Here is a 72,089-nt window from a genome sequence, read left to right on the forward strand (position 1 = left end):
TATCAAGTTTGAAAATCATGTACCGTTTTCATGCATCATTTATCTTTATTAAGTCTAAGTTGGAAAATCATTTGAAAGTTGCCTAATCCATTCTACATGATATATATTCCTAAGTTCTAATCATTTGGGTTTCAATATGCAACAACTATCTTTACATATACATATACAATTATTTACACAAATATGATAAGAAATGAGAGAGTTAGGCTGGTGGGCCAACCGAAATCCATCAGTTGCCATTTTCACCCATGGTTGGGCCTTCTATGCATCGTCTCGATAAAAGAAAGGTATTGGGCCTCTGGCCCAACAGTGATTCATGAATGAGTTGCCCGAATGGCCCACGTTGTGTTTCCATGCAAAGAAGGAGGGTGGGGGGAGAAAACACTGGTTAGAGGTAGACCTGAACTTATATAATAATATAATGAACAATCACATAGCTTTAAAAATAATCACGACACATGTATATATCAGTTATATGCCCTCTGTATGCAAAATGCTTAACAAACAAAACCCATAACAATTTAACCAAAAGAGATAGGGCCTAATCAGTCTAACAGAACCAACAATAGGCCCAAGTTCAGCATGCTTCGGATAAACAAAATAATGTAGGCCCCATAACTAACTATCATCAGGCTTTTCTAACAGACAAAAGCTATGATATACATGTCGGTATATAAGATACACACTGAGGTGTATATGGGATATACAGTCTTATATACCCAATGTATATTTTACATACAAGCCTTAAGGCAACCCCAGAAAAAAGAGGAAGAAGAAGCATTTTAACAATTTAAATACCACATAATGGCAAGTTCAGTAGTACATATAGTACTTCCATCACATATATATCCTCCCAGAATTGATTTTATGTCAAACAAGTATTGATTTATACCGAAACACACTTGCATAGTTTCCCTATATCCTTCCAATATGCAAACAGTTTTAATCCAGAATTCGGGATCAAGAGAAGATCTCTCAAGGGTCAAGCAAACTCATTTTTTGGTCATGTTAGACAAAAATCACGCTTGACTCAAATCCCACACAACTATGGAACTTTTTTCTGTTTCAATGGTTCCTATGTTCACATATTCACCACTTCTATACTCAAAGAGGGGCAAAACAGAATACTCATGGCTGAAGCAACAAAATAGAACAAGTTTATGGTCTGGTGCTATCACAAAAGAAGAAATAACATTCCAGTGCAGGCATAAAATCTCAAAACAAGAATGCAAGAGTTAAAAGAATGAGGACTTAGACATGATATGCTCATGGTCTTATAAAACAGACCTCACATCTCATTTTGCATCATATGATTCATATAACTTCTCTTCATTTACGCTTATTTAGACCTTGGAGGGTCCCATGGAATTATAATTCCACAAGGAGGAACCCCAATAACCTAGAATAGGTAGTAATAGGCTGAGCAGGACTCAAAATCTTTCCTAAACCATCCCTGAAAGTCACTTCTTGCTTCATTACAAGACAAGTGACAGCCTCTGAAACCTCACGTATACTTATGATCATAGACAGCTCCAGCATTTACCCTTAATGAGACTTATCAGTTCACAATACTATGAAAAAGGTCCATCCCTTTATCTTTCCCATTTCTTAGCTAGTTTAGAGACATCAGCTTTCATTCTAACAGATACATCAATGCAGCTATGGATCTCCCTAGTCTTTTTTTAGGCATTGTGGACATATATATACTTATAAAACCAGACAAGTGATTCTGATCATTCTAAAACCAACATACTACAATATATTAGAGATGTAGTAAGACTAGCAGTTGACACTCTATAGTCCTATCATGACCAATCATTTAGACACTTAAGGCATTTCAAACAGGGTATCTTTTGTTAGCCTGAACTTAAACAACAACCACACAGAGGAAAATGGTATACAACTTTTTAAAGAAGACTTATTTGATTCAAGACTTTTGATCAATATGAGCACAAGAGCATAGTTTTGGTGTTTAAACTAGACATATTGTCCTTAAACAGGATTGGACTAATGAACCAACCATAGAAAGTATGAGAATTCCACATAATCTCCTTTTAGATCTTGTTTTAAGCAAGGGAACACTTAAGTTGGGTAATTTAGTCCTTAGTGACAATTTCAACATGAATGTGAAAGACAAGCAGATATGATTCCCCTATAGAAACTAGCAAAAGATTTAGCATCAGTTTCAGTTCCTTAAACTGAGTAACCAATAATTCAGACCAAAACATAAGCATTTCATTTCAAAATAACCAAGATCTGAGAATAAAGCCATTATAAGATCTTGCAGGGACATTAAGACAACACATAAACCAACTTAAATAACTTGAACTAACACTGGTACACTCAGGGGGATACATGGAGACATTAAGCAAGTACACAAACCAACATTAACAGGCATATAGTCATTTGTAAGGTTAAATAAACACTCATGTTCACATTAAGCCCAAGATGATTGAGATAAATACATGATGCTTATCAATAGACTAAAAAATAAAGGCATATTGACTCAACACACAAAATCATTAAGCTGTACTCATCAAAATAGCTTAAACCATACTCAAATGACTAAACTAAACATTTTCATGTTATTTTAACCTAATCCTAACATATATGAACTGATTAAACTAAATTCATGCTTGGACATTGATTAGACTAGGCCTACTAATGAACCAACAAATGATAAGCCATATAACCATTTAAGCAAACCAGGTGTTAAACAGACTCTTAAGCATGTTAAAAACAAGATAACCAATAGCAACATCCAGATAGTAACAAACCTTTAAGCCATTCACAGCCATGCACATTAATGATTAAACCACTATATATTCAGCTAGGTAACAACTAGATCTGTGCATATGATAATATTGAACTGTTGCTATCCAACAATAAGCCAAGATAAACAAAACTGAATAAATAAACACATAGCAGATAAATAGTTAGACTAAACTGAAAAGGCAGTTATGCAAGCAGTGCTACTATCTAATAGTAAAACGAGATAAACAACATGCTTGAACAAGCAAATGACTAAACTGAACAAAAATTGATCTAAGATAACAACTAAACAATGCATGAATTACTAAACTATATGGAACTGAACTCAACCTGTATGGTCTACATAAATATGCTAATAACACATGATTAAACTAACAAGCAAACAACACAACTTAACTACATATTAATGCTAACTAAATGAACAAACAACTAAATTAAATAGAGATTAAGCAAATAAGCACAAAAGAGACTAAACTATGAACACATGCACTGAAACTTAAACTAAAAGGGAAAAGAATTACCTTTTTTTGAGTGCAGCCTTGGTCGAATTTGGAATTGGAAAATCCTTTTCCTCCAAAGCTCAGCCACAAACAAAAGAACTAGTTAAAATTTTAACTGAAAAGATTCAATAAATTAAAGGTTCCAACAAATGCTAGATCCCTAGGGATATTGAACCTATTTTTTGCTCTGATTTGAGACTTTTGAAGTGACATATGAACCCCAAATATGAAAGTTTAAAAACCCTAATTCGACGTGGGACAAGTGGAATTTGCAAGGGATTCGTCTTGAATCCCGCCTAAACTCCAACAACCAATTAGAATTGGGTATTCAAAATCGAAAAGAGACAAAAACAATTAAGGCTTGTACTCGTTTGACCGCGAATTTGCATAAAAGTAATGAAAAATACAAAAATATACCTCGTTTGGGTGGTTCTACGACGGAGAAAGGGTAAAGCATTTACCAAATTGGTTGAGCAAAGACTGTATCAAAGCAGTTGTACATTGTGGCTTTGCCACTTTTGGCTGATGACGATGATACAGAATGGCAACATCGTGACAGCGCTAGGGTTTGTTGTAGGAACCCTCATTTCTATACTGAAGCATATAGAGGGTTTGTTTGGTTAAGCCTGGTAGACTTAAGAGATTGGGCCGGGTCAGGTCCTTAACGGACTGGGCTCGGCCAATTTCAAAAGAAAGAAAAAGGGGCCCAAATATATAAATGTATACACGTGTATACATGTATATATGCGTATATACATGTATATTCGTGTTTATATGTGTATATATGAAAGGATAAAACGTGCAATTACTTAAATAGCCGGCTTTGAAAAGTAACAATTAGTTAAACATTTCAACTATAGCAAAAGTAAAACGGAAACTAATTAATTCTTTTCAAATATGGACAAATGCACAAGATGATCATTCATTGCAATTATAACCTTAATTAACCCATAGAAAGTGGCTATTTCAATTATAGCCACAATTAACTCAAACAATTTATCAGAAAAATCAAATTGTAGTCAATTTGGAAATAATTGCAAGTATAGCCAAATAAATCATAAAATTGAGATGCAATTGATTATCTTATTTAATTAATCAATTTCCTTGAATTAACGGAGTAAAATACTTGTCAATTTGATATTAATAAATTAAACAATTAATTAAATAATTGTCGTAAGCTATTTTGAATTAATTTTGACAAATGTTTTTAATATTTATGGGAAAATATGCAAACATATTTAAAATGACCTACAATATATAGTTGAAACTATTCTGCCAAATGAAATGGCAAAATGTTATCGAAATAATTTTGTAAAAATTATTTTGATTTGTAAAATACATATTTCACTCCGTTTGAGATTCAAGAACTCCCAATAATTAAATAAACTTATTGGAGGGCTGAAAATAGGTGTCAACAATATTATATCTAAACCCCAAGAAACGACTTTTGAAAGATCACACACTACTTTTAGAGGCAAGAACGTACCAGGAGCATGAGCTAATGGAATGCAACTTAGAGTTCCACTTTCTTCTATTATTTTTGTTTGTTATGAATTTTCATGCTATGTTCTTGAACAATATTATGAGTAGCTAATTTTCTTCTCTAGGAACCATTTATGAAGTGAATTCATGATAGTGTTAAGTATAATTGAGCCGTTCTTTTCCTTCTCTAATCGTTCAAATACGTTTTACTTGTTCTTAATTGAAGGGTCGTCCTCGATTAACGGTGTCACTATATCTTGCATTACTTGAAAAAGATTGTGAGATAAGGCTTTAGTTGAACAACATCAAATTGTAGCTAGAGTTAGTTCAAGAGAATATATAACTCTAGAAAATTACTACACTTGATCGAAAGATATTTGTGGTAAGAGAAGTTTCCCGATAGATAGAGAATAGATCGGCAAGATTTTATTTAACATGTTAAGAATTTATTCCAATAAATGCGGAAATCAATAGAGAACTTCACTTCATTTATTTTGATAACTTTATTATTCTTTTTATTTATTACTATTTGCTAGGTTAAGATACGAATCAAAAGCATTATAACTCGAAAAGTTTATTAAAAAAATAATTTTTTTTGGTGACAATGAAAGTGTGACCGAAATAGTTCTCTGTGGGTGCAACTCCGAACTTGAAAACTGAATTATATTTGCAATGACTACTTATGACGAGTTTTGGGCGTGATCAGTTGACCAAAAAATAACACTCATCTGAGTTGCCATATAACAACCTCATACAAGAGGTTGCAGTCTATATGAGTCATTACTAACCGGAGTGTAACATCATAAGGCACCTGAACTATTACATCCGTCTTTCTCTTTTCTGCTTATGCAGAGAGAGAGAGAAAGAAGGATGGTGTGGATTCTTTTTTAATTCTTTGGGGCTTACAGAGGCGGCTCGATCAATATAATTTATGGCCTAAAATCAAGGCTTAATAAGACATCTTTTGTTTTTATTAAGATTAAGATGTCTGAATTTGAATGTAGATCTGAATGATTAAGATGTTATCTTTAAATCTGAACATTGAATGATTGAGACTGTTTATTTTTCAACATCTGAATATGCATAATGTATTTATTTAAACATAATAAATATACAATTCAAATAAAAAAGTAACTAAATATTAGAAAATAAAAAAAAATATAATAAAATAAAAATATTATTTGATAAAAAAGAAACATTTATGTTTGCTAGTAATGGTGGAGATGTTTTGTAGTGATAGTGGGTGGTAGGTGCATGGTTTTGTGTGTGGGGGGGAGGGGGGTTGTAGGGGTGGGGGTGAGTGGCGAATGGTAGAGGGTGGGGTTGTATAGGTGGGGGTTAGGGTGGTGTTTGTGGTGGTGGTGCAATAGTGAGGAGGTGGTTGGGGTAAGGTAGGTAGGTGGTGGGGGGTAGAGTTGGGGTGGGGATTAGGTGGTGGTGGTGGGTAAGTGAGGGTGGGGTTTGGGGTGGTGTAAGTGGTGGTGGTGAGTGGGGTGTAGGGTTTGGGGTGGTGTAGGTGGTGGTGATGAGTGGGGTGTGGGGTAGTGAAGGGTTGGGGTGGGTAGTGGAGGGTTAAGGTGGGTGGTAGGAGTGGGGATGGGGGTGGGGCGGAGTTGGTAGTAAAAATTATCCATACAAAATACCCTTAAGACTTTGTTGAAGCTCTTAACGATTAAGACAGACCAAATAAGTACTTAGATCTTAATGTAAACAAATGCATTTAATGGTCTAAGGTCTAAACCATTCAGATTCAGACATCTATTATGTACAAAACAAATGAGGCCTACCTCATTTGTTTTCATTAATATTAAGACGTCTGAATCTGAATGCATATCTGAATGATTAAGACGTTGTCTCTAGGTCTGAACACTGAATGATTAAGACTGTTTGTTTTTCAATATCTGAATGTGCATAATGTATTTATTTAAACATAATAAATACACAATTCAAATTAAAAAGTAACTAAATAGTAGAAAATAAATAAAAATTTAACAAAATAAAATATTATTTTATTAAAAAAATGAAACATTTATGTTCACTAGTAATGGTGGAGATGTTTTGTAGTCGTGGTGGGTGGTGAGTGGCGGTGAAAAGGTGAGTGGGCAGTGGGTGGTTGGGGTGAGAGGTGGGAGGTAATAGGGGTGGGGTTGGTGCGGAGTGGGGGTGGGGGTTGGGGTTGGTGGTGGGAGGTAGGGGTGGGTGGTGTGGGGTAGGGGTTGATGGTGGGGGGTGGGTGGGGTTAATGGTGGGAGGTGGGGTAGTGGGGAATGGGGGTGGGTGGTGTGGGGTAGGGGTTGGTGGTGAGGAGTAGCGGTGGGTGGTATGGGATTGGGGTGGTGGTGGGGTGGGGGTGATGGGGAGGGAGTGGTCGAGAGTGGGGGGTTGGTGTGGAAGGTGGGTGGGTGGTGGGGTGGGGTTGGGGTGGAGAGTGGGTGGGGGTGCGGTTGAAGTGGAGGGTTGGGGTTGGGATTAGAGCTGGTGATAAAAAAGTTCCATACAAAAATACCTCTTAATGATATTAAGACTTGATTCAAGATCTTAATGATTAAGACCTATTCAGACCAATAAGTGCTTAGATCTTAATGCAAACAAATGCATTTAATGACTTAAGGTCTGAACCATTCAGATTCAGACCTCCAATAAGTGCAAACAAATGAGGCTTAAGAGTCTTTAGCTTATTTAATTAAGTTTTATGTTTTGTTGATTAAAACTATATCTTTTAGTTTTCTGAAATACCAAGTTGGTAATTGTTATAATTAATTTCTTGCAATATTTCTTTTTAGCTTGACAATGTAACCAATCCATTTGATCTTTGTTAGGATATCATTAATCTTAGACAAGATTTTATTAATCTTTACTTTGAGAAACTTCTTTCAAATGACCTTCAATTCCCTAATATACCCTTACCTGCCAAAGTAACAATCATGTGACGTTTTGTGCTTACAAGGACAGTAAATAAAATAATTTCGATCTAAAATATTTCATGATCTAATTAATTAGCTTGCGTATAGAGACCTCGAAAGAGAAAAACATATAAATCTAGAGTTTTACACAAAATCGATTCAAGCAACATGAATGGAAAGAATTAGCAGGAAACAACGAATTTAGTTATCTTTTATCATAATTACCTCAATCAAATTTATAAAAGTAACATACAATAATGAACTGGGTGATTAATGATAGAGAAGTAATTTTCTGGAATCTCTATTTTTTGAGCCTAAAACATAAGCTTTAGTGGCTTGGGGGCTAAGAGCCTGTCTGGATGGCCTATAAGCTGTAAATAAGCTAAAAAAAAATAAGTTGGGATAGTCTAACTTATTTTTTTTGGCTTATAAGCTATTTTCAGCTTATAAACTGTTTTAGATAAGCTAAGTCAAATAGGCCCAATTATTTTTTTTTAAGCTTATTTTAAGCACAAAATGACTTTAAGCTAGTCAGTCAAACACTCAAAAAAGCTGAAAACAGCTTATAAGCAACTTATAAGCCAATCCAAACGGGCTCTAAGCCAACCGTGGGGGCTTATCTACAAGTTATAGCACAGGGGGGGAATTTTAGAGTTAATTTTCTAAATGATCATTCAAATTTTGGAAATTGCTCGTTAATATTATTTCTGTTTCTTAAGAAAGGCCAAGTATTTGTATTGAACTCTTATTAATCAATTATTTGTTATCGGTTTTTTCACATTAGTTTGATGGTAAATAATATTTACATTGTTAGTACATAAAATAAAATTCAAGTTTAAATGAATCAAAAGAATGTATGTATATTTCTTCTTCTTCTTCTATATATTAGAAACAATGGTTTCAACATGTATGCTTAAAGTCAATAAAATTGAAATTAAATGTAGTTCAGACATTTACCAATTAACTATCTTACACTTATTATTATGTATTATGGTCTAGATAAGCTTGCTTTAGTATTGAGACCTTATCAATACCTAGGGACAAAGTCCACCCTTTCCCGTTAAATTACATATCCTGCCCTACATTAAAATGTCATTGAATATGATGGAGTCCATTAACCTTTCTAATTTGACACGTATAAAAGTGAAGGGTAAATAATTTCAGATCCAGACACTCTACTACTTTTTCCTCTATAAACTTCCCATTCGAATCCAGTGAAGGGTAAATAATTTTCTCCATATATTTTCCATTTGAATCTAGCGAAGGGTAAAAAATTAAGTGAAAATAGGATCTCTTGCCCTCTTACAATTTAAATAGAAGAAAATAGTCTTTTCAAATCTCTTATGTATTTTTTTCAGATCTCAATGTGTAAAAAATGAAGATCTCTTGTAAAAAGGTCATAAAACTAAATAAAATTTGTAAAGTACCAAAAATCCAACTCTCCCAAAATTACTATCTATACCTAGGTTTATTATATAAAGCTGTGCAAATTTAATATAGTTAATTAATGAGGTAATTTTCATATTAATTAACCATGATTAAATACAAAGAGTAAACTAATGCCATATATTCCTTTTACTAATTATTAAGTAACTACATAAAGTACTACCAGTCAAATTTAGATTTTGAAAGCATAATTAATAAAGTTAATTTAGTACAGTAAATCCCTAATAAATACTTATTTAAAGGGAACGTCAAGTCAAACAACAATCAAATAAAAAGAAACTGAAGAATTACTCCCTGCGTCGCAAAATAAGTGTCATTTAAAAGATAAAGTGGCACGGAATTCAAGATAAAAATGCAAGTGTTTCCAATTATGTTCTTAGCATTAAAGAAGTAGTCCTCTTTAATATTACTCAATTCTCAAAAAAACTTCTAATAACTAAGGATAAACTAGTAAACTCCGCATTTTATTTATTGATTTAACGTGTAATAATTCATTGTTCTTTTATAAGTAAAACAAACCATCTAATATTTGATTAAATCTACTACTTCTATAAGTTATTGACTAATTAGTAAAAGGAATGTATGGCATTAATTTACCATTTGTATTTAATCATGGTTAATTAATATGAATTATTTCCTCATTAATTAACTATATTAAATTTACACAGCTTTATATAAACCTAGGTATGGATAATAATTTTTTACCCTTCACCATTACTTACCCTGGATTCGAATGGAAAGTTTATAGAGGAAAAAGCAGTAGAGTGTCTGGATCTGAAATTATTTACCCTTTATTTATTACTTTTATAAAAAGCAGTAGAGTGTCTTGGAGGAAAGACATATTTTGATGAGGTTATCACGGGTAGAGGATTACGCTACTCTAATGTCTAAAGCCTGGGAATTACATGTAAGGAACAGGTATTATCCTTTAAGAATTCTGAAATGGGATCCATGGTTTAACCCCGATGAGGAAACCACCATAGCCATCGCATGGATATCTTTCCCAGGATTACCAACAAACCTATTTGATAAGGAGTCCATGTTCACGTTAGCGAGAGGGGTGGGGACACCTCTAGTAATTGATAAGGCCACTACTAATCAAACAAGACCAAGTTGTGCTAGGGTTAAAGTGGAAGTTGATTTGCTAAAAGATCTGCCTAAGAGAATACAAATCAACTGCTTGGATGAAGAAACAGGGGTAGTTACATCAAAATGGCAAAGAATCCAATATGATTATTTGCCAAAATATTGTACTCACTGTAAGATGCAAGGCATGATGTCCATGGATGCTGGGTACTACACCCAGAGCACAGGCCAAAGAAGGAGGAACAGATGAAGAATGACAAAGGAAAAGAGAAGGGGAAAGACAAGGAGCATAGTAGCAAATCAAAAGAAACACAATCAGAAGTGGATCTAAATCAGAATGGGGTGTACAAGAATGGCAAACTCGTATATGAGAACTGGAATGTTGTGCAAAACAAAAAGCATAAAGGAAATACTAAGGATGCTACACATCAGAGAGGAAATGACATGGCTAAAGATACAGCAAGCACTAACAAATTTGAGACACTGGTGGATTTGAATGAGGAGATGCAAGAGGAGAATACCAAGCAAAGTGATAAACAACAAAATGCACACAAAGGGGAGGAGACATCCAAGCCTTGGGTTGAAAAGTCCTTTGGCAAGGTAACGGATTCAAGCAAGGGCAAAGAGGTGGGCAAGGAGGAGGATACTGTACAGATAATTATGGAGCATAACAAAGGAAACAACATCAAGGAGAACAAAAATAATGCTGAAAAAGCTGAACAGCAGGATAAAGGAAAGGAACAACAGCAAGTCAATGAACAAAGAAAAATTCAGAACAATGAGATACAAACTACTGCAGATCAGGAAAGTAGAAACCAGCAGGTTGAAAGAGATATTGTGCAGCTTCATGAGAAGTCAACTCAAGTGACCAGTGAACAGGAGCATCCTAAAAAACCACCAGATGATAATCAATCTATGGCATGGGAGCAGCAACTGGATCATGTTGGAGTACCTGCAGAATCAGCAACAACTGGTACATCAGCAATAGCAGACACACAAGAGGGGTACATTGACACTGCTATAAGTAAGGAGAATAGTAACCAAATATACAATAATGAAGGGCAAACAAAAAGGGTAGCAGGGGATCTAAGTGAAGCTAAACAGAATACAGAACATGAAGGAGACAACATGGAAGAGAGAAATTCACAACAGGTAGATGATAACAACAAAAACAAACACAAAGAAGAAGGTAACAGTCAACAGATCCAAAATGAAGTAGAAGTGGAACAAGAGGTTGACATTGGAGACGATGATGATGAAGAGAACAAACTGCTTGAGGACAAACCAGTTAGCTCTCCTAGAAAAGCAAGAAAGGAGAATAAGCAAAGCAGACAAAGAGATAAAAGTGTACCCCCTAAAACAGTAGGAGGTATACAAACAAGGAAAGCAATTGTCAAATCTACTTCTCAATGAATAGCTCTCTCATTTGGAATATTAGGTCTGTCAACACTCAGCAGGCCTTTGAAAGAGTTGTTTTATTACATAGGCAAAAGCAATTCAATGTGATAGCCCTTATGGAACCGTTTCAACATGTTAGACACATTAATATGTACAGATTATGGCTAAATATGGAGACTGCTGCTTACAACATAAATGGGAAGATTTGGATATTTGTGGAGGCAGGAACTCAAGTGGAAATCTTAAAGGATACTGACCAACTGTTGTCCTTTAAAATTACACAGTTAGATGGAGGGCAAGAAGCAGTTATGACTGTGATATATGCTAGCACTGATAGAGATACTAGAATTGCTTTGTGGGAAGATCTATATGATATTTCTACTCATATAAATCTACCTTGGCTAGTTGGTGGTGATTTCAATGTGATTATTGAAGCTGCAGAGAAATATGGAGGACTCCCAGTTCAGTTTGTAGAGACAAAAGATTTTAGACAATGTATTGATTCTTGTCAACTGGCAGATCTTGGTTTTACAGGGAGCATATACACTTGGTGGAATGGGAGATCAGATGAGGCCTGTATCTTCAAAAGGCTAAACAGGTGTCTAGGGAATCAAGCACTTCAGAATTCTTTTCCTAATTTGGAAGTAGAGCACCTTATTAAACAGGGATCTGATCATTCACCCTTATTGATAAGTCTCAAGCAGGATAGTAGGCCAATTAAAAAGTCCTTCAGATTTCTAAATTTCTGGGTGGAACATGAGACTTTTCAGGAGGTGGTCAAAGTTAACTGGGCAACAAACTACAGAGCAGACCCCTTTTTTAACTTCCATAATAAGTTAAAAAAGGTCAGCAAAGCTCTCTCTGTATGGAGCAAAGAAACATATGGTGATATATTTAGACAAATTGCTACGTTGAAGGAGGTGGTGCATGTCCATGAACAAGAGTTTGAACAGCATCCCAGCGGCTTGAATAGACAGAGATTGCAGAAGGTTCAGGCTGAACTGATAAGATTTTATGCCATTGAAGAAAAATTCTGGAAACAAAAAGCAGGAATGCAGTGGTTTAAAGATGAGGACAGAAATACAAAATTTTTCCATGCTCATGTTAATGGAAAGAGGAGAAGACTGCAACTTAACAAAATCCAGGATAATGATGGGAATTGGTTGGAGACAGAGGAAGACATTGCTGAGGAAGCCATCAGATTTTTCATTAATCAGTTTAGTGAAGAAAACATCCCCACTGACTTTGAGATGCTACAACATATTCCAAAAATGATCACTGAGGAACAGAATGAAATGTTACATGAAATTCCAGAGGATGAAGAGATCAAAAGGGTTGTGTTTGGATTAAATGCAGACAGTGCGGGAGGACCTGATGGGTATACTGGGAAATTTTTTCAAGCATGCTGGGATATAATTGGAAAGGATCTGATTATGATGGTGAGAGCTTTCTTTTGTGGTCATGAACTACCTAGGTATATCACTTGTACCAATTTAGTTCTAGTTCCAAAAAAGAGAGAGATAAATTCTTTTGCAGATTTGAGACCCATAAGCCTGAGCAACATTACCAGTAAGGTTTTTTCAAGAGTAATTCATGAAAGAATGGTAAAGTTATTACCAGATCTCATATCACCTCAACAATCTGGTTTTGTTAAAGGCAGAAGTATTATAGAGAACATTTTGTTGGTGCAAGAAATAGTACATGATATAAGAATTAGAGGCAAGCCTGCTAATGTGGTTATTAAGCTTGATACGGCAAAAGCTTATGACAGGGTTTCCTGGCTTTTTTTGACTAAAGTACTAAGGAAGATGGGTTTTGGAGAGAGGCTGATTGATATGGTGTTCAGGATTATATCAAATAAATGGTATTCAATTCTGATAAATGGACAGCCACAGGGTTTTTTCAGATCTACAAGAGGGGTGAAGCAGGGGGATCCTCTATCCCCCACTTTATTTATATTGGCTGCTGAATGCTTAACTAGATCACTAAATGCTCTATTTGATAAGGGTTTTAAAGAGTTTGGGATGCCAAAGTGGAGCCCATATGTCAACCATTTGGCATATGCAGATGATACTATTATCTTCGCTTCTGCAGATGAGTACTCAATGAGGTTGGTTATGAAGACATTGGTAGATTATGAGAAGGTTACTGGACAGAAGATTAACAAAAGGAAGAGTGTTGTATATATGCACCATTTAGTGGCACAGAATATTGTTGATATAGTTGGTGTGACCCAGATACCAAGAAAAGAATTCCCATTTACTTATCTGGCGGTCCCTATTTTTTATGGTAGAAGGCAGTATGTTCATTATCAAGAACTAATAGAGAAAGTGCAAAACAGGCTTAGCTCATGGACTGGGAAATTGTTATCAGTTGGAGGAAGGACCACCTTGATAAAACATGTATTGCTAAGCATGCCTATACATCTTTTATCTACCAGTGATCCACCTGCTGGAGTGCTAGCGCAAATTCATAGGCTGTTTGCAAAGTTCTTTTGGAGTAATTCTGTGAGAAATTCCAGCAAACACTGGGCCACATGGACAACTCTATGTCACCCACAAGAAGAAGGGGGTATAGGATTTAGATGCCGGCAAGATGTTTCAAAAGCGTTATTTGCAAAATTATGGTCGAATATGAGAACCAAACAGTCTTTGTGGAGGACCTTTATGAGCAACAAATACTTGAAGAAGTTTCATGCAGTGGCAGTACCACATAAAAATACAGGAACATATGTGTGGAAAAAAATGCTCAAAGTCAGAGATGAAATAGAAGATTTGGTGGAAAGTGCAACAAGGAAACTCCTATTTTTGGATGGATAATTGGACAGGACTGGGAGCTCTCTATCATATTATCCCAGTTGATATTGATTGGGATGCAACTGTGATACTTGTCAGAGATGTAGCTGAAGAGGGGCAGTGGAATGTTAACATGCTAAGGAATATTCTTCCTGAAGATCTGACAAATCACATTTTGGAGAACATTGCACCACCAAATGATAATAAATAGGTAGACAGAGCTTTTTGGAAAATGGAAGCAAGAGGAAAGTTTACTGTAGGATCAGCTTTCAAGCTAATCAGACAGAGGAGGGAACCTAGTGAGTTGTACAAGAAGATGTGGCTGAAGGGATTACCCATCAAATTTTCATTTTTTATGTGGAGATTTTGGAAATTCAAGCTGCCTTTAGATGATAAGCTTAAAAAATGGGGACTCAAATTCCCATCCAGATGTTTTTGTTGTCAGAATCCTAACACCGAAGATATATCCCATGTTTTTCTATATGCTAATGATGCTCAGGTTATCTGGAAGCACTTTTGCAGACCGGTGGGGATAGATATTCAAAATTTGCACATCACTCAGGTCATAAACAAATGGTGGGATTTAACAGTGAAGCATGACGTCAAATATATTTTTCAGGCTGTTCCTGCAATCATTCTTTGGGAGATCTGGAAGAGAAGGAATACTCTAAGGCATGATGGAAAAATGACAACTACAAAGATGATTTATCAGGTAATGCATACTTTGATACTATTTATGAAAGTGAGGAGGAAAAATTTCAAGTATGCTCCATATAAGTGGAGCACTGTAGTGGAAGCTTTAAATAAGTATTCCCAACCTGTTAAAGTCACTACAGTGATATGGAAAATACCTGATAGAGGATGGATTAAAGTCAATACTGATGGTGCTTCTAGAGGCAATCCTGGGAGAAGTTCTTGGGGCTTTTGTGTGAGGGATGAACAAGGGGATGTACTGCAGGCTAAAGCCCAGGAAATGGAGGATACAATGAGTACCAACACACAAGCAGAAGCTATGGCCATACTTCAAGCACTTAGATACCTAAATGTTAATCAAATGGATAAGTTTATAATAGAATCAGATTCTTTGTTACTAAAGAACATCATTTTAAGAGTCTGGGAAGTGCCTTGGCAAATTGTTGATTGTGTAGAAGAGATCTGGAAGCTTATAGAAGGAAAAACAGTGGTGGTGGAACATATATACAGAGAAGGGAATAAAGTAGCTGACTATTTAGCCAATCTGGCATTAGATAAAGGAGATTTTGTGGCCAATAATTTCATGGAAATGGATAGTCAGGGCAGAAAATTGGTGAACAGTGACAAATTAAAGGCACCATACTTGAGAATAAGGAAATCCAGCACAACATGAGCAGAGAAGGAAAGAGGGGAAATGGAAGAGATCCCCATACTCAAATCCTTTGGGAGGAGAATATGGGGAATCAGTCTTTTTCTAACCGTTTTTTCTTGGATGCAGGTACAGTATGCTAGGCAACATGAAGGAAGAATAAGCAGAAAGACTTGGCAAATATGGAGGCAACACAGGGTAGGCTTAATGTTTCTATCCTAAGTTGTATCCTAATACAATTGGTTATTGCATACTGGGTAGTATTAGTACCCTTTGGTACTCAATCCCTGGTGCAAAAACCAGTAGGATTTAGGATAACATATGAGCAAACCAACCAGGATATCAGACACAAGTACAGCAAGGTCAAACAGCAACAACAAGGGCGAGATGGAAATGATTGTCAAAGGAAATATACACAGATCGATTCTATTCAGTTAGCCATAAATTGGGTAGAATCGAAATGGAAGATGGATGAAAACTCAATGGCAATAACAACAACACAACAATACAGAGAGCAGACAACATCGACCAACAGCAAAAGCAATAGCAATCCAACAAATTGTGGAGACAACATCGACCAACATCGACAACAACAACACACATCTTGGAGCCGACTAGTAAGAGATGAGCGGACAGTCAATAGACAAAGATCTAGCAACAAACCTGATAGACGAAATCCCAGCTGCAAGAGAGGAGACCAGGAGAAAAGCAACATTGAACACCATCCACAACATCATCATCCACAAAATCGGAGTTCACAAAGGAAAGCTTCCAGCTTAAAAGTATAAGAATCCATACATCGAACATTTGTTGACACAGAAATGAACCTGAACCGGTGAAGATATTTAAGATGGAGCTCAAATGCCATCTTTGGAATTGAATCCGATGCAATAGTCGTAAGAAGGAGAACAAATTACATTTGGTTCTTGGTCAACATTTACCCAGGAAGTGAAGATGAATATTGTGAGAGAGAAGAGTACACTTTCCCAATTTTAATGCTTCTAGACTTTTCCTTTTCTTTATCCGTATTTGGTTACTTTATGTATTAGACCCCTTTTGCTTTATTAATTAATAATAAATAAAAAAGTCAGTGGGGTAACACCCAATGACCTTGCCATTAAAAAAAATATATATATATATGTGGGATCAAATTAGAAAGGTTACTTGGCCCCACCATATTCGATGACATTTTAGTGTAGGGCAGGGTATGTAATTTAACGGGAAAGGGTGGAATTTGTCCCTAGGTCCAAATACTAAGCAAGCTTATCTAGACCATAATACATAATACACGTAAGATAGTTAATTGGTGAATATCTGAACTACCCTTAATTTCAATTTATTGACTTTAAGCATACTAATATGCCTCGACCAAGAGCCAGTCGAGCAATTTTACAGGAAACTAGATGCCCTATGCCCGTGCGCACGAGTCTAACACTTCGGATTATATATATATATATATATATATATATATATATATATATATATATATATATATTATGTTCAAAATACGATTAATATAACATTATAGTTTGTGTTCCGTATCTAAAACTTTATTTATTCGTGTTTGCTACGAAAATTTATTAATACTTTTTAAAAGAGAAGACTTGTTTAAAAGAAAATTATTTTCCTCTCTTTGAGATAAAATAATAGCAATATTTAAGCATCAGTTGATATTTTCAATTTTAATTCGATTAATTTAAAAGTGTAAAATACTTATTATTTTTTATCAAATTTTGATTTGGATAATTCTAATTCACATTATTAAATTAATTTTACATGTTTGAAACGAAACAAAAGTAGAAATTAATTTTCTATTTAAACGAAGAAATGCTATTTTTAAATTTTTAGTAAATATTTTCGATTTAACTCATTTTACTTGTCATGTTGTCTTTTGCATGGTTTTTTTAAGGAAACGTGAATTAGAATTAGAATTTGACTAATTTATCTTATTCACTATTTGATCTTCATTTGATATTAATCTCTTTTCACATTTATTAGAGTAAGAATAAAAATAAAAAAGTAATTAAATTGTATCTTATTTTTTAAATATATATATTTTAAGTATATTTATTTTAGTAAACATAATAAATAAATGACATGGCGGAATAGCAAATACAACAATTAAATATTTTGAAGAAAAGTAATAATATGAGGTCCATGTTTTTTGTTGTGCAATAATTTCATTTGCTCTCACTAATGGGTTAATATGCATGTGGCAATGAATCCACTATTATTGACTTGATGGGGATACTTTGGGAATTACATGAATATTATTTGATTTTTTAGTATATGGGGTGCAAGTTTTTTTTTTTTTTTTGACGTTGCCTTTTTTTTTTTTAATATGGGTCCATTTTTTTTTTCATGAGTATTTTAAGTATGTTGTTGTACAATAATTTCATCTGCTCTCACTAATGGGTTGATACGCATGTGACAATGAGTCCATCATTTTTATTTAATTGTTTGATTTTCTAAGCATTTGTTTTTTAACATTGTTTGTTTTATTAATATGTGATTCATTTTTTTTTTAATATTGCTTGATTCTGTTAATATGGGGTCCACTTTTTTTTTTTCCCGTGAGTTTGGATGTGGTGAGTTCCTTTTTTTTTTCTTCCTTTTTTTTATTGCTCGGTGTTATTTAGTATGGGGCCCACCCTTTTTTTTTAAGGGACAATGGACGATGAAGCATGGGTCTAAACCCATGCTTTATATAGTTTTTTATTTTTTATATTGCTTGGTGTTGTTTAGTATGGGGCCCACCCTTTTGGACATTAGTAGTTTGCACTATTTTTATGCATATAATATATATATATATATATATATATACTATGTTCAAAACACGATTGATATAACATTGTAATTTGTGCTCCGTATCTAAAACTTTATTATATCAGTGTTTGCTAAGAATATAAAGTCTGCACTTTTTTTTTTTTTTGACATTGTTTACTTTTTTAATATGGGATTCACTTTTTTTTTATATATATATATTGCTTGATTTTGTCAATATGAGATACTATGTTCAAAACACGATTAATATAACATTGTAGTTTGTGCTCCGTATTTAAAACTTTATTATATTAGTGTTTGCTACGAATACGCATGGTGTTTAATATGGGGCCCACAATTTTTTTCACATTTATTAGAGTAAGGAAAAAAAATGAAAAAGTAATTAAATTCTATCTTATTTTAATATATAAGTATTTTAAGTATGTTGCTGTACAATAATTTCATTTGCTCCCGCTAATGGGTTGATACGCATGTGGCAATGAGTCCATCATTATTGATTTAATTGTTTGATTTTCTAAGCATTTATTTATTAACATTGTTTGTTTTATTAATATGGGATTCACATTTTTTTTTAATATTGCTTGATTCTGTTAATATAGGGTCCACTTTTTTGTTCCCGTGAGTTTGGATGTGGTGAGTTCCACTTTTTTTTATTGCTCGGTGTTATTTAGTATGAGGCTCATCCTTTTTTTTTAAGGGACAACGGACGATGAGGCATGGGTCTAAACCCATGCTTTATATAGTTTCTTTTTTTTTTCTTTTTTTTTTTATATTGTCTGGTGTTGTTTAGTATGAGGCCTGCCCTTTTGGACATTATTAGTTTGCACTATTTTTATGCATATATATATATATATATACTATGTTCAAAACATGATTGATATAACATTGTAATTCATGCTCCGTATCTAAAACTTTATTATATTAGTGTTTGCTAAGAATACAAAGTTTGCACTTTTTTTTTTGACACTATTTATTTTTTTAATATGGGATTCACTTTTTTTATTTTTTATATACATTGCTTGATTTTATCAATATGGGAAACTATGTTCAAAATACGATTAATATAACATTGTAGTTTGTGCTCCGTATTTAAAACTTTATTATATTAGTGTTTGCTACGAATACGCACGGTGTTTAATATGGGGCCCACATTTTTTTAACATTATTTGTTTTTTTAATATGAGATTCACTTTTTTTTTTAATATTGCTTAATTTTGTTAATATGGGGTCCACTTTTTGTTTTCCCGTGAGTTTGGATGTGGTGGGTTCCACTTTTTTTTTTTTTTTAATACTGGTTGGTGTTTAATATGGGGCCCACAATTTTTTTTAATATTAGTTGTTGTTTAATATATATGGGGCCCACAATTTATTTTTTTACAATTTTGTTTTTTTTTTATTATTATTATGGACTGTTTAATATGGGGCCCAAAAAAAAAATAAAAAAAAAATATATATATACTATGTTCAAAACACGATTGATATAACATTGTAATTTGTGCTCCGTATCTAAAACTTTATTATATTAGTGTTTGCTAAGAATACAAAGTTTGCACTTTTTTTTTTGACACTGTTTATTTTTTTAATATGGGATTCACTTTTTTTTTTTTATATATATTGCTTGATTTTGTCAATATGGGAAACTATGTTCAAAACACGATTAATATAACATTGTAGTTTGTGCTCCGTATTTAAAACTTTATTATATTAGTGTTTGCTACGAATACGCACGGTGTTTAATATGGGGCCCACATTTTTTTTAACATTGTTTGTTTTTTTAATATGAGATTCACTTTTTTTTTTTTTTAATATTGCTTAATTTTGTTAATATGGGGTCCACTTTTTTTTTTTTCCGTGAGTTTGGATGTGGTGGGTTCCAATTTTTTTCTTTTTTTTTTTAATACTGGTTGGTGTTTAATATGGGGCCCACAATTTTTTTTTAATATTAGTTGTTGTTTAATATATATGGGGCCCATAATTTTTTTTTTACAATTTTGTTTTTTTTTAATTATTATGGGCTGTTTAATATGGGGCCGAAAATATTTTTTTTTTCATTGGGGGGCCCACAACGGACGACGAAAAAGGAGCCCCAACCCGTGCTTCTTAATAGTAGTAATATAGTCGGGCAACGAAAACATTAAAGGCCTTGATTGATGAATAAATAGATATGTTACACCGTATAGAACACGGTTTGAGCTACTACTGCCTTTACAGGAAATACTTAGCAAAGAAAATATTAAAGTCTTGCTTGACGAACAAATAGAGACGTACACCGTATAGAATAGACATCGAGCTACTTATGCAACTTTACAGAAAATACTTGGCAACAAAAATATTAGAAATCTTGATTGCCGGTTAAAGCGATATGTTACACAGTATAGAACAGGGGTCGAGCTACTCTTGCAACTTTACAGGAAATATTTGGCAACAAAAACACTAAAGCCTTGATTGTCCAATAAATAGATATGTTAAACCGTATAGAACAGGTGTCGAGCTACTCCTGCAACTTTACAGGAAGTACTTGGCAACAAAAATCTTAAAATCCTTGATTGCCGAATAAACAGATACGTTACACCGTACAGAACAGGGGTTGAGCTGCTCCTGTAACTTTACAAGAAATATTTGACAATGAAAACATCAAAAGTCTTGATTGACGAACAAATAGATACGTCACACTATATATAACAGAGGTCAAGCTATTCCCGCAATTTTACAGAAAATACTTGATAAAGAAACCATTAAAAGCCTTGATTGACGTATAAATAAAAACATAACACCACATAAAACAGTATAATATTAACATCAAAAAATTCTATGACATCTGCGTTATATATTTTGATATGGCCGTTTAAGCAAGTCCCCCATATGTGCTGTATGTAAAAAAGGAAAAAAAATCAAATACTTCACGTGACGTTTTATAGTATTTCCGTATAATAAGATGTAAAAAGGGTAAAACAGAAAGAGGAAGAAAATTGGTTAGGCAGAGGTGGAGTTGTTGGCCGCGTGATGAAGAAGGGCAGTGTCAGAGATATCCCATAAGAATATGCAGACAATTTCCTTAAAAGAAAAAGTCGAGGATAACATCATCAATCGGGCAATTCAGATAAATCAACAGTCAACTCTTGCTCTTCTATGTTGGATCTCTCATTACTGTAAGCCTTCTTCCTAATTCTTTCTTTTTTTTTAATCTTTGGATTTAACCTTTTTTTTTTTTTTTTTTTTTTATTTGAGGTGTAACTTGGATTTATTTACTGTTACTTGCAGTTGAAACTTCTGTGCTGAATTTGGGTATTTGATTTTGTTGAGAATTTTTGGGAATAAATTGCAGAAGATTCGATTAAACTTAGAACAAGTTTGGTTGTTTGTTTTTACCTAAATATTGATGTTAAACTTCCTTATTCTGAAGAAATGAAGATAAAAATTCAAAACAAGTTTAGTTAAGATAAAAATTCAAAACAAGTTTAGTTCTTCATTTTACCTAATTACTTTTGTTAATCCTTATCTTTATTTGCTGAAACAGAAGAATTAATACTGATGTTGGACTATTTACACGCATATATATATGTATGTATGTATAGCGGCTGATACGTTGATGTCAGCCTAAGATGGTCAAACTGTGATAAATCCTCTAAAAAAAGCCCAACAATTAGTTAGGAATTGAGGTGTAGTTGATATTTAGGTATATTTTTTGTTTTGGGGTTTTATCTTTAAAAAATATAAACTTTTCTGGTACCTGTGTTGGTGGGAGGTAACAGATACTAGGTGGAATAGTCGAGGTGCATGCACAGAGGCGAATCCAGGATTTCAAGAGGATGAGTTCACCTTAGAATTTTTTTTCAAAAAAAAAAAAAGACGCAAAAGTGCATTTAGTAGGGTTTGATCCCACAAACTTAAGGGATTAAACCCAACAGTTAACCAGTGCTCCACTCGGTCTAGTTTGACCGTGTGTTCCTTCAGTTAATATTAGATATATTTTAAGAATTATAAACATAATATACTAAGTTTAGTCGGATGATCATGGGTTCACGTGACCTATTTTCAATACATAGAATCGCCCCTGTGCATGCAGGCTGGCCCAAACACCACCATCATAAAAATAAATAAATAAATAAAAGAAAAGAAAAAGAAAAAAGAAAAAAAAAGAAATAAAAAAAGGAAAAAAAAGAAAGAAAAAAGGAAGAAAAAGAAAAGAAAAGAAAAAATTAAAAAATAAATAGAATTTTCTGGCCAATAAGAGTCTTTTTGTTTTTGGCTTCTTATTTGGATTTTTGGTTGGATATTTATGTTCAGGCTGTGAATAAGAAAATGTCTTGGAAGAGCAGTAGCGGGAATCAGAATGGAGGGCGATTGCTGTGTGACATTGAAGAAATTAGTAAAGCTCTTTATGTACATAAAACCCCTAGGAAGGCTTTAACTTTTCAAGCAGATCATGGACATGATTCTGTTGGCGATACCCATGTCTTTAAGTCCGGTTCAAATGTTGTAGCTGGTGACATGCTGCGTAAACAGAAGAAATCATCAATATGGAGTTGGAAGCCATTAAAGGTTCTAACTCATATCCGCCATCGACGGTTCAATTGTTGTTTCTTTCTTCATGTTCATGGCATTGAAGGCTTGCCTGTCAATTTCAAGGACCTGGCTTTGTGTGTAAATTGGAAACGTAAGGGTGAAGTGATGAGAACTCGCCCTGCTCAGGTTTGTCAGGGAACAGCTGAGTTTGAAGAGACTTTGATGCATTCCTCTTCTGTATATGGAAGTAGGACCGGACACCAGCATTCAGCAAAGTATGAGCCTAAACATTTCCTGCTTTATGTTTCTGTGATTGGGGCTCCAGCCCTTGATATTGGCAAGCATTTGGTTGATCTTACGAGGTTGCTTCCACTTACCATGGAGGAGTTAGAGGAGGGAAGAAATTCAGGGAAGTGGACCACGAGCTTCAAACTTTCAGGAAAGGCCAAAGGTGCAATACTGAATGTTAGTTTCGGGTTCTCTGTATCAGGGAGTAACTCGATTGAACCTAGCCAATTCATGCAAGGCATCGAACCTGCTGCAACAGATCATTCCTCTGAATGTGATGGAGCTAGTGCTAATACAAGTCTTCGGAGAGTTGGAAGTGTTCCCCGCAAGCCTGGTGGTACGACTCATTCTTCATCTAGGTCCCTAGATGCGAGAAATTTTGATGAAGTTTTATCAGGCCGAAAATCAGAGCTTTCTCGCTCTATTACCTTGCTGTATAGAAAACTTGAGGAAGGGAAATTGGATAAATTGGACGATTTAGATTTCTTTTTTGAATATTTAGAGCCCTTAAAACCAAACTCTGGTGTTTTGTCTCAGTTTTCTGCTGAAAATACCATGGATGATCAACATATTGAGTTTTCTATCAGTGAACTGGGTACAGAATCTTCTCAGCTGAAACCAGAAGTATGTTCTTATGAAAGTTGTGATGATACTCCAATAGAAACCACTGATGTTGCTTACATTTTGGAGGAAAGAAGTGAGGAGAAAAGTGAATATAATCAAAAGCATGAAAGCAATGACGTCTACAGAGGAGAAGATATGATGAAGACCAGCAACTATGAGGAGACTGACATGTGCAAGGATGAAATGTTTGAAGAGCTTGAGTCGGTTTTCCTTGACCTGTTGACCGCTGAGTCCGCAGAGTTGGATTCACCAGTAGAAATGTATGATTCCATTGACCAAGAAAGCTACATGAATCTGAAGTCCAGCTATGAATCCAGTAGGCGGGTGAAGTCACTTAGCATAGATGATGTGGCAAATGATTTTCTGGATATGTTGAACATTGAGCAGACCTCTGCTGACTTGAGTTCTGATACTTCTGTGGATTCACCAAGAGAATCCCTTTTGAGACAGTTTGAGAAGGAAACCTTTCCTTCTGGAAACTCAATTTTTGATTTTGATGCAACAGATGATCAAGTGGAATTTAGTGGCATTGCTTCAAGTATTCATGGAAGAGTTGCATGTTCTGATGACTTTGATTTGTCATCAGTTGTTAAGGATTTTGAGGAGGAGCATAAGAAGGGCACCCAGTCATTGAGGAGTAAAAGGAATGCGAAAATGATAGAGAACTTGGAAACTGAGGTTTTAATGCAAGATTGGGGTTTGAATGAGAAAGCATTCCAGAATTCACCACGCATCAGCTCTGGTGGGTTTGGAAGTCCAATCTATCTTTCCCCTGAAAGACCATTACAATTACCGTTACTTCCTCTTGGAGAGGGCTTAGGTTCTGAAATGTGCACGCGTAATGGGGGCTTCTTACATTCGATGAGTCCTCAACTGTTTAGGAATGCAAGGAATGGTGCAAGGTTGATAATGCAGTTTTCTAGCCCCGTTGTGCTCCCTGCTGCAATGGGTTGTAGTGTTATGGAAATACTCAGCTGCTGGGCATCTGGTGGAATTTCCAAGATGTCTGTTCAGGCAGATACGCTGATGCCTTTAGAAGATATCACCGGGAGGAATATACAAGAAATGGCCTCGGAAGCCGTATCCAGACTTGAACCAGATGTGAGGTTTGTAATTTTAAGATCATGATACAAAATTATAAAGTTTCTATATATTCGTTACTTGTGATGTCATCCAAGATGATAATTTATGTTATGTTCTTGTGATTCTTTTGGCAGGTTCACTTTTTGGCATGGGTTATTTGGTATGAAGAAGGACAGTGAAGATCTGTTGTTTCATCAGAGTTCCGGTCATCTGAACTCAACCTCAATAGTTGATGGTGTAGATTTAGGTTTTGTGTTTATGGAGGATCTAGCTCCTTTGGCCATGGATAAGATAGAACCTCTTACAATTGAAGGGTTGAGAATCCAGTCAAACTTGTCAGATAATGAAGCACCTTCAAGCATTAGGCCTCAATTTAGTGAAGTTTTTGGTTCTAATACAGCTGGCGCATTACAGCACTGGAGTGGCAAAGAAAGTGATGATGTTGAGGGTGATTTAGTGGAGCTTTCTGTTTCACCAGATGAATGGTTGAGGCTGGATGCTGGAGATTTCAGTAATAATACTGAGAACAAGGAAAGAATTACCAAAATCTTAGCAGCCCATCATGCTAAGTCCCTTGATTTAGATAGTTCAGGACTGGAAACGGGTGAAGAAAGGTCGGAATTGTTGGGTAGAGAATGTGGTATACTGTGTAACAAATTGACGTTAGCTCTGAGGGTTCAACTCAGAGATCCTTTGCGTGACTATGAGATGGTCGGCATCTCCATGCTCATTCTGATTCAGTTAGAGAGGTCTTGTGCTCCTGTTGAACAGTATACAGAAAGAAATTCAAGCAGTGAAAATGATCCGAAGGAGCAATTCATTCAGGAAGAAATTATTGCCGGAGAAAGTGAGAGGGGAATCCATAGGCAGGCTGTTTCTCAGTTTAAGATCACGGAAATTCATGTTGCAGGTTTTAATAGTGGGCCTAAAGATGATCAAATTTGGGGCAGAAAAAGACAGCAACAAGCTGGGTCGCGGTGGTTGCTATCAAGTGGCATGGGGAGGACAAGCAAACGTCCATTATCCAAGTCAAACGCCATCATAAGATCATCCTCACAGATAAGGAGAAATATGCAGCCTGGAGATGTTTTGTGGAGCATCTCATCGGATTTTCATACTAGAGATTCCAAATCAAATGTTCATATACGAAATTCTGATATTATTTTTCCAACTGAAGGTTGTCCAAATCCTAGTCAGTTGGGAATCAAGTTATAACACCCTTATTCTGGGTGTGTATATTTTTCCATTTTGTATATGAAGTGAAGAAATTAGTGTCTCAATCATGTTTATGTAAAGTTGCTGAACAAAGCTTCTCTGCACAGCATAATCTCCAAGTCAATCTTTCTTGAAATGATTGTTACCAATACTAGATATTGAGAAACATGGATTTGTTCCTCTGCGCTGAATCTTATTAGGTGGTTGAGAGTTTCTTATCTCTGTTCTTGGGAAAATTAAGTCTGTTAGTTTTGGTATCTGTTGGCTTCATCCGTCTTTTATATACAGTAATACTAAAGAACGACTTTCCAACTGTGTTTTTCTTCTTTTCATCCTTTGGCTAGAAAAGGGCTGTTTTGTTTTTATTTCAAATTGGATGGCCTGTTCCTCGATTGATCACTACATGCCCCATGTGTTTCAAAACTGAAAATTACCATGTCAGTTGGTAATGCTATAGCATATATAAATCCTGTTGGAAGCAGGATAAGACTACATGTGCCTACTGAAGGGCACAAACTGTTCTAATCGATTACTTTTAAGTTACAGATAGACGCCTCAGTCTGACCCCACAACGTTAGATTATGAACTCGCAAGGCTATGAGGTCTAAACACCGGAAACAGTTTAAGGGATCCAAATTTACTGGTGGAACCCTGATTTAGCAACTGTGCAACACTCATAGTAACTTTCAAACTCGAGCTCTGTTACAGGAATCAGAACTGGGATGGACCTTGATGGTTGTGGACACCCTCGTAGGTGGTTATGACATACCGAGAGTCCTCTTTGTCTCGTTCAACTCTCTTCTTCACCGGACAACCTTCCACAGAGCACCTATAGTAATTCCTGTTGAGACACAACATTGGTTATGTGAGTTAGATATCATACCAATTTCCATAAGCTGCTATCCGTATAAAGCGAAAAGCACATAACTTTTTATCGTTTGTCTCCGTGAAAGAGTGATTGATTGATTAAAGTATGTGAAGGTTCTTTTTGCCTACCAGAATAGTTATACTATACTTCCAATTTCTTTTGATGTGACATTCGTTTTTAAGTGGAACTAGCACTTCTTTTTTGCCTCTGATATTTAACTATAAATGGCCGGCTTGGTAAGTAGTTAATGTCGTCCCCTGGTTTGGCAGATGGCCCGTTCTTTGGTGAGTTATGTTTCTGGTAAATTTCCTAGAATCTAGGTTGCTTGACTGAGAGTGCAAAGAGTATCAAGTAACTGAATGACCTGTTTGCTTAAATGGAGCGACATGGACAGTGAATATTAATGTAACCGACCCTAACTTGCTTGGAATTGACAAGTAGTAATTGTTTTGTTAGTGTTTGTTAGGGTAACTTAATTAGGCAGCTTATAAGAATACAACATAAATTAGTCGCGTCATGCTTGGTAGAACATATATGGCATAGTAAGATGCAACCAGCAATATAACAATAAGCTATCTGATACAGATAGCTTATTCCAGCAAAATAAAGATAACAATAAGCTATCATGAGCTATAAGGTTCAAATCTTCTGGGAACTTTATGACCTAGTGTATGCTGAGCACTTAGGTTTCAAGGCTAGAAGAGTGATATTTGTCATGAGAACGTCATCAAGAATGCAAACCGAAAGAAAAGAAAGTTAGAAGGAGAGCGGTAACTAGAAGTGTTCTTCCTCGCGCGAAACAGAAAAAAAAAAAATGAAGCTATTATGTTACCTCGGGTTTGGACTATTTTTCACCATCTTCTTTCCATACTTCCTCCACTTGTAGCCGTCATCTAGTATTTCAATCTGTGACAGTGTTCTGAAAGCAACCTTGTCCTTTACTTCATTCCTCTCGCTGCTGCTGCCTATGTCTATTTTTTCGCCAAACAAAAAGAATTAGCACGAAAGATAATTGAATTTCATCGTGTTAATTTGAAACTATTTCCTAATGAATGCATGTACATGGTCTTTTAGCAGGTTTTTTTTGTTTTTTGTTTTCTTCTTACTGCGAGTAATATTATTAGTATTACATGATTCATGTTAATTAATGCCATATATAGTAAATTACGTATGAAAATGCTAAAAAGTACTGTTGATGAAATGCTTACTGTTGCTAGGTTCCTCATGATAACTCCTGGTGGTAACCACTTGGTTTGCTGCATAATTTGAGTACTGGGGTACGAACGACGTTGGATCTTCTTGAACGGGCCAATTGTCTATCTCGAGAATATCAGAAACCTCAAAGTTAACTAGGTGGTTGGAGAAATCACTATCAGGTGAGTCCAGTGATCTAAAACTCCCATCAAACATGTTTGCACTGGGACTATTAGCAGCCATGGTGATCGACTAAATTCGCGTGGCGTACATTTATGTTAGAGCAGTAAGTTCCTCATTGTGCATGTATCCTTCCTAGTAAGCTTCCTACGAGGTCGGAAGAAGGTTCATGGAGGATTGGTGGCTAAGTGAATGTCATTGTTTGGGGCCCCTTTATTTGCTTATAAGCTTAGTGACTCAAAAACTATGCGTATTATGATGCTAACAAAGAGTGGACACAATTAGAGTGGGACATGGCAAAGAAGACTTGTGCAAAGACTTTTCAAGTTGCTTCCTGTGTGTAAATTACACATATATCAATCTCGTGCTTAGACCAACCCCTTCACAACGGTACATACTTACAAGTCAATATGTGACAATGATTGGTGCCATGACCCTTTTCTTATTTGATACCACTTTCACACTTTATCTCTTCATATGTATTTTAGGATTTCTAAGATTATTTCCACTTTGAGTTCAATTTAGTTTTGTGCATTAAAATATAGATCCTATAACTTATGCAACTATTCATAACTAGCCTAATATTTTAATTTAAATAAATAAATAATGACCTATTATAGTGAGTTAAACAACACTGATAGTGTAGAGGTTCTTTGGGGTCATTTGGTTACCGGTTAGAGGGGCGTTATTTATGTATTAAAACTACCATAACTTTATACATTATTTTGCTTATAAAAATGGGAAAAAAAATAATCTCCACATGGAATCTAGCATAAGTGTTACAACGCTTGGTTGGTAGTTTCTCTTTTCCATATAAAACATAGCATTGCTAATACAATGTTTGGTACATGTTTCTTTTCCAGCAGGACTAATACATATATAAGTTACGAAGAAACTTAAATATTATTTTATTTAGCGTAGATAGAAATAGAAAAACTTATTATATGAATAACTAAGTATGTGCGCTATAATTAGCTTTGTCACTAAGTTTGGTAGGGTGTATAAGAATAGTACTGAATATGGTATATTAGCAATGCAGAGTTTAGTAATGCAGGGCTTAGTTATGCTGAGATTATTTATTATCGACTCTTTGGCGTGGTGTATTAAAATTAACATGCATTTGCATTATTTATAAAAAATCACGTGTTTACAAAAATACCCTCCACATAGAGCTTTGAGGGACTTCAAGGGCAATTTTATCTTTAACCATCCTTATGCATGTATTAGTAGTTTTGATATTGCTAATACCATGGTTTGCTATGAATTAATTATACATAGGATCAGGGGCGGAGCTAACCCTTCGAGGTTCGGCCGAATCCAGTAGCTTTTGTTTGAACCATATATTTGTATTAAATTTTTTGTTAAATATGTACAAATTATTAATTAAGAACCAGTAACTTTAAAAAATTGGAACCCCGAACCTACAAGCTTCGAATCCAGGCTTCGCCTCTGATAGGATAAGTTATATTCCCTCCATACCTAAAAGATTGTCTTAGTTTGATTTGATACGGAGTTTAAGAAATAAAGCAAGACTTTTGATATATGTGGTCCAAAATAAGTCTTAGATATTTGTATGACTATAAATCATTCTATAAAGTTAAATTATTTCTAAATATACCAATGTGTCAAAAAAAAAATTTGGACAAACTAAAAAGAAAGTAATTAAGACGAATTTTGGGACGAAGGCATAGGTTGACAAAGTGTACCCCAAAATGGAATTAGTAATATCAAAGCTAATACATGCATTATTTTCTATAATACATCCTACCAAACGATCCCTAAGTATATTAAAAAGAATCGCATGAAAACTGCACCATATGCAAAGGATTTAGTTATATACACTAAGGGGCTGTTTATATACACTAAGGGGCTGTTTGGTTAATGGTTAGAGTTATGCGGCTAATAGTAATGCAGGAATTAGTTATGCAAGTACTAGTAAGCAGTTAATTAATCATGTAGTATTAGTTATTTCAAATTCTATCTTACACAAAATAATACATAGTATTAGGGGTTGTTTGGTAGCTAGTTAGGTGGCAAGTTATTCATGTATTAAATCCTGCATAAGTAATACCACGTTTGGTAGTTGATTAGGAGGTAAGTTATTTATATATAAAACTAATACGGTGTTTGGTTTGCAATTTTGAGACTCACATAATTAATACATGTATAAATTATGAGGAAATCTATGTATTATTTTATGCAGGATAGAAGATAGAATAACTAAACCCTGCATAAATAATCCATGTATAAAATAATACATACATTCCCTCATAACTAATCTCAATATTACTAATATCTGCATAACTCTAACCAACTACCAAACAACACCTAATAACTAATCCTACATGAATAACTAACCCCACCCCCACCCCCACCCCCTCCCGCCACTCCCTGTCCCGTACATTCATTATAAGAAAGTATTAAAATGACAACACCTTTTTTGGCATAAAAAATAATATGGCAAAATTCAATATTTTGCAACTTAGTTTTATTGTTGGCATATATGATAACTCTTTTAAAATGTTTTTTTTTTTGTTGCCAAACAATTTAATTTTGTTGCCATAGTATTGATTATTGTTGCACAAAGTACTTTTGGCAACAACAAAAAAGTTGTTGCACATCGTTGCAATAATAGCCGATGGAAAAAGTTTATGCAACAACAAAAAGATGTTGCTGCCAAAAGTACTTTTTGCAATAATAATCTATCTATAACAACAAATAAAATTGTTGCCAAATGCCTTCTTTTTTGTAGTGATTACTAAGATTTGCATAACTAATTCTTGCATTACTATTACCCATATAACTCTAACCAGTAACGAAATAACCCCTCCGTGCATATAAACTAAATCCTTTGCATTTCATGGTGCAAGTTTTCATACGATTCTTTTAATTACTTACCTAGTGACAAAACTAAATATAGAGCACATGCTCTGCACGTGAACCAATTGGAGCCCACTTGAGATCTAGGCAAGTTCCAGGGAGTATCTGAACATGCTTAGGAGACATTTGTTTGATACATATTGGTTGACTTGGGTAGCAAATATATGAGATTTGAAATATTGAAAAATGACATCAGTGCTGAGGTAGATGGATAATGTGTATCCTGATGGCTAAAGAAGTTAAGAAATTATAAATGGAAAGGAAAAAAAATGTTGAGATCGTCTAATCCGTAATGATGATATTACAGTCCAAAGTTAGGTTAAATTTGGTTACGAATAACATTCTTGACATTATACTCATTCTGTATGTGGCTTTTTTTTGACCAGTATAACCTTCAAAATAACCAAAAAAACAAAAGAACCTTTATATTATAAAGATCAATCAGAGTTTGTTGCGACCAAAAGGCCAATCTCTGTTGTGTAAGGATTGATGGTGGTGGAGTGAAAGCAAGGAGTGTTCCTCCACTTGAGTGTTACTGCAGTCCTATTAGTTTAAGCATCAGTTAATCTATATGAAAGCGTGAAATATTTCTGAATCTAAGTTAATTAATGTAGTGTTACACGACAAGTGTTTACCTAGTATAGATAGACAGATATATCTTTGAAAAATCAGTTATATATTTCGAATTAAAGATATTGATGAATTCAAAATCGTCCTTTAAATATACATCCGTCTAGACACCAAGTCAATTCGATTTACATGTTCAAAGGAGGGGAATACATATTGCCCCCTAATACCGTGCAAGGTGAGGAGGAAGGAGTTTAAGTGTTTAATGCGTTTGGTATAGGATTGAAGTAGTCTATGAAAATGGACAACCATGTTCACTTTGTAATTTGGAGACTTTTACCGAGTCTTTCTCTCTGGTTAATTGCTACTACCATTGATTAGATAAACGGTCCTTTGGTCAAGGAGTCAATAAAATTGACAAAATTTTGGACAGGGGAGTGGTATTTTGGAAGTCCTTCCTTTCCTTCGTGTCCCCCTTAAAGAGGGTTTAGACTTTGGGAGGCTTCCGTTCCTACATAGAATTTTAGGTGTAAAATAGCATAAAGTACATTTGTACATCTCCCAATAAGCTTGCGCCAGTTCATTTTTCCCCGTATAAATTGTCGATTTATTTACACGTATTTAGGGTATTAATAAAAGTTTGATTTGATAATAACTTCAATAAATGCTTGATATGGTTTGGTACATTCCACCCTAAGGAGTGTGGTGAGACATACGAGATCCCTTTATTTTTAACTTGAGATCTCGGGTTCAATCCTGAGAATGAACTATCAAAAAAATTCGTGTTAGTTGTCCATGGACTCTCTCTCGGAATAACCGATAGACTCCTTTGATTTTGTTGTTCCAACTTGATCATTCTTCGTCGATTTTTTTGTCCGTAACCCATCATTACCGAACGGACTATCGTCGGTTTTCGTCCTCGAAAAAAGGCATATTTTTAGTGATCAATAAGCATCATAAATTTGAGATCGAGACAGTGAGTTAAGGATATTAGATGATTATAGAAACAAGAAATTGACACAAATATACCCCTTTACAAATACATTTACACCCGCTTAGCCACTAAGTTGGGTTTGCAATAGGCTGCAAGAATTCGCCAGTGACATTGGTCTAAATACAACCTTTTCCCTTTAGTTTTTCATTCTTTTCATATTAGGAAAATTAAATTATATTTCAAAATTCAATTTATGTAACATTTGTTTCAATACTTTTTCTTCTAAATATTATATGAATTTAAGTTAAAAATACTAAAGAATTATCTGAAACGTCAATTAGAAATTCAAAAATAATTACTAGTACTTTGGTCTTGAATCGGTATGGTTGGAATTTAGTGGAGTAGTTTCTTCCCCAAACTTTTTTGAGGAAAAGAAAAGGAATGTCAACTTAAAGGGAACCTCTGATCTCTCTAATTACGTGCAACTATTTAATACTTTTGGAATAAAAGGAAAAAAATATAATGTGTCAAATAGGCATGAAGTGCATTACTATACTAATGAATTAAAACTGGGAGCAATTTGAGTGAAGTATTTTTTATTTTTTAACTTCCTAACCTGGAGGAGTTCTTTGATCTTAACATTAACATGATCGCATTGTCTCACTATAGCTAACACACCACGATAAGCTACAGTTAGATAGTAGTAGAACAACATTTACTACAATGCCCCTTGTACACAGAACAATTAAAATACTACTACATGTTTTAGTGTTTGAGCAGCAAAACTAACTACCGTAGACGTAAAGCTGCATTTTGAGCTACATTCTTAAACATCCAATAAGTTAAGTTAGACGCCTGTGCTTCTGAGCAAGATTCTCAAAACTCTTATGAACATCAGCAAATGTAATGGATCAATGGATGCTCAACACAGAGTTAGTGTAATCAAAATTGGAGGACAAACACGACTGAGGAAAACACCATCATAATGCGGCTGGACATTGCCATCTGCTTTATTGAACACCCCCATGTTCAAGCATCCTCCTTCTTCAAAATTAATGTATGCATCCAAACAATTATCTGTAAAATAAATATGATTGGGCTTGATTTCCGAAAAGGGAGAATGATGTATGTATACATAAAATTAGGATATATTTACAAAATATGGCGATATTTTTCAGTTTACAAAATATACCAATATATTTCTTACAAAACATATACAAAAATTTTCGCTCAAAATTTTGTGTATGAAAACTGTATGAAATGTGTATATCTCGTTCAAGGCTTAAAAACTTCGCTCAATTTTTTGTGTATGATAAAATATGTATATCTTGCTCAAGACTTAAAAATTTCTCTCAAAATTTTGTGTATGAAAACAGTATGAAATATATATATCTCGCTCAAGGTTTAGAATTGTCACATTTTTCGTGTATGAAAACTGTATGAAATATGTATATAACTGTGTATAAAGTTCATGTTAGATTTTTTGGAAATTTAATACAACTACAATAACATTGTATACAACTTTCATACAAATTTAATATAATTTTGAACTTGCTTCGAAATTGGGATGAAATTTAATACAACTATAATAACATTGTATACAAACTTTCATACAATATTACTACAAATTTTTCTTCTTGTTAAATGTACAAAGCGAGAAAGTAGATCAGAAAAAAGAGTGGCTATTGATTTGAAAGAAGGAGGCGAAGAATCAACAATGGCTTCTTGCTGCTGGGAAAAGCTCTTTGAGAGAAGCCATGCTGAATTAATCCCGAAATTTAAAGTTCCTCCACCCAAACTTGATTTCTGAGCCGTGTAAACTAAAATTTTAATACAATTCTAATCTATCTATTCTGTTGGAGCATCTTCATCGACTGCCCAAATCTATCACAATACCATCCAGTCTCGTCAACTCAAGTACATCTAGACACTACAAAAAAAGGCTCCATTTGCGGGGGTTAAATTCACACATTGCGGCGGTTGTCAACCCCCGCTATACGCTGTAGCAGCGGTCCACAAAACCCCCCCAATTCTGGTCGCTGCAAACATTTTGCGGAGGTTGTTTTCCTGGCCGCTGCAACACAATTACGGCGGTTGTGTGATGTATGCTATGTTGCTCGGACCCTTCACTTTTGCCGCCGTACCCGTGTCCGACACGACACAACACGGGTTTGGGTACGGAATTCGTGTCGGATCCGGTCAATAGAGATCGGATACTTTGACCGAAATTCATGACCAAATTAAAGAAAAATTTTGAGATTATGATTTCTCAAGATAACAAAAAGTAGAGATTTGAAGACATGAGATGGCATACCTTCAATATTATGTAGAAAATTTAACTAGTTTCTCGGAGCACGCAGTCTAGCACCTAGTAGAATGGAAGATTGAATCACATGTCTGGTACAAAACTACATGTAGGTGCTTCCACAAAAAGCTCTCATAATCTAGGCATATTCTTGTAGCTATATTATTAGAATTTTGAATTATTTTTGCCGAATCCCCGCACCCGTATCCGTACCCGGATCCGTACCCACGAATCTTAAAATTTAGATCATGCCGAGTCCGACCTCTAGATCCATACCCGTATCCGACACCCGCACCCGAGTCCGAGCAACATAGGATGTATGTAGCGGCGGTTCTGACCTCTGCAATTGCTATTTATTTTTTTATTAAAAAATGTTCTGGGGGTTAAAACCCCCACAATTCATTTATTTAGCAGGGGTTACAACCTATCGCTAGCAATGCTATTCTGATACCTTTTTTTCAGACAATTATTACTCAAAACTGATTGAGAATATATTAATATAATGAAGCATCAATTTATTATTCAAATTGTTTACTAAAATCAAGTAACATCAATGTATTATTAAGCCATATTGACATTAACATAAAGCAAGTATTGTCATTAGTCTCAAACCTAATATTAAACACATTCACTCCAACATCAGTATCCTCATTAGTCTCAAAAACTAACATTAAACACATCCACTCAGACCACTAATCATAAAGGATCTGCTACGTCTATTCAATCAACTACCATACTTAATTGTCTAATACAATTGCACGGAACTTCATTGGTTGCCATTACGATTACTGCCACCAAATGATCTTCTTACGTCCGTGGGTGAAGCGTGTCCACTAGCTGCATCACTTGGCTACAAAAAAGAATTTAAAATAACTAATGATCAAATCCTCATAATCAGAGATATAATTGTTAATGCTACTTATGTTTGAATCAATAGCTCTAACAGACAGTCCTCCTGATTCATTGATAAAAGGAGAGAATTATTTTTCTTAGCACTGATTCAAGTGATATTTTACAAAGTATAAGGGCATTACAATAATCTATAATCTTCCATGACAAATACACACTACATATATTTGAGACACAACTGTCCTCATTAAGCTCATTTCCCTTTCAACTTCTGCCAACTTCTGCAAAGTTCCCAAATATATATAGTATATCTTAACTTTCCTCCTAATTTCTACACAACCCCTCTGAATCTTTTGTAACCTTAACTATATACTATCCATTTTCAGTCCATGTTAATTTTCACAGGTGAAGAGAAATTAATTAAGAGAATCAAATTATGGGGTTGAATAATGGGTTCAGTTTTTTGGCTGATTTCCTGAGGCGGTGCGGTGTCTACTTAACCTTCAAATCTTGTCCAAAATTCAGACCATCTAAAACAATAAAAAGGATGTCCATATCAACAAAATCTTTGTCCTATTATTGAAGGGACACAGAGTATCATCCATCAATAAAGTAGCTATCAAAAAATGTACCTTTATATTTGTTGTCTAGATCCAGATTCCCTAGGTATCCATTCTTGAAGAATGACAATAAAAATAGAGCATAACTACTGACATTATCATCATCTTAACAGAAAAAGGTACATAGAAGGAACTACTTCAGGTTCCAACAAGTCTACAATGAAGGGATTATAGTTTGAGATTAATCTAGGATGTGAGTAAGTTACATTTCAAAGTTAACAATCTTACCGTTGAAGGAGGAGTAGTAGAAACAAAGATCCCAGCAAATTCTTCAGGTATTCTCCCTTCTTTCCTTATCATATACATCTTGAAAGCGCTCATCATTTCAGTGTGAGCATTCATCAGAAAATTGAGGCTGTCTTGGCTTTTGTTGTGAGCACTCAACATCTGATTGTACTTCTCTTGCCATTGAGAAGAACATGAACCATTATTGTAACTTGAAGCATTCAAATCACTATAACGGGGTCTTGTTTGTTTAAAAGCTCTACTTGGGACGACTCCTAATCCCAAGCACCTTACCCGTCCAGAATGCTCTTTTCCTAGTACCTTTCCGACGGCATCATTTGGCGAAATCTCGGACCCATCTGTGGTGCTTTGAGTCATGGCTTGCTCAATTTTTCCTAAACACAGCACACACGATTAACTCAAGTACCATTTGACAAGATAAAAATAAATTAAAGCAGATTTTTTAGACTTCCTGGCCTTGTTTTTCCAAACCTTCTTATTGCATCATAATTCCTCACTTCTACTTGATCAAAAAGAAAAAATTCCTCACTTCTACTCACTGCTTTGCCAACCATTTTCCCTATCTTAACATTTACCCTAATGATGGTGGAGTCATGGCTTGCTCAATTTTTTCCTAAACACAGCACACACGATTAACTCAAGTACCAGTTGACAAGATAAAAATAAATTAAAGAAGATTTTTTAGACTCCCTGGCCTTGTTTTTCCAAACCTTCTTATTGCATCATAATTCCTCACTTCTACTTGATCAAAAAGAAAAAATTCCTCACTTCTACTCACTGCTTTGCCAACCATTTTCCCTATCTTAACATTTACCCTAATGATGGTTGCAAGCATTCTGGTATGAGCTTACTACATTTTCTCATTTTAACACTCAACTAAAGTTTGGAACTATTCTGGTTAAAACCAAGAACAGACAGTTTTCCAAACTCTAATATCATTAAGGTACTTGTAAATGTATTCATTTTTGGACAAGGTCCTCATAAATGGACTCATATTGTCAAGAATCATGTCAAACTATATCTACATAGATTACAGTAAGAACTATCCACTTGGAAGATGATTTGAAGAAATTTACTGAATCCACAATTACATAAAAACTTACACATATCTCTTTTGCTGCCTTATTAACATATGATTCATCTTCATTCCTATGAGTAGCAAGATAAAGTTGACCTCGTCCAGGATTTTGTCCGCTATTAGCCATCTATAAATAGAAAAATCAAAGCCACAATAACTTAACTAACTAGGAACAGATTCTAGTTTCACTCAAGTAATCCAAAATGAAGCAAAAACATTCACCATTTCAGCCCTTCTTCTGGAGTTGGGTTTGGAGCCACCGATGTGTGAAATGGTTTGTGTCTTCCGAATTTCAGTATTTCTTTTGCACATTTCCTTACAAAAAGATACTCAAAAGTTAAGATATATAAACAAATAGCTATATAATTACACATACCAATTGAAGCATTTAAATAAATACCCTTGTTTTTTCTTTAAGGCGGTAATCAACATAAGAAATCCATTGATCCCGTGGAATCCCATCTGGAACTTTATTAATTGCCTCAGCTCTTATCTGATCTCTGCTCTTAAGTGGGTCATCAATTGCATTAAACAACTTTAGCCTTCTTGCACCCCACTTCTTACACATCGAACTATATGCATATCGCCTTGCATTTGACTCGCTGGTCCTAAAACAAAATCGCGGCTGCAAGAATAAAAGAAATGGTTAGCTTATCTATTATATGCAAATATACAGTCCAATGACATAAATTTAAGGTAAGGAAAGAGCTGTCCAATATAAGCAAGCACACATTTCGTCTACTATTTAGCGCTTAAATATATTAGCTTTTGCATATGTGAACAGTTTTCTATGTCACAAACAATTCCTAACCAAATCACGGGTGATTAGTTATGATTAAATAGAAGAAAAGAGGAAATTAAGCCTCATTATAGCCTATACCTTTATAAATTGATCAAAGCAATTGTTGAAGTATGCTGCAGGTAAATCCGACCATTTTTCAAAGTGAACTGGAAATATGGAGCTGTCTTTTGCTAAAATTCCACAAAAACCTGCAAGAATGCCTTGTCCTTCGCCAATAGGAGAATCTAAGTCGTCAAAATCAACCACAATACGTTCTCCATTAGATAGATTGAACACGTCCGTTTTCTTCAGTTTGAGTTTTTTGATAGCTCCTTGTGAATCTGAAATGATAAAAACCCGAAATTCAGAAATCACAATCATTTGTTCTTACCATCAAGAACTTTAGCAGAAGACAAGCTCATTTAAATAAGCTTCAAGATTGCGCATCTAATGTCCAATTTTCTGTCATTTTCAACAGCATGGAAGCTAAACCATCTGCAGCAGAACTAATTTTGCCAGTCCCACCCCCACAGCAGCGAGAAGAAGAAAGAATAAGAATAAGGCGGAGGAGGAAGAAAGAAGAAGTAAGAAGCAGAAATTACCAATTGCATCTACCGTCCAATGTGACATAGACTCACGTCCACTAGATTTTTTAGGTGGTTTCGACTGTGACGCAGTTTGAATTGATGGAATCGCCTGCGTTGTGGTTTGACCTGATGGAATCAGCTGTGTTGTGGTTTGACCTGATGGAATCTGCTGCGTTGTGGTCTGAACTGATGGAGTTGGCTGTGCTGAATCCTGAACTGAAGGAGTCCGCCGTGGTAACGGTTGAAGAAATGAAGTCAGCCGTTGTTGACGAAGATTCTGATTCAGTAGTTGATGAGGTAATGGTGTATCATGAAAATGTGAAGGTTCTGATTCAGTTGTTGATGAAGATTGTGCTGCACCTCGTGAAGTAGATGCAGAGTGAACTGAGTTCTGTACGTTCTCGTAACGCTTGGGCTTCGGCATATCTGCAAGCAATAAAAGTAGATGAAACACACACATAGCTAGTTGATTAACAAAAACACAGTCTTCCACTATGTTATTTTTTAATCATATCACCGGATCTTCACTAGCAGTTGATGCAAGTGTCTTGCGAACTCTCCACTCCGACCCACCAAAAATCAGTCTTAAAAGATGACCCAGCAAATATAATCAAACTAGATTTGTAGCGTGAAGAATAAGGGGGAAGGGAAGGGCTTTTCTAGATCTGTAACATGAAGGAGATGGGGAAGGGATGCACTTTTAATTTTTCCAAAGACGGCTCAATTCTCAATGAAACAGAGAATGGGAAAAAGGAAAAGAGAAGGGTGGCTTTTTATTTTTCCAGATCTGGTATGTTTTATAATTTTATTGGTATGGTTTGTAAATAAGGAAAAGTATGTTTATACTTTGTAATATGGAGTCTTAAGTAGTATTATTAGGTCATTTTCCCTTCCGAAAATTAAGAAGCTTGGACCGAAAAAGAAGTATTAGCACCCAAGAAAAAAGGGGAATTGACATGTATATACACAATTCTCCTTTTTAATTGACATATTTTTTACCCATGTTTTTGTTGAGCAATTTAAGCCATCAAATATTAGCAGTCTTTAGCCACATTTGTATCCAACGTACGAAAGAATAGGAGCAGAGTGTTTTCTTCCCCAAAAATCAAGCCTAGTTGGCATCTATATCTATATCTATATCTATATCTATCTATATATATAAAATAGGAGAGGTATAAGCAATGTGGTTAAGTCAAGTGATAAGCTAATAACAAGTCACTTGGCAATTTTAAGACAAAGTAATGAGAATTGGGACAATGCTTTTAATTTTTTTTTTATAACAATTCAAAATTGAAAAATATTTTTATGGGAAATAAAGTTTAAACTTTTAAATTTAAAACAAACAATATTTATCCGCATTTAGGAAAAAGCCTTTATCAAGAACACAATGTATCACAATTATAGGACTATTCAAACTAATTAACAATGTGCTGGACTTCAATTGTGTAAATCTTTTAAAAGTGAATCCGGAATTCTTTTCAAGATGTACACTTTATAGATAATCCCAAAATTCAGTCAAATTTATTATCTTATTTTTAAACTCTATGGTTATTTATTTATTAAATGGTATATTTGAAAATATTGTTTGAAATTCAAATTGCAAGCTAGCCAAATTTGCATCCCATGTTATGTCAAAAAATTCCATTGCGTTCTTTTATTCAATGAACCTGAAATTATTTTGAAGTTTTAAAATTTAAGCTATCAAATATATATGAGAAGCTTCTCATGCTCCTCTCTCAAATTATCTTCTCCAATGTGAATTTTATTATTTATACATTAAATATTGGTTTTGTATAAGAGTCAACTAATCACTTATGCATTCATTAGATTTAATATATATATATATATATATATATATATATATAATGAATTTCTTTGTACCAAAAGAAAGAAAGAAATTTTAAAAATATAATAATTAGAATAAAAAGACGGGGAAAACGTATAGGATAAAAAGTAAGAAAACAAAAACAAGCCGGTTAAAGTGGGATTAGAATTTAATTTAAGAATTATCTTTTTGATCTCATAGGATAAAGAAAAATCACGTGCCCTTTTACTGGACAAAAGGGAGTAGCATAAGAAATGATATCACTTATAATCATTATCCTTTAAACTTCACCATTTAAATAGGAGATAAACACTGCAAGCCCTAACAACTTCAGTTTTAATTTTTTTGGAATAACAATAATTTATATTAATATTATAAAATAAGGATAATTAGGATTTAGGTTCCTATGTTTTCAAAATCTGTATTTAAATTTTAAATAACTATTCATAACGAATTGATATGATTTTGGAATTTGAGTTTAAATAAAATTCGAGTTGTATTCCAATTCTTTAGGCCTCTTATATATACCCCTTCAGTGAAACATAAATCAATATCTATTCTCTCATATCCAGGCATTTGGCCAGCAATCAGTAAGTGAGCTATCTGAACCTTTATTCTTTAAAAAGTATTATCTTATAATGTATTTTATTTTTTGTCACGTTATTGGTAGTGAACTTTTTATTTGGATGTAAATTTCAGATCCTATAGATGATAGTAGTTTTTTTAAGCTTATAGCGTTTAACCCACTTTTGTGATAGGCTATCCATCAACTTTCAATTATGAACAAAGAATTATGGTGATCTTGAAAAAATTATTATAGATTTGAAAATGATAGAAATGAAAATTCTAATATTCTTCTCTATATTAAGACGTTAATGAATGCAGTACCACTTTGTTATTAAAGTTTTTACTAAATCATAATCAAAATTATATGTTGCTACTAAATCAACGAGTGATAGATATGTGTTATTTATATAGATATTTTTCACTTCATATGTATGTGTCCACTTGAACAATGTTTATGAGTATGTGATTATAGTTTTCGTATGCTAATATCTTAATATATAATTTCTTTTTGTCATATAGGTTTTCTACAATGGATAAAAAAATTATAGGTTATGCACATCAAATTTCTCTCAATAATTGTCAAGGTACATTATTATGCTTAATTTAACTTTATTACAAGTATTGTTATTTTGTTTTTTGGTTTACAATTAACATTACAATTATCTTTTGTTACAGATGTAACTAAGGATTATGAAGTTTCCACAGATATGATATATACAAATATTTCACAAATGCGAAATGAATATTTGAAAAATAAACAAGTACAATGGAGAACCGAAATATATAAAGGAGTTTTACCAAATTGTCAAGGTATAATTTCATGCTTTATTTAATGTTGTTGTTGTTGTTGTTGTTATTATTATTATTATTATTAAGTTTAAGTTTTTGTTTACAATAACATTACACATTTATCTTTTGTCACAGATGTAATTAAGATATTTGAAGTTTCAATGATGTATACAAATATCTCACAAACGCAACGGATAGACGAAATATGTACAAGAGTTTTACCAAATCATTCGTGCAAGGAATGAATGAATGTATTTGAATTTATAAGAATTTATTTGGCATTTTGTTTGCTTTTATTTTTCTCTCTTTGGAATACTTTATATGATTGTTATGATTATATGTATCTGTTTTACCTTTCTAACTTCAAAATTAACTAGATACGTTTTTTTTAGTTGTAATTGGATTTTGAATGATATCAACTATGAGAAGGAGATGAGGCTTCTTTTAAATAAGTTATTACATTTGTGGCTAGGTAAAATAATTATATAAATAAATATTAGACGGATCATCAACTTTTTAAAGCAGTTGGGTTCCCTAGTATATTTATATATAATAGAAATATTAATTTATACAATATTATGTATTAATTAGAGAATTAATTTATAAAATCATATAAAGAATTTATTCTTTAAGTTCCCTATTTTGCACTTTTTTACAATAATATTTTAAAGATAAGCTTTAATTTATTTTGTATCACCAAAGTCACATATCTAAAATTTATTTGGTATCAACGAAGTAATCTTTTGGTAATTTTAAAGGAATATTTATAACGTTAAGAATAAAAAAAATTGGGATACATCAATACATTTTTTTGAATTTCAATTGAAAGATTAAATCTTTGAAATTTGAATTAGAAAACAAATTGTGAAAGATAAAGTTTTTGAATTAAATTTGTATGAGGATAAAGATAATGTGAGGATATCGATACATTTGGATATGATCTGTCCTCTATTTACAGGATTTAATAGGTACATTCCTCGCCTTCTCTTCATTCTTTGAATTCCACTTTCTCATAAGTGTCTGACTTTTAATGATGCAAAAACTTTCATTTTTTTTTTGTCATATCAGTTCTCTTTTACTTATGTAAAATGTATTGCAATTATATGTAGGTGGAGATATATATATTTACTGAACTAGAATCACAAATGGAGAATAGTCAAAATATTAATGAGGTACGATAACCTAGAATATATTTGTTTGTTCACTATTTGTAATTTTTGAAACATAACAAGTTTCACATAAAAAAAGAATTCAATTATCCTAAAGGTTTTTGTTTAGATTGTGTTGAAGTTTGCATTTATCATCTTTCCGTATTCTCATATATCATTCTGTTGGATGACATTTTTCTTTTGGCTATATAGCTTTCTTTGTTACACAATCCAACATTTTTATTTTAAAATTATTCAAATATTATGTGACAAATTTGAACATTAAAATGGGGTCAGTGTCATAAAGAAATCAAGTGAGATAAATATACTATTGCAATCACTAGAGAGGTTAGTGTTAAGAAAGAAAATTTTAAAAGTGTTCTCTCTTAAATTATCCCAATATTAAAAGGAGAATAGGTAGTGAAGATATTAAATCGAGGGACGAGCTAATAATAGAAGGTGACATATCCAAAGAGCAGGTTGTGTACAAATTTTACTTGGTTAAATACAATCTTTCAATTTTGACACAAAAATGTGATGTTAGTTTTTGAATTGTAATTAAAACATAAAGTTTTAAAATTAAGTATGATATTTTTAAAAATTTGTATTGAAATATTATTTTAAATTTGAATTAGAAGATAAAAATTATGTCATTATGTCTTAAAGGATTAAACAAATAAATATCAAAGTTGACTAATTAACAATTATTTTTAATATCAGAACTCCTTTTAATTATGTCAATGGGATGTTATAGCGATATTTTCTTTTTGTTTTCATATCAAAATATCTAAAGTAGTTGCAATCGTGATACGATGTTAAGTGTCAATTTAAATTTTCAATATATTTTTTTTTGTTTGAGTATACATCATTGATAACGTTAAATTTAGTATATTAATAGTTATACTTAATATCTCACAAATTTATTGATTTTAAATATGTAAATGCGATATGACAAAAAACTATCATATCAAATAACAAGATAATAATTTTTCACGATTAATTTTCTTTGATACTAGCCGCCGCGCGTCGCGCGGGTACGAAAACTAGTATATAAAACAGGAGATGTACAAGCAACGTGATTAAGCCAAGTGGCAAGCTAATAACAAGCCACTTGACAATTTTAAGACAAAACTATTTAAGTTATGTAATAACTAACAATTAATTAATTTAATATTCACTTTATTAAATTTATTAAATTTTATACCAACTTTAATATATCATGAAAACTCTCTCTCCCCAGGCCTAAAAAACCCTAGGCGTACGTTAGTGGTGCAACCAACGAGCGCCGCTGCCGGCATGGCAAAAGGCCGGGGTCGACCGAAGAAAGACGTTCAAACCAATGATATCCAGCTAGCAGTGGCGAACAACAACAATATACCGTATTAACCTCGGGGAATAAGGGAGAAGGAGCTTTAAATAAGGAATTAGAGGCGAAGATTGTAGCCCTAGCGAGAGCAGAGATGGCGAGGTTAGGGTTCACAGTCACACCTACTAGTGCGCCAGTGATGAAGCAAGCGACAGGTCGAATAGTCACGCCTCCGACGATTCCACCACCGCAAAATACTGGGGCTAGCCGAAGGTTAGAATTAGAAACACCGCTAGGTGTGGAACGGGAAGAGCGGATAATACCTCCGGCCCTAGCAGAGGAAAAGAACTGGGCAAAATTGTTTGCAGGTAACACTATGGCTTCAAAAGGCCTGAACTTGCAATTCATTGCTCCTATCATTAGAGACGGTGTGAAAATTGCCCAATTGGAGAAGCAAGAGGTTGAGAAGGAAGTGGAACAATGGAAGAATGCTCTAATATTATATGTTGTTGGGGATTCTCCCACTATAGGAGCAGTGTTTAGGTTTGTAAATCAATGGAATCTGGGGTACAAACCAAACATATTTTACCATGAGGATGGGTACTTCATCATACAATTACAGAACTCGGCTGATAAGGAAAACATTTTGGTAGCAGGACCGCATCTAATCAACAAAAGGCCAGCTATTGTTAAGCCCTAGAGTGCCACATTTAACTTCAGTGATGAGATATTAAAGACTATACCCATATGGGTAACACTACCTAGCCTACCACTGAACTGTTGGAGCACTAACTATTTGAGCAGAATTGCTAGCAACCTAGGAACACTTATATGTGCAGATGAGTGTACTTCGAAAAAGCAGAGAATATCTTATGCTCGATTGTTGGTAGAGATGGATGTCACAAGAGCACCTTCACAGTACGTGAAAGTCATGGATGCTCATGGCAAGCTTTTTGACCAGATTGTCAGCTATGAGTGGTGGCCCCAATTTTGCCCCTCATGCTGTCAAATTGGCCATATCTTCCCTGAAAATCAGGCAAAACAACCTCAGGACAAACCAAAGGCTCGGGAAGAGAATGGGAAAAACAAAGGGGGTCCAAAGAAGGATAAACAAGCATGGAAACACAAAGGGGGGCACCCTAAAGGACCCCAACCAGTTCAGGAACCAGTGCAGGGGATTGATCGTGATGAAGGTTGGAAAGAAGTAAAGGGCAAAGGGTTAAGTAAAGAAATAAGTACAAACCAGGGGCAGCTAGTAGAAACTGCAAATGGCTTCACCCCACTGCAGGAGAATACTTTCGAACAAGTTTTTCAAGCTGCTTTGACTATGCAAAGGGGTGGTAGGGGGAGTACAGGTACTGGGAGTAAACCTCCTGATCCTTCAGCAACCTCTCAATGATAATAGCCACCTGGAATGTAAGAGGCTTCAATAAGCTTTTTAAGCATAAGGAGTTTAGTAGAGTAATGAATAAAGAGAATATAGTAGTTATAGCTATCATAGAACATAGAGTAGCTAAGCAACATGCATCTAAAATCAGGAAGAAGGTACTTCCTACATGGAGCTGGAAGGATAACTATGATCAAGCTGGTAAAGGAAGGATTTGGATAGCATGGGATCAAAGCAAAGTGGACCTCACAGTTTTAACCACACACAACCAACTTATCCATTGCTTACTGAGGGATATCACCTCTGATAACCAGGTGGAGTTTAATGCGGTGTATGGGCTGCATACCATAGCAACTAGGAAACCTTTGTGGCAAACTCTAGTGACTATGAAAGCAAATATAGTCAACCCATGGCTCATCATGGGTGACTTTAATGCAGTCCTTAATGAAGAAGATAGGATAGGGGGAAGTCAGGTAAAGGATGCCGAGATACAAGATTTTGCTGAAATGATAGATACTATAGGGCTAACTATAATGAAGGCCACTGGCAGATTCTATACGTGGACAAATTCCCATATACACAGCAGGATCGACAGGGCACTAGTCAACTCAGCGTGGATGAACAGGTGGCCGCAGGTGGAGGTGGAGGTGAAGGACCCCCAGTTCTCAGATCATGCTCTTCTATGTGTCAAAATAGGCAACAGGCCGCAAAGAGGAGCTAAGCCTTTCAGATTCCTGAACCACTTATGCAAGCATAAAGATTTTCTAAGGATTGTTCGGGAGAATTGGGAGAAACCAGTCTATGGCAAGGGTATGGCAGAGGTATGGAACAAATTGAAGAACATGAAGGAGGCAATGAAACACCTGAATACTACGGAATTCTCAAAGGTAGAAAATAGGATTCAGGAGACTAGGCAGCAACTCCAGGTTGTCCAAGAGAAGCTCAGGCTGATACTCCATGACCCTGTACTGTTTGACCAAGAAAGGGTACTAAAACATGATCTGGAGAAATGGGTACTGGTTGAGGAAATCATCCTCAAGCAGAAGTCAAGAGTAAAGTGGCTGCAATTAGGGGACAACAATTCAACATATTTTCATGCTAGCATAAAAAGTAGACTCACCACGAACCATATAAATAGATTAGTGACCACCAATGGAGAGATATTAACCAAAGGAAAAGAGATAGATGATGAAGCAGTAGGCTTCTACAAAGGGCTACTGGGGACCTGTGCTGCACAATTACCTGCCATTGATCCAAGGGTAATGAACTCTGGGAAAATATTACATCGAGATCAGCAGATACAACTAATTACCCCAGTCACCAAGGAAGAGGTATACAAGGCACTAAAAGACATATCTGAACTGAAAGCTCCAGGCTGCGATGGCTTTAATGCCTGTTTCTTCAAGAAGACATGGACAATCATAGGAGAGGATGTATCAAATGCAATACTACAGTTCTTTCAAAATGCTAAAATGTTCAGTGCCATCAACTACACAACAGTAACCCTTATTCCCAAGGTACCAAATCCCGCCACCATTAAAGAATTTCGACCCATTTCATGTTGTACTATGCTTTACAAAATAATTTCAAAAGTGTTAACAAAGAGAATGCAAAAGGTGATGGAATATTTGGTGGATTGTAGCCAAGCAGGGTTTGTTCCAGGGAGAGTCATAACTGACAATATCCTACTCAGTCATGAGCTCGTGAAGGGATATGGGAGGAAAGGGATGTCCCCCCGTTGTATGCTTAAAATAGACATGCAAAAGGCCTATGACTCAGTTGAGTGGCCCTTCCTTGAGCAAGTACTACACAGCCTGAATTTACCTAGTGAATTTGTGGTCTGGATCATGAACTGTGTGCAGTCTATCTCATATTCTATAATTCTGAATGGGAACCCAACTCCGCCCTTTTCTACTAGAAGAGGACTTAGGCAGGGGGATCCTATGTCCCCCTTCCTGTTTGTGTTGATCATGGAATATCTGAGCAGACTATTACAACAACTTCAGCATGTACCAGACTTTAATTTCCATCCCAAGTGTGCGAAGCTGAACCTAGTCCAGTTAGCTTTCGCAGATGACTTGCTTCTCTTCTGCAGAGGAGATACTAGTTCAGTACATCTGTTGCATAGCCAATTCCAAAAATTCTCTCAAGCTTCTGGACTTATTGACAACCCTACAAAAAATGATGTGTACTGTTGTGGGATCAGCAGGGATGTGGAAAAAGAAATACTAGGAATTCTGGGATTTAGTAAAGGTGAACTTCCATTCAGGTACTTAGGGGTCCCTTTAAGTACAAAACGAGTTTCAGTAGTGCAATGCAAGCCTTTGATAGAGAAGATCATCGGTAGGATCAAATCATGGACTACTAAGTTCCTGTCCTATGCAGGCATGACACAACTAGTTAAATCAGTTTTGTTTTCTATCCAAGTGTTTTGGGCTCAAATATTTGTGCTACCAAAGAAAGTGATGAAGATCATAGAAGCTACATGTAGGAGTTTTTTATGGACAGGAGGGACTGAGATAACAAAGAAAGCTCTGATCTCGTGGGGAAAAGTCTGCCAGCTTGAAACAGCATGTCACGACACGACTAGGGGCCGCGACGAGCACCCGGTGCTAGCCTCCCCCCGGGTACCCCATTAGCTTACTCTTATGCTTACATTTAGGCGAACCACACAATTACACATACATTTCCTTTCATTCATCAAACCAGTCCCATTTGGACAACGACACCTTTATATCATCTTAGGCTCTTATGCCACATCAATGTACGCGGGCCGACGAGGCCGACAAAATGATATACAAAACATGGGCCAACAAGGCCAGACATATCTAACCACACACACACGTGACTACGAGCCTCTAAGAAGAGTATAACATGTCACATAAGCGGGACAGGACCCCGCTATGCCCATAATTATATACACAAAATAATAAGTACCCAAAAGCTATGGCTCCGAAGGAAATGGAGCTCTGCTATGCAATCTCTGAATAAGCAGCTATGGATCAAGTCTGTCTCCTTGTGCACCTGCGGGCATGACGCAGCGTCCACAAATAAAAGGACGTCAGTACGAAGAATGTACTGAGTATGTAAAGCATGATCAACATCGATATACATATATGTATATACATAATGAACAACATATGAAATAGCATAGGAGGGGGAGACAATAACATCATCATCATGACACTTACTTGCCTTTCATAGGAATTTTCCATTTATCATACGTATTAGTATACATACCCTATTTCACACTCATGTACATAGTCTTATCACATTCATATTCATTTTATATACATAGTCATATTCTATACATAGTAATCTCATAGCATACCCGACCGCGTAGGATCGGTGTTTCATACATACTTGGCCAACCAACGCTCAAGGTTGCTCATACCTGGCCCTACCAAGGCTTCAGGGTTATCCGTACCATCTGCAGAGGTGTGCGCGCGTTTCGTAAGCGTATACATACTCTATACATATTCATATACATATATTCTACCCGGCGTCATAAGCTCGGGGTTTCGCTATAGCCCTTCATAGGCACACATAAGTATGATAGCCCTTAGGCACCCTTAACATCATTATTAATATCATTATCGTTACTATCATCATCATTATCGTTACTTCTATATCATAGACTTACTCGTCATATGAGGTGTGTAGTACAATCGTCGTACATATCAAGTATCGTGAGCTTATGAGCTCGGAACAACAATCGTTTGGAAACAACATGCTCATACACAGGAAATAGGAATTTGGCCAAGAACCATGCCTTATGAAAGAAGGGTTAGCCTTACATACCTTTTTGTCGGACTATTCTACACTTGCACGTCCCCTTCCAATGTTAGCATTCCTACCTTCATTAATATCATAACAATGGCCATTAGTCATTCACATTATCCACATTATCTAGACTTCTCAACTTGCTTCTAATTCATCCATATTCAAGGTCATAACACCCAACTTCGTCCATCCGTCTAAAGTGTCTAGTTCATGATCTTAATACTATTTATAACACACTCATATCACAACACAACAACATTCGTGATTCAATTCAAACTATTCCTCAAAATGTCACTATTCATCATTCATGACCTAGTTAACCATATTTTCTACAATCCATGCATTTAAACTCTCCAATATCTTAATCGTCATATAAATATCATGAATCTTACCTTAGAAGTTGTAGGAACAAGCTTTAGTTGATAATACTCCACTTTGAGCAAAACCCTAGTTTTTCTCCATTTGGATTTCTTGACTTGGATGACCTTTTATGATGTTCTTACTCTTGATTCACTTTGTCTTATGTTGTTGATGACTTATGATCCTTGAAAACTTGGATAATAAATGTAGAGAGAGGTTTTAGAGAGAAGGTGTGTAATGTGGAAATGAAATAAAACAAGTGTTGGTCCCTTTATTTAATGAATTGCAAAATCCGTGTTGCGGTGAACAGAGTTTACGACCACATATTCCATTTTACGGTTCGTCCCTCGCGGTCGTCTTTAACCCTTTCAAAAACCAGAAACTTTGGCTGCTTGCATGGTGATTTACGACTATGGTTTACGGGCCGTAAATCACTTTACGGTCCGTAAACCAGATCGTATTTTACCATTTCCTCAACTGGCAGAATGTTGAAGGCTTGCATGCCAGTTTACGACCTGGCAGTTTATAGACCGTATACCAGTTTACGGTCCGTATTTGCACTTTACGACCACTGGGCAGATTGCAATTCTACAACTTTCCATATTTCTTAGACTTCTCATTTTAATCACCCATATCCATGCACATGCATTGCTCACCTCACCTTGCCTTATCTTAGCCAACTTTCTCGACGTAATCTCGCCTAAGGTCATCAAACGTCGTTTCTTGCTCATGGACATCATACACCCATACTTATCACTAGTTCGTTCACTTACGTACCAACGGAAATTTTTTCCGAGGTGTAACATTCTTCCCCCCTTAAGAACATTCGTCCCCGAATGTTAAAGTGCTCGGGAATTCTACAAAAATTTCGCCAAAGTTTCCCCTATAATATGGCGTTACCATCCTGCCACAACAACCCATAATATCGATGCCACACAGGGCCAAAACATAACATAAAATTTTGGCCACACATGACCCAAAAGCATAAAAGGAAAACATACATACCTTATGATCTTGACGTCTCATCTTGGGCTTTTTCCAAGGGCTAAAATAAATGTGGGTATTTGGATCGCATACTTTCTTCCGCTTCCCACGTCATTTCCTGTCGATGGTTATTTCTCCACAAAACTTTAACTGAGGCCACTTCTTTATTTCTAAGCCTTCGTACTTGCCTATCTAATATGTCAATGGGTATTTCATCATAAGTCAATTTCTCTGTCACTTGTACATCATTTACTGGGATGATCCTAGTAGGATCTCCAATGCATTTTCGGAGCATCGAGACGTGAAACACTGGATGGACTGACTCCAATTCCGGAGGTAATCTAATTCATAGGCCACCTTGCCTATTTTGCACACAATCTCATATGGCCCAATATACCGGGGACTAAGTTTCCCCTTTTTGCCAAATCTTATAACGCCCTTCATTGGCGACACTTTCAAGAACACCCAATCTTTCACTTCGAACTCTAAGTCCCTTCGACGATTATCCGCATAGGACTTTTGACGACTTTGGGCTGCTAACAACCGATCTTATATGAGCTTAACTTTCTCCATAGCTCGCTGGACCAAGTCTGGCCCTATTAACTTAGTTTCTCCGGTTTCAAACCACCCGATTAGGGATCTACACTTTCGCCCATATAAAGCTTCATACGGTGCCATCTGAATACTGGAATGATAATTGTTGTTGTAAGCAAATTCAATGAGTGGCAAATGATCATCCCAATTTCCTCCAAAATCTATCATACATGCCCGTAACATATCTTCAAGAGTCTGAATAATACGTTCGGCTTGCCCATCGGTCTGTGGGTGAAATGTCGTGCTAAGGCTAACTCGGGTCCCTAAACCCTCTTGGAAAGACTCCCAAAATTTTGCTGTAAACTGAGTACCTCTATCAGACATAATAGATACCGGAACACCATGGAGTATCACTATCTCTTTAAGGTAAAGCCTTGCATAATCTTCTGCCGCATAGGTCGTTCTGACCGGTAAGAAATGGGTTGACTTAGTGAGTCTATCCACAATCACCCATATGGAATCATACTTACGTTGAGAACGGGGTAAGCCTGTAATGAAGTCCATGTTAATCACTTCCCACTTCCAAGTTGGGATTTCTATAGCTTGCAACAATCCGCCCGGCTTTTGGTGTTCAATTTTCACTTGTTGACAATTGGGACATTGAGCTACGAATTCCGCTATATCTTTATTCATCCCATTCCACCAATACATAGACTTAAGATCATGATACATTTTCGTTGCTCCGGGGTGGATAGAATAACGAGAATAATGAGCTTCTCTCAAAATCTGGTGGCGTAGACTTGCCACATCAGGGACACATAATCTGCCTCGGCATCGGAGAACTCCGTCTCCTGAAATATCAAATGATGACTCCTCTTTCTGAGGGAATGTATCTCTGTACTGCATTATCATGGGATCCTCATATTGTCGCTCCTTCACCTCTGCTACTAGCGACGAGACTGCAGAATTCTGAATAGTTGCTCCGCTGCTACCTGAGTCCATTACTCGGACTCCTAAGCTAGCTAGCTGCCGGAGCTCACGAGTCATTTCTCTCTTCTCTGGTCGTACATCACTTAGACTTCCCATCAATCTACGGCTAAGAGCATCAGCCACAACATTTGCCTTTCCGGGGTGATACAAAATATTAACATCATAGTCTTTCAGCAATTCCAACCATCGTCGTTGCCGCAAATTCAACTCTTTCTGCTTGAAGATGTATTGAAGACTCTTATGATCTGTATAAATATCCACGTGGACACCATATAAATAATGTCTCCATATCTTTAACGCATGAACCACCGCAGCCAATTCTAGATCATGGGTAGGATAATTCTGCTCATGTTTCCGCAATTGCCTTGAAGCATACGCAATCACCTTGCCATGCTGGATTAACACACAGCCTAGCCCAACACCTGAAGCATCGCAATAAACAACATACCTTCCAATCCCTGTGGAAGTGTCAAGACTGGGGCAGAAGTCAACCTATCTTTCAACTCTTGGAAACTACGTTCGCAAGCATCTGTCCATTGAAACTTAGCTGATTTCTGGGTCAACTTTGTGAGTGGGGCAGAAACAGAAGAAAAACTTTCAACAAATCTCCTATAATAACCTGCTAAGCCCAAAAAGATACGAACCTCCGTAGGTGTTGTTGGCCTTGGCCAAGTTTTCACGGCTTCAATCTTTTGGCTATCCACTCGAATACCATCGGCTGCAACAATATGCCCTAAAAATGCCACCGCGTTCAACCAAAACTCGCATATGGAAAACTTTGCAAATAATTCTCGGGTTCGAAGAACTCCAAGGACAATACGCAAATGATCCGCATGTTCTGCCTTGGATCTAGAATACACCAAGATGTCATCAATAAATACTATCACAAATAAATCCAGGAAGGGCCTGAACACATTATTCATCAAATCCATGAATACCGCCGGCGCGTTAGTTAGCCCAAATGACATTACCCGGAATTCAAAATGACCATATCTTGTTCTAAAAGCTGTCTTAGGGATATCTTTCTCCCTAACTCTCACTTGATGATACCCGGACCTCAAATCAATCTTCGAAAACCATTTGGCACCTTGCAATTGATCAAACAAGTCATCAATCCTCGGGAGAGGATATTTATTCTTAATCGTCACCTTATTCAATTGCCTATAATCAATGCACATTCTCAAGGAGCCATCTTTCTTTCGGACAAACAATACGGGCGCTCCCCACGGGGATGAACTAGGCCTAATGAAGCCTTTATCAAGCAAGTCTTTCAATTGCTCCTTCAATTCTTTCAATTATGCGGGTGCCATTCTATATGGAGGAATAGATATAGGTTTAGTGCCTGGCAACACATCAATGGCAAAATAAATCTCCCGCTCGGGAGGAAGGCCTAGGAGCTCTTCCGGGAACACATCCAGAAATTCATTCACTACGGGAACTGACTGAAGGGTCGGCGATTCAGCTTCTATATCTTGAACCCGCACTAGATGATAAATACAACCTTTCGTGATCATCTTCCTTGCCTTTAGATAGGAAATAAACCTACCTTTTGGTGACACCGTATTCCCTTGCCATTCTAAGACTGGTTCTCCCGGAAATTGGAAACGAACCATTTTCATTCGGCAATCAACATGGGCATAACAAAAATCCAACCAATCCATGCCCATAATAACGTCAAAATCTACCATTTCTAGCTCATGCAAATCAATCATGGTACGACGATCACAAATCATAACTACACAATCTCTATATACTCGGCTAGCTATTACCGAGTCACCCACGGGTGTAGACACCTCAAAAGGTTTGATCGACTCCGGCTCAACTATAAATTGACCCGCAACATAAGGAGTAACATATGATAATGTGGAGCCCGGATCAATCAAATCATATACATCATGAGAGAATACCGATAATATACTTGTGACCACGTCAGGAGAAGACTCAAGATCTTGGCGTCCAGCCAAATCATAGATACGGTGCTGAGGACCGCTAGAACTGGGAGCTCTTCCTCTACCCCTACCATGACCGACTGGTGCATGTGAACCTGGCCCCGTAGGGCGTACAGATGCCGAAGATCCGGCTACCGACCCTGATGGCTGGGTCCTACCTCTACCATGTACTGAGGGGCAATCACGCATAATATGACCTGGTCGACCACATGAATAGCAAACATCTGAACCCAATCGGCATTGACCCCAATGCGACTTCCCACACTGGGCACATCGTGGTACAAGTGGCCTTGACTGGCCTTAATCATCTCTGAACTGAAGTCCTGAATAACTCGGACTCGGCCCTGAACGGGCAGATCTATCAAGGCTCTGGCCTGGAGACCGTGGAGGTGCACTGGTCATAGAATAGCCTGAATGTCTAGCGAACTGCTGCCTGTGTCCACCTCTGGACTCACTCGTCGGGCCTGAGGATCTGGCCCTCTTGCTATGTGTTGACACCCAATTTTGTCCCACCTTTCCTCCGAAATACCTATTTTACGCTCCCAATATTTTTGGCAATTAAAACAATAACTATTTATATTTTACTATATTTATTAGCTTTTATTAATACAAGCATTCATTCTCCTGTTGTAGTCACTGCTGTTATTATTACCATTATTATTATTATTACTATTATTATTATGATTATTATTATCATCATTATTATTATTATTATTATTATTATTATTATTATTATTATTATTACCAGTATTATCATAATTTGCGTTTCAGCATTTTTTACCACCTTATGCATACGCATCGCATTTATTTCGCACAATTAAATGATAGTATTTATTTATTTTTTAAAATACTGTTGCACGGCTATTACAATGCCATACAATTTTATTACCTGAGCACTAATAATTACATATTTTATATTAGGTAATATTTTAGCACACTTAGTATATAATTAATTAAAACGGGTCCTTTATTTCAAATTTATAAAGCCCCATATTTTAAATCCATCAGCCAAATTGCGGACTCATCCGTTCCGATTAATTCACAAACCTTCTTGGACAAGTCCATTAATGACCAGCCATATTTATATCCATCAACCCCAATTTTCAGATCAGTCCAAAATTTAATACCCAGCCCAAAAAAATTGATCCAGTCCATTAACCCACAACCCGACCCACTACTCTTACCCGACCCATTTTTGTTCAAAACAAGGGAACCACTATGGTTCCCTTCCCATTTTCAGCCGCCCCTGTTCTCTCTCTCCCTTCTCCCCTTCGTTTCTCTCTTCTCCTCTCATCCCCACCACCGCCGTTCTCTCCCTGTTCCCCGCTGTCCCCCACTTCCCTTTGTCCCCCGCTCTTCTCTCTCTCCCGCTCCTCCTTCGCTCTTTCTTCAACACAAAAGCAAAACCCTATAAATAGGGGCGGGTTGAATCGTTTGAGGACAGATCGAAATCCCCTGGACAGAGCTTGAATCCCAGAAATTCCATAAAAACGAGTTTGCAGTCGCCATTTTCTAAAAAATATTAAGTTTCTTCAACAACCTAAATCCCCGAGAGGCTTTTTTTGAATCACAGAAACCCCCCGAAAAATCAAAGTTTCCCAGTGGCCAAAATCCTCTAACCAATATTAATTTCATCAGTCTTAATATGGAGTGAAAGTATTGAATCATTTTTTTGGTTTTTCGTTTATTTTGGGCTTTGAATCCGAGCATCGTAAGCTCAGATTTGATAGTGTTCGAGCGTGAATCGAAGGCCCCCGTACCCACTTCGCTGCACCCGAAGCAGGTAATTCCCCTTTTCCATTTATTTCTGCATTTTTTCGTTTTTTTTTTAGTTGCTATGTGTTAGCTTAAATTTGTCATTTTTTTTGTGATTAAGAATGTTCATGTGAAAAATTAATTAGCTAAATAATGTTTTTTCTGTGTTAGTTCATTTTACTGTTTCTGTGTGATTTGTGTACGTAGTCTAAACATATGTATATGTGTTAGAATAGTTGGTCCGTGTTGAGTCATATTCGTGTTCAATCTTGATTTTAGATTGAAAAGGAATAAAGATTATATGAATTAATTTAACTAGTAATTTAATTAATGATTATGTGAACTAATTTAATAGTGGTGATTAGTTTGCTGTTGCATTCATTAGAAAGTATACTATGTTTAGTCTGCTCATATAAACATGCTTTAGAAGCCATTTGGTCTAGGATGTTTATGCTAAGTATGCATTATATATTGGTTGTGTTCTAGTTAATCATGATTTACAGGTTGTTTTGTTAGAATTGATTAAGTAGGCAGATTTAGATGTTGTTTGATCAAGCGAGCTAGTAAGGATTTCAATATGTTGTATTAAATGTTCAGGATGTCTGGCATAATACCATGACTTCTTAAAGTTGATTATGTCATAGTTGCTGTGCTGCTTGTTATTTCCCTTTAGATAGGAGTTGATGGTATATTGTGTACCAAAGAGTGTCATTTGTATCTAATTAATCTGTTACTTTTTTTCTTAGAACAATAATAGCTTTTGTCACAATTGGATGCTAATCTTTATCTCTTTTCCCCTTTCTTTTACATGTACACATCGGAGTAAACGGAGTCTTAATTCGGGACTTTATCAAAACAAAGTCTCAAGATGAGACTCGGCACACCCATCCATGGAGTCATCTCGTTCCGCAATTCTTAGATCACATCGGGCAGGCGAAACTCGTCAGAGATCGCCTATAAGATTTTATTCTTTTTTCCTTATCATTCATTTCCTCTCATCCATCTTTTATGATTGCTAATTTGTCTGTGTTTTGGATTGTGTGTGGTTTAAAATTAGGTGCAGAACCTATGATCCACGTAGGATTAGAAAGGGGTAGATTTTATCATTTGGGATTACCGCTCTGAACATTAAGTACTTATTTTCACCATATAGAGTGCATCATTCATATAATAACATTTTAAACTTTGTTAGTTATAAGTTATCTTTTTTTTTTCTTCAAAGTTATTTTCTTAAATTTTAAACCTTAATTAATTAACCTAAGCTTGGCCGGATAACCGTAGTTAACGGATTCTAAAGGATGCCTAATCCCTTCCCTTTAGGATAATATAGAACCCTTACCTAGAATCACACTGATTAAGCAGACTATTAACGGAGGTTTAGTTAGCTTTACCTTAGTTAATAATTAGGTGCCCTAATTCACCTTAAAATTAATTAGGTGGCGACTCCTTAAAATAAAGCATTATAGGAATCTCCAATATGTTGTACTCTAATTTAATCCGGTTAAAATGGGGTATAACACTATGTCCCCTATCCTGCTCGCGCTCACTTCTCCGCTGCTGTAAGCTTTCTTCTAAGTTCTGAGCATGTGCCTGAATGCGTGTAATATCCATACCGTCCTGAAGGGACGCAGTCAAGCATTTATCCATCAAGTGTGGCCCTAGGCCCTTTACAAATTGGTGTACCCGGTCACCCATATCCGCTACCATGGTCGAAGCATACCTAGCCAAGGAATTGAAGCGGAGGCTATACTCGAGGGCACTCATACTACCTTGCCTCAAGTTCAAGAATTTATCGGCCCTAGCTCGCCGAACTTCTGGAGGCATATAATGACGGAGAAAAGCATCAACAAATTCTTGCCATACCGGGGGAGGTGCATTTGCCCCCCGTGAAGCCATCCATACCGTATACCACTAGATCGAGACATCTCTCAATCTATAGACGCTAGCTCCACCGACTCGGTGTCTGAAGCATGTATCAACCGAAGCGTCCTTAGCATACCATCAATGAAATCCTGAGGATCCTCCTCCGGCTTTGACCCAAAGAATTCCGGAGGGTTTAAAGTAATGAAGTCACGGGCCCTTGCGCTAACAGCCCTATCACCATGCCCTCAACTTTGCCTCTGAGTCTGGGCCGCAACCAATTGAGTCAACAAATTAATGGCCTCTTTCACATCTTGGCCCGAAGCATCTGGTGGAGGAGCTGGAGGTGCTGGAGCCGGGGCTGAGGCTCCCTCACGCTCCTCTGTAATAGGCATTGTCTGAGAGGATTGGGATTGAGCCGCACCCTGGGACTCACTTTCCTCTACTACCGGTGGCGGTGCTCTTGTAGCCCGTTTTTCTGCCACCGTCTTGCCCTTTTGGGCCGCTGTAGCCTTTTTCTTTTTAGGCATCTCTGAAATACACAACACACGATTAAGGAATAAGAATTTCTTATATCATAGCTCTATCGCACGATTCTTATGAAGAAAGAAGGTCAATCATTCCTAAAATGTCTGCAGCTTCTTGTTTATAAGTGTGGCGCGCAACACACCCATAACCAAGACTCTACTAGACACGGCTCGTAGACACACCCTAGGCCTGAACTGCTCTGATACCACTTTTGTCACGACCCGACTAGGGGCCGCGACGAGCACCCGGTGCTAGCCTCCCCCCTGGCACCCCCTTAGCTTACTCTTATGCTTACATTTAGGTGAACCACACAATTAGACATACATTTCCTTTCATTCATCAAACCAGTCCCATTTGGACAACGACACCTTTATATCATCTTAGGCTCTTATGCCACATCAATGTACGCGGGCCGACGAGGCCGACAAAATGATATACAAACATGGGTCAGCAAGGCCAGACATATCTAACCACACACACACGTGACTACGAGCCTCTAAGAAGAGTATAACATGTCACATGAGCGGGACAGGACCCCGCTATGCCCATAATTATATACACAAAAGAATAAGTACCCAATAGCTATGGCTCCGAAGGAAATGGAGCTCTGCTATGCAATCTCTTAATAAGCAGCTATGGATCAAGTCTGTCTCCTTGTGCACCTGCGGGCATAACGCAGCGTCCTCAAACAAAAGGACGTCAGTACGAAGAATGTACTGAGTATGTAAAGCATGATCAACATCGATATACATATATGTATATACATAATGAACAACATATGAAATAGCATAGGAGGGGGAGACAATAACATCATCATCATGACACTTACTTGCCTTTCATAGGAATTTTCCATTTATCATACGTATTCGTATACATACCCTATTTCACACTCATGTACATAGTCTTATCACATTCATATTCATTTTATATACATAGTCATATTCTATACATAGTAATCTCATAGCATACCCAACCGCGTAGGATCGGTGTTTCATACATACTTGGCCAACCAACGCTCAAGGTTGCTCATACCTGGCCCTACCAAGGCTTCAGGGTTATCCGTACCATCTGCAGAGGTGTGCGCGCGTTTCGTAAGCGTATACATACTCTATACATATTCATATACATATATTCTACCCGGCGTCATAAGCTCGGGGTTTCGCTATAGCCCTTCATAGGCACACATAAGTATGATAGCCCTTAGGCACCCTTAACATCATTATTAATATCATTATCGTTACTATCATCATCATTATCGCTACTTCTATATCATAGACTTACTCGTCATATGAGGTGTGTAGTACAATCGTCGTACATATCAAGTATCGTGAGCTTATGAGCTCGGAACAACAATCGTTTGGAAACAACATGCTCATACAGAGGAAATAGGAATTTGGCCAAGAACCATGCCTTATGAAAGAAGGGTTAGCCTTACATACCTTTTTGTCGAACTATTCTACACTTGCACGTCCCCTTCCAATGTTAGCGTTTCTACCTTCATTAATATCATAACAATGGCCATTAGTCATTCATATTATCCACATTATCTAGATTTCTCAACTTGCTTCTAATTCATCCATATTCAAGGTCATAACACCCAACTTCGGCCATCCGTCTAAAGTGTCTAGTTCATGATCTTAATACCATTTATAACACACTCATATCACAACACAACAACATTCGTGATTCAATTCAAACTATTCCTCAAAATGTCACTATTCATCATTCATGACCTAGTTAACCATATTTTCTACAATCCATGCATTTCAACTCTCCAATATCTTAAACTTCATATAAATATCATGAATCTTACCTTAGAAGTTGTAGGAACAAGCTTTAGTTGATAATACTCCACTTTGAGCAAAACCCTAGTTTTTCTCCATTTGGATTTCTTGACTTGGATGACCTTTGATGATGTTCTTACTCTTGATTCACTTTGTCTTATGTTGTTGATGACTTATGATCCTTGAAAACTTGGATAATAAATGTAGAGAGAGGTTTTAGAGAGAAGGTGTGTAATGTGGAAATGAAATAAAACAAGTGTTGGTCCCTTTATTTAATGAATTGCAAAATCCGTGCTGCGGTGAATAGTGGTCGTAAACTGAGTTTACGACAACGTATTCCATTTTACGGTTCGTCCCTCGCGATCGTCTTTAACCCTTTCAAAAACCAGAAACTTTGGCTGCTTGCATGGTGATTTACGACTATGGTTTACGGGCCGTAAATCACTTTACGGTCTGTAAACCAGATTGTATTTTACCATTTCCTCAACTGGCAGAAAGTTAAAGGCTTGCATGCCAGTTTACGACCTGGCAGTTTACGGACCGTGTACCAGTTTACGGTCCGTATTTGCACTTTACGACCACTGGGCAGATTTCAATTCTGCAACTTTCCATATTTCTTAGACTTCTCATTTTAATCACCCATATCCATGCACGTGCATTGCTCACCTCACCTTGCCTTATCTTAGCCAACTTTCTCGTCTTACGTCGGATTCCTTTGAAATCTTGCCTAAGGTCATCAAACGTCGTTTCTTGCTCATGGACATCATACACCCATACTTATCACTAGTTCGTTCACTTACGTACCAACGGAAAAATTTTCCGAGGTGTAACACAGCAGGAGGACTAAATGTGGTAGCTATCAATTTGTGGAACAAAGCTGCCATTGTGAAGTTGTTATGGAGCCTTAGCCATAAGAAAGACAAGTTATGGGTGTGGTGGATTCATAGCTATTATGGGAAGAATAGAAACATCTTTGACGACATTCCTAAACAGGCATCTTGGATAGTCCAAAGAATCTTGAAAGCCAAAAAGTATGTGGAGGAAGCAGGTTATACAAGGGACGAAATGCAACAGATGCAAGTCTTTACTAGCAAAACTGTTTATAAGAAAATGAGAGGAGATTTTCCCAAAGTTAGCTGGAGAAAGCTAATTTGTAATAACATGGGATTACCCAAGTGGATTTTCATACTGAGAATAGCTTTGCAAGCAAGGCTATATACAAGAGATAGGCTGGGGAAATGGGGAATTAATACATGCCCGGACTGTCCACTATGTGAGCAAGCAGATGAGAGTCATGCCCACTTATTCTTTACATGTTCGTTCTCCTCACAGGTCTGGACGAAGCTGTTGCAATGGCAGGGTATAAACAGGAATGTGAGTGACTGGGACACTGAGGTGCACTGGGCTAATAACTATGCCAAAGGAAAAGGAGCTGCAGCTGAAGTCTATAGAATAAGCCTTGCAGCAGGGGTATATCATATATGGAATGAAAGAAACAAGCGAGTGTTTCAAGGGGAGAAGCAGACAGTGAACCACATAGTCAAAGAAATTGTGCGAGAAGTCCACATGCGAGGAACCAGAGCAACGAAGGTGACAAGCTGGTTGAACCACCATAACGTTTACCCACCATAGTTGATAATGTACCTGTAATGAACGATGATGCTAATTGTGTTGAGTAGCTAGTTATAGGAGATGAGATGGTCTGAAGCACTGGGGCTCGTATGTCCAGTAGCTCAGAGAGATTATCTGTACTTCAAATTCTACTTTGGTAATATAAAGTTATTTACCAAAAAAAAAAAATATTCACTTTATTATCTATATAAAAAGATAAATAAATAAAAAATCAAAACATTACGTAGAGATATAACTAATTACAAAGAATCCAAGAATATATATCTACTGTAATTTGTTATGGAAATTTGAATTTAATTTGGAATTCAATATTCTTTTAATTTGAGTTGAAGATCAAGGTACTCTAAAGTTTTAAACCTAAAATTTAGCTGAAGATAAAAATATTCTACAGTTTAAACATTAAATTAAAAACTTAGGAATGATTAATAAAGAATAAGAACAAATAATATTTTGAATACATATGCCGGCACAACGTCCCATTTTCCAGACCTGTATTTATTTTTTTTCCTTGATTTGTTAATTAACGGAAGGAAAAGGAAGAATAATGACTGGAAATTATTCATTAATTATAAAGATAATGATAGAGACATTATCCGATTTTTTTTCTAAGAGATATTATCCGATACTACTCCTGCTCCTGCTACTAACAAACTATTGTAAAGATAAATATGAATATATTATTCACAAAATAAAGCAAATCAAATCTTATCCAGATTTTTGAATATGAAAAGAAATTCAAGCTTTAACCGTGTGGTTAAAACTTTGAAATTAGAAAAAAAATAAAAAATCAAACGAGTGCATATAAAGAGGGGCAATGGAATGACAAAGGTGCTATTGAAGAAGAAATTAGTTCTTCTTTCCTTAAGAATTATATTCACCAAAGTTAGGATGTAAAATTCTCAATTAAAATTTTTCAGAAAAAAGTTCTGACAATGAGAAATTTAGTTTCTCCCATCTGAATTTTGGGTTCGGATGCAAAAGTCATCCCTATTTCGGTGTTCTTTTGAGTTATTAAAATGTAAAACATTTATTGTTAGATTTTTATAGGTTTATCGGTAATTTATGCATTTTACTTGCTCGATAAATTGTAGCAATTAGTTGTTTGTTTGATTTGCAATTCTAAAATGAGTCTTAAACACGTATATATGCTATGATTTTGATTTTTTTACCCATTGATCAAATTTCATCGTCTTTCAGTTATTAATTTTTCTGCTTATAATCCACGAGACTATCAATACTGACTACTATATCTTTATCTATAAGGATATAATAAAGCAACTAATGGGACTTACAACGTAAATATTGACTTTTTGATGCTCTTCTAAATTTAATATTCTTTTGTTTGATTTCTAAATCTAACAGACTGTTAATAATAGTTGTTTTTCATCACTTTTTCGGTTGCAGGATATATTGGATACCCAATACTTTGAGTTTATTGGTAATTTTGTTTCTCTTTGAACTTTTTAAACCTTTTTTTTTTTTGTTCTCAAGATACCCATAATTTTAATATATTAAGAATTTCATATGTTGTACGTTTATTATATTCAGTTTTTGCATATTATATAGCAGATTATAATAAAGTGTAAATTATTTCGTTTATATGTGAACTCTATTGTTGTTAAAGGCATGTTTGTAATTTCAAGAGATTCAGGCTACCAAATTTGATGACAACATTAAACTTTAGTAATATATTAAATTCGGTGACTGGAAGATTGTCTCACTAGCTAGCATCAGTTATTAGAGGTCTTATTCTACTAATTGTTAAATATATGATGTTTAAGATCTCTCTTATTAACATGTTGCCAGACCCTTTTTTCTTAATTTTGCGTTTTCAAACTGTTCATGATACAAAATTTTGGAGAAGTTAATTTTTAATTGTTGTCTATAATTGAGAGTCCAGATATAAAATTAAACTTTAATATTTGTTATGTATTGCTATGTGTTGTGCCTTGACAGCCTTGCTTCTACTAAGAGGAATAAAGATGTTATGCTATAACAAAATAAGTGTTGTTAGTCTACTCTCTTATAAAGAAAAACTTATGATAACTGCTTTTCATAATTTATGATTTTAAAAGAGTTGGTTGGATATCTCATCGTGCGACGATGAATATAATGATGAAGTTTGGAATTTTTATTTATACATACTTTGAAATTATATTCAGGTGTCAATCCATTTTAACAACCACCTAATTGAAATTTAAATTATCAATATATTTTATGCGTGGTTATCTAGCAATCATTCCTTAAAATGTTTAAACATTATACCTAATATTGTGTACATTGTAGTCTCAAAAATTTGCTGTTGCGTTTTCCTTTCAGTTGCAATCATTTTTTGTGGTAATTTGCCATCGTAAGGAAGCAAAGTTTATAGTAGAATCTGCTTTCTAATAACAAAATAAATAACATTTTGGATTATCGATAAACAATAAATGGGAAAACTAACTGATAACGTCCAAATTCACTCCTCAAAGAGAAAGTGTACACGGTCGTATGCAATATAATTTACCCAACTATGAGTCGGGGTCGATCCCACAGGGAACAATATACTAGGCGATTTAAACAAGTAAGGATTTATCACCAACTAAGCTAAGCCAAACGCTTTTTCAATATTTGGTTTTTGATTTAAAAACTAACAAAGATAAAACTAACTAGAAAGCGGGGAAAATGATCAATGGCCACAATTTTGGATACAAAGGAAATTACACTTAAGTAACGATCCAATGTATTTCATGATTTTACAACTAAGAGCAGGTTTATGTTAATAGATAATGGTTTCTACAATCTCATTGAAAGTCTTCCAACCAAATCAATGAATTTCACTCTAAGCTTTTCCAAGCCTTAGAGTGTGATATCAAGCACAACCAATTGAATCTCAAGTAACTTTCCTATTCCTAGCTCAAGTTATTAGATGGGTTTAATGACCCAAATTCTTGTTAATTAATCTTTCTCAACCTAGATTTCCTCTTCCGAGCTCAATCAAAGTAAATGGGCGGGTCTTAGGGTTAACTAATCCCTTAAGAAACATTAAAGAACAAGATTAATTAAATCAACAAAGACCCACTTCAATAGCAATAAAAATCATTCAATACATAAGCAAAACAAGAGTTTCATCCAACACTTTAATCATAGAATATTTCAATAAACAAGATTCAAGTGAAGAAAATAAATATTACGCACTTAGATATACAATACAAAGTAAGGAATTGAAGAAATTAATTAAAGGTTTAAGAAATGCTCAATTAAATCTTCAACCCCAAAGTGTGGTGTAGAAACCTAGTCTCCAAAACTTGTATGAAATGGCCAAAGATGATAATGATATGCCCCAAGTCTCTCTTTTGTAGCTCCTCAAATTTCCCAAGTCAAAATATGACAAAATAAACCCCAAAGTTTCAGTTTTGCAAATCTGTCCCGTTTTTGCAAAACTGTCCAGTTTTGACAGTTTTGCAAAACTGTCCAGTTTGGCCTCTTTTTGACTTTGTTTTCACTTAGTTTCTTCCGATCACTTCTAAATCACATAAAACTGAATAGAGCACCAATATTATACAAAAATACACCTGCGTGCGCAACGTGCATCTCGCAGGTTGTATCGCATGTTCAACCTGCGGTTCGCAGGTTGTACAAAACTCTCGTAGGTCTTGCAATGTACAGAGATGACTTGCAGCACATGCGGTCATGGATGCGTCTCGCAGGTGGTACCTGCGTCTCGCAGGTGATGCTCGCAAATGCTGCATCCAATTTCTTCAAATTTCCAAAATCTTTGTAAAAACTTGCTGCAGAACATGCGGCTCGCATGTGTGACCTGCGACTCGCAGGTCACGCTTCTTCTATTTTGGCTTGTTTTGCTCTATTTTGCTCCATTTTGGTCAATTTTGCTCTGTTATGCTCTCCGGACATCTTATCCTACAAAACGACATAAATACACGAAAAGTAACACCAAAAGTGCTTGAAGAGTTACAAAAGCTTAAGAAATTAGCATAGAATATCCCGTAATTTCACGGCACATCACTAAGTACAACCATAGTAGGGAAAAGAATATGTAACTGGGACACTAAGGTGTTTATAATTTAAATAATTCAGGTAAGTAAATAATTAATGATAAATTTAAACAATGAAATAATTTCAAGCAATAAAATAAAAGAATGTATAAGTAGGAGAGTAATTTTTAATGCAGTTAAGTCAATTGGTAAGTACTAATATTAAGTAATAGGTAATATAATAATGATAGAAAAGAACAAAAAGAGAAAAGAAACAAACTAAAAAGAATGTTTATAAAAGAATAGAAGGATAGGATTTATTTTAAATTTTAGGTGAGAAGGTTTCCTAAATTTTTGTTAAATTTTTTTATAGTATCAATCAAGCAAAGAATTCCAAGAAATAACATAAAACAAAAAATACAATTAATTTCTCATATAGGTAAATTTTCAATAATTAAAACTAGGAAAAATTAATTAACATCGTAGTAGGAAAAAGAATATATAAAGAAAAGAATAGAGATATTGTGAAGTTGTTTTCAAAATTAAAAGAGGAACTAAATAGTACTACAGTAATTTGTTTTCCTGGATTTCATAGTGTTTTCTCTTATTGAGTTCATTGCATTAAGGAAACAAGGAATATTATATTTATTTGATGAGTAAAATTCATTTTTGAATTTTTTTTATAGAGTTTTTTTTTTTATTGAATAATCTGCACTAAATCAAGTGGAAAGTTCATAAAAGGCCACGTGAAAATGTCTCTATTAATATGTGGCAGTAAGAACAAAAACAATTAGAGGAGAAAGTAAAAAATTAAAAATTTACAAACAAAAAAAGAAAAAGAAAAAAAAGAAAGATAGACTATTGGAGTTTGAGATGAAATTTTTTATAAAGATATTATGATGATAAAAACTTTATATATTGATAAAACCACATAATTGAAGTAGTAAAAGATAAAACTTAAACCAAAATAAAATAAAATCGATATATTTTGATATAATAGGAGGGAGAGAGGGTCGGAGGAGCAAGGGCACTAATAAGAAGGACACAATTTAAGTAAAAGACAAGTCGATAAAAAATCAGATGATAGGTAAGATACTAAGTAATGAAAAATGCAACGATAAGCATATTTATTTATTTATTTTTGGGGGGGGGGGGTAGTACGGGAGGGGGGTGGATGAAAAAAATAGTGCAAATTTAAAGAAATAAGAATTGACTTTTATAGAAGGATAGCCAACCACGAAAATAAATCCGGTGGCGCTTTAAGAAAAAATCACTTAACTATTTTAGTACAATATAAATAGACAACTAATAACAATATTAAGTTTGAATTCAAGTTGATAGATAAAACGTTGAAGAGTGTAATTAATTAGTTTTTGAATTTAAATGTAAGATATTTAAAAAAGTGAATTTGAATTGAAGGAGAATATTTTTGAAAGACTCTTTATCTTTTTCTAGGGGGGTAACTATCAACTTTCATTAATTACCAAGAGTCAAATTAAGTAATGATGATATCGAGTTTCATTGAAATGTTATTTGATGATTTGTTTTTCTTTGATTTTACAAAGTATTTGTCAAAGAAATATTGTATGAAGAAACAATATGGTAGTTAGATTTTTGTTAATTAATATAATTTAACAGGATCAAACGAAAAAATAATTAACAATTATATAATTGATCTTTTTGATATGTTTCGCGGCGGGTACTAATACTAGTTCTTAAATAAAGTAACATATATTTATCAAATTATGAATGAAAAATATTGGTAGTTTACTTTGAGAAGAATTCTACTGCCTTGAATTATATTCTCCCATTGTACAATTAACAAATACATGTCAAACGAAAATCTGATATAGAGAAAACAAGTACGTTTTATGTAAAAAGAAGAAAAAAGTATGTTTTACGACAGGGGAAATTATTCATAAATGAATAAATTGTTGGGTATAAAAAAGAATATAATGTCGTGTATATTTTTATAATATCCCTAAAACTGGGGATTCAATTATTTTGTTTCCCTTATTTCATGTTTTTGCAGCAACATTGAAATAAATGTATACAAATTTGTTAGGTGAATACGGACCAATGTAAATTTATAAAGATACTAATGCAAACAAATGTATACCAATTTATCAGACGAATACGGACCAATGTATACCAATACAAAATGTATACCAATTTATTATGTAATATGAACCAATAGATACCAATTCCAGCTCAAACAGATATATACAAATTTGTTAGATGAATATGGACCAATTCCTATGTGAATACAATAGACACACTAGTCAATGTGTACAACGCAACATGTATATAAACAACTCCAACTGCAGTAACTACTTAAACAAAGAAATAAATGTATACATTATATGAATACAATAGATACACTAGCCAATGTGTACAAAATAGTATGTGTATACAATAATGTATATAAATTCCAACTGCAACTATTTAAACAAAGAAATATCCGTATACATTATGTGAATACAATAGATACACTAGCCAATGTATACAACATAGCATGTGTATACAATAAATGTATATAAATTCCAACTGCAGTAACTATTTAAACATAGAAATATCTGTATACATTATGTGAATACAATAAATGTATATAAATTCCAACCACAGTAACTATTTAAACATAGAAATATTTGTATACATTATGTGAATACAATAGATGTATATAAATGCCAACTGCATCAAAAAACAATATTTGTGAACATTATGTGTATACAAATCAAATTGCAAAATTGAAATAAACTAAACACACATCAAATTTTAAACAAACACCACGTATCTAAAAATGAAAATTAATATTCATGTGTTGTATACATGTAACTTGGAACTTGCTACACAATGGTTAAAATAGATAAGGATTTTGCAGTGATTTGTGTGTATCAATTAGAGAAAGTCACGATTAAAATGAAGAGAATCTATATATAGAATAGGAGAGGCAAAAGCATGATGTGATGACAAGTGTAATCACCTTAGGATGCCAAGTGTCAAAGAGAATAGAAAATTAAAAAAGAAATGTCAATTCAGAAAAGTAAGAAACGTTTCTATCCTACTATTTGAGGAATTTAAGGCTTGATTTAAGGGATGTATCCCATATATTTTGTTATAAATGACAAAATAATTAGGACCAAAAATAAAAATAATAACTGTTATTAGTTATAAATTTTGAATTCTAAACAAATTAACTAAAGAAAGAAAATAGTATTTACAATTTCAATTTCAAATGAAATCACATTTGTTTATTTACGTGTTTACATCTACTCAGATTTTTAATTATTGTGAATTATTTTTCAGTTTCATATACTACTTTTTAATCATGTAATCCATTTTGTGTTGTAATAAAAAATTTGAATTTCTAACAGGCATCAAGTTAATTTATTTATCCATCTAAATTAAGATATTATTTTTTAAAAAAAAAATTACGTTTGGGTCAATCCAACTTTGCAATACATTATTTCGGATGAAAAATTGTTTATAGGATATGCACATTATTTTAAAAAAAAAAAAAAAAAAAAAGACCAAGAAAAAAAATAACTAATCTAAATCAACCCCATAGCCCTCACCCACGTATGTAAACTTCCCTATTCCCCGTTTCCATAATTTTCCTCATGCATGATCACACACAATCAGTCCTACAACTCACATTTCCTAGTAAGTTCCCATTAAATTGAAAATCTGTATAACTAGATTATCAATTTCTCTGTCAAGCCGGTTATATATTGCATATTTCATATCTCTATCACCAAATTACTTTGTAGATGCGTAGTCTTTGATTTGTTAATTTATTCACTTGGAATTTTTCGACTAATATGTCATTTTTGTTGCTTTCACACTTTACTTCAGTAAGAAATAGGAGAGTAAAAAGTTTCTTAAGGTTCCTTCAACAGAACAAAAGGTAAATTCTATCTCATCTCTTTCTGTCCGTGCACGTTTTTATATTCCTGCAGTGCCAAACTACTCATAATTTTTTTTAAGAAACACTAATAGGATTTGAGTTCATTGCCGAACGTGTATTACAGATATTAATGAAATATAAAAAGTACTTAAAGGCAAAAAGGATAAATAAAGATAAAAATATATGAATCATAGACATGTACAAATAAAGAAGTGAAACAAATGATGTATGTAGCAGTGATAATTTATACTAATTTGAATTAATTTAGTTAGATAAATTTTAAATTTTGCTAAAGAGGTGAATTCTCCGGTATGAAGTAGAGAGGATCAATTAGAGATTACAATCCGGAGCAAAATGAAGATAATGTATTGGCAAGAATGTTAGATCATAAAGAAGCTATCATATCTCATTTAAGTTGGGCCAGCCTCTTTCTGGGATTCCATACCCTGGGACTTTATGTTCATAATGATGTCATGCTTGCCTTTGGCACTCCGGAGAAGCAAATCTTGATTGAACCTATATTTGCTCTCTAATGATTCAAGTCATGCAAGTTTTTTGCAAGTTTAAAGTCATCCAATATATGCCTTTGTACAGTTTTACTTTTCAAGCAAATGTACCATCTATTGACTTGAGTGATGGAATTACTGGGCAATGACAAATAAATTCATTGAAGCTGAGGACTTATGACTATATAAAAAGATGAATTTATGGTGATTTTTTCTTTTGATACGGCAGGCAATTCTCTTTGTATATATGTGGATTAAAAAGTTATAATACTTTTTTGAACCGTCTTTGTTAAAATAGGTATTAGAATGCAGAAGGTTTCGTGAAGGGAAAAGCAACAATATGAAGGTATACTTTAACGAGTTGTTGGATCTTATTATCTGTTTTCATGTTAAAATTGTTGGACTGTGTTAATACCTACTTGCTTTTCTTATGTGTATGATGTTCTTAATTCTCTATGCTTTATAGATGATAGAAGTCCGGAAAAAACTATACATAAGATTAGTGAAGAAGCTAAAGGTGCGTTTGAGAGTATAAAGTTTTATAAATTTTATTATGTGACTCACCTGATTCTCCTGGTGTATCTCATATCTAGGTGAATATCGTGTTCGTAGTCTCAACAATTTTATAAAATATAGAGACAATGTGAAGATTTATACTTTAAAATAGAAGGATAAGACTAATTGAATTTAAGCTAAGAAACTAAAACGTCATATTATATATAAGTCGTATTGGAACTTAAAGTGAACTTATCAAATTACCTTTAAATAAGAATCATGATCAACAATCTTGGTGAGTGAATTAACTCCAATATTACTTTCTTGCCAACAAATATTTGATTAATAACTTTATTATATCTAAAAGAAATTATTATATTAATTTTTGTAACGCATAGTGTTTAATTTCGAAAACCTTTCGGTTTGGAGTATATTGCATAAAGAAATCAAAAGGACAGTAACATTTTTTTCTTAAATTAAAGTAGTTAAATTAATGTGCTAAAACACAAATAAAATAATAATGTATATGATTTAATTTTCTTTCTAATACTAGTTAGGAGAATAAGTAAGAGAGAGTGAAAGATTGAGGCGAGATATCCGGCTATAAATGAGCATGAGATATTCTAGGAAAATGCTTATGGCTGGTTGCTACTTTATTGACCGAAAAAGTGATATATGGTCATTTTGTGCAAACTACTCAAAATATGGCTAAT

The 72,089-nt window shown here is 35.1% G+C and overlaps 5 protein-coding genes across 5 annotated transcripts; 2 read left to right on the top strand and 3 right to left on the bottom strand.

The window, feature by feature from the left end:
* The first annotated feature begins 10,435 nt into the window (after positions 1-10,435).
* LOC132637442 (uncharacterized) lies at positions 10,436-11,602 on the top strand. Its single transcript, XM_060354531.1, has one exon. The coding sequence runs from the start codon at positions 10,436-10,438 to the stop codon at positions 11,600-11,602; it is 1,167 nt and encodes a 388-aa protein (XP_060210514.1).
* Positions 11,603-21,289: 9,687 nt separating this feature from the next.
* On the top strand, positions 21,290-26,404 carry LOC132635950 (protein PLASTID MOVEMENT IMPAIRED 1-RELATED 1-like). Its single transcript, XM_060352569.1, has 3 exons — positions 21,290-21,657; positions 22,796-25,032; positions 25,144-26,404. Exons 2-3 carry the CDS (start codon positions 22,811-22,813, stop codon positions 26,222-26,224), a joined length of 3,303 nt encoding a protein of 1,100 aa, XP_060208552.1. The 5' UTR covers positions 21,290-21,657; positions 22,796-22,810; the 3' UTR covers positions 26,225-26,404.
* Positions 26,405-26,639: 235 nt separating this feature from the next.
* Positions 26,640-28,610, bottom strand: LOC132635951 (probable WRKY transcription factor 51). The gene is made up of 3 exons (XM_060352570.1): positions 28,301-28,610; positions 27,925-28,063; positions 26,640-27,065 (listed from the first exon to the last, which is right to left on the bottom strand). The coding sequence occupies exons 1-3, from the start codon at positions 28,527-28,529 to the stop codon at positions 26,936-26,938; spliced, it is 498 nt and encodes a 165-aa protein (XP_060208553.1). The 5' UTR covers positions 28,530-28,610; the 3' UTR covers positions 26,640-26,935.
* Positions 28,611-35,765: 7,155 nt separating this feature from the next.
* LOC132638401 (uncharacterized) lies at positions 35,766-37,234 on the bottom strand. Its single transcript, XM_060355294.1, has 2 exons — positions 36,850-37,234; positions 35,766-36,002 (listed from the first exon to the last, which is right to left on the bottom strand). The coding sequence occupies exons 1-2, from the start codon at positions 37,222-37,224 to the stop codon at positions 35,919-35,921; spliced, it is 459 nt and encodes a 152-aa protein (XP_060211277.1). The 5' UTR covers positions 37,225-37,234; the 3' UTR covers positions 35,766-35,918.
* A 758-nt stretch (positions 37,235-37,992) lies between these two features.
* On the bottom strand, positions 37,993-39,739 carry LOC132638402 (uncharacterized). The gene is made up of 3 exons (XM_060355295.1): positions 39,329-39,739; positions 38,826-39,067; positions 37,993-38,570 (listed from the first exon to the last, which is right to left on the bottom strand). The coding sequence occupies exons 1-3, from the start codon at positions 39,735-39,737 to the stop codon at positions 38,334-38,336; spliced, it is 888 nt and encodes a 295-aa protein (XP_060211278.1). The 5' UTR covers positions 39,738-39,739; the 3' UTR covers positions 37,993-38,333.
* Positions 39,740-72,089: the final 32,350 nt, after the last annotated feature.

The sequence above is a fragment of the Lycium barbarum genome, chromosome 4 (genome assembly GCF_019175385.1).
Source record: "Lycium barbarum isolate Lr01 chromosome 4, ASM1917538v2, whole genome shotgun sequence".
NCBI lineage: Eukaryota > Viridiplantae > Streptophyta > Magnoliopsida > Solanales > Solanaceae > Lycium > Lycium barbarum.

Bases quoted from the DNA above. Each gene is read 5' to 3' on its own strand.
- LOC132638401 (XM_060355294.1), bottom strand. From the start codon at position 37,224: ATGACTCAAAGCACCACAGATGGGTCCGAGATTTCGCCAAATGATGCC. The intron at 36,003-36,849 runs GTAAGATTGTTA...TCTTTTTTGTAG, and splicing joins CTACTACTCCTCCTTCAACG to CCAAGTGATGCAGCTAGTGG.
- LOC132635951 (XM_060352570.1), bottom strand. From the start codon at position 28,529: ATGGCTGCTAATAGTCCCAGTGCAAACATGTTTGATGGGAGTTTTAGA. The intron at 28,064-28,300 runs GTAAGCATTTCA...GCGAAAAAATAG, and splicing joins TCATGAGGAACCTAGCAACA to ACATAGGCAGCAGCAGCGAG. The intron at 27,066-27,924 runs GTAACATAATAG...GTGTCTCAACAG, and splicing joins AAAAATAGTCCAAACCCGAG to GAATTACTATAGGTGCTCTG.
- LOC132635950 (XM_060352569.1), top strand. From the start codon at position 22,811: ATGTCTTGGAAGAGCAGTAGCGGGAATCAGAATGGAGGGCGATTGCTG. The intron at 25,033-25,143 runs GTTTGTAATTTT...TTCTTTTGGCAG, and splicing joins AGACTTGAACCAGATGTGAG to GTTCACTTTTTGGCATGGGT.
- LOC132637442 (XM_060354531.1), top strand. From the start codon at position 10,436: ATGAAGAATGACAAAGGAAAAGAGAAGGGGAAAGACAAGGAGCATAGT.
- LOC132638402 (XM_060355295.1), bottom strand. From the start codon at position 39,737: ATGCCGAAGCCCAAGCGTTACGAGAACGTACAGAACTCAGTTCACTCT. The intron at 39,068-39,328 runs GTAATTTCTGCT...TTATCATTTCAG, and splicing joins TTGGACGGTAGATGCAATTG to ATTCACAAGGAGCTATCAAA. The intron at 38,571-38,825 runs GTATAGGCTATA...TTATTCTTGCAG, and splicing joins GCTTTGATCAATTTATAAAG to CCGCGATTTTGTTTTAGGAC.